The sequence below is a fragment of the Strix uralensis genome, chromosome 6, assembly GCF_047716275.1.
Source record: "Strix uralensis isolate ZFMK-TIS-50842 chromosome 6, bStrUra1, whole genome shotgun sequence".
NCBI classification, from domain to species: domain Eukaryota; kingdom Metazoa; phylum Chordata; class Aves; order Strigiformes; family Strigidae; genus Strix; species Strix uralensis.
The window spans coordinates 8,300,512-8,372,600 of record NC_133977.1 but is presented as its reverse complement, the minus strand read 5'-3'; the positions used below and the strand labels follow the sequence as shown (position 1 = coordinate 8,372,600).

Sequence of the window (72,089 nt, the reverse complement as noted above, 5' to 3'; positions counted from 1 at the left end):
TCATCACAGAGCTCAGACATACACACTACAAACCTGGTTTTGCATTGCATTCAAATGGACAAACTGCTGTGGTTAGATTTTTCCCCCCCTCCTTTTCTAAAGGTCAGTTTTACAGTAGGCCGGTGATTATCAGAGATGAAGAGGTAAGAAGCCATGCTATGCATTCTTAACAGAACAATTTAAATGAAGAAATCATGCAGAAGCACAAAAATAAGTATTCACTTATAGACTAACATCTCATTGTTTGAGCTTTTACTAAGCTTCCTGCAACAACCTATTTAGGTAAGGCACAAAATAGATTAAAGTGGTGTTCCTATAATGCCCATCGATAACGCTGTATATGCTAAAACATCATTTAACATTTCATCTATTACACAGACATCTAACAGGTTATTTTTCTAACAATTTCCTGCTATAAGTTTGATGGATATACTTAATTATTTCAAGAACTGCAGAGTTCACATTTTTTTCTATTGTTCCGCCATTTCATCCAATCTTATTTTTGGTTCCTTTGTCATCTAACCCTTAACTAATTATTACACTACTAGGTTTTCTGACATCATTTTTCTTAACTGCTGAGGGCCACTACTAGTTACATGGCATCACATAGTTTACATCTGATCACATAGTTTATGTCTGTTTCAGCAAAAAAATTAGGCTTCCATTAGGCCTGATACAGAGCTCCAACACTAAGATGGCAACTACCTCTGTCTCCAGATATTAAAAAGATTCTGTTGCTGTTTCAGACTGGCAGAGATAAATTCACTACTGATCTTCTACTACTCTTCCTTGTAAGATTTAACACTGAAATTGGTTACAAAGAAAAACAAGACAGACAAAATTAAACTTCAAATATAAACAGAGAAGAAAATTGGTTCAAATATCTGTCTATCCTTTTTTAACTCCTCAGATCTAATTATATATTCTTATATAACTTACTGATGTAGAAATCTATTGTATAAACAACCAAATACAATATAAAAATATTCAGTATTAAATACATCTGGAAAATCTGCGTAGAATTCCTAGAATAAGGGCAAGAGGAATTATATCAGACTTGGAAGTGCCACATACAGTAATTGACTATTAACATCTGTCCCATCTTTTAAAAAACTATGCTGCTGAATTGCCAATATTTTTCACAGTTCTCAAAAAAGTTTTCATGTGTAATTAGACCAAATTTTATCCCTAGTCAAATTAAAAAACACAGGATATTCAAAAATAATAGTTAGCTTTCACTGGAAATCTGATCAACTGGCTGGAAACATCTTTTTACAAAGTGGCTCTTACAGAATAGATGTTTTCAGAAAAATCAAACCACCGTTTATGTGGTAATGACTGGGAATGTTTCAATTTCCACTCTGGTGGTCTGTGAAGAGCAGCTTCCAGCCTTTTAAAACCTGCTTGAGTATTGAATCTGCAAGCTGAGATAATGCAAGACACCACTTCCAAGTGATGGCTTAGTCAGAGCATTACAGAGTGATTACTTCCCTATCACTTCTGCTGAAAAAGCTGAACTAGCTATAAATGAAGTGCCTCGTACTTCAGCAACAACTGCTGACCTTACAATACAACCACACCAAATGCTATGTTTGACTACAGGTAAGAAATTCCCATCTGAGAAGTAACGACATTTCTAACTTTCAGATAGGAATCACAGACAAGCAGCACACTGAGAGCTTTGAAGGAACAAATTCAGAGTGAGCACTTCTGGTGCCTCAGTTTTATTCCTCCTTTATTTATCAAATATTCAGTAAAGGGTTGGGTTTCTAGCTTTGACGTCAGCATCTAAAATAGAGTCCTGTGGCAGATGTTTTCCTATTGTGTATGGTGGGTTATAGAGCACATTTTTTACTACCTTATCACTATAGGCATACCTGACAGAAGTAAGCACACTGGCAACGTTAAGTAAATTGCCTGCTATGAATAATCATTCATCGCAGGAAGAACAACCAGGCCCACATTATTGGAAAGACCAATGACTTCGTATTCAAGTAGCCTGTATAGTCATTTCCCTCACTGTTCTGAATCTTACAAATCCTTATGTCTTTAAGCAAAGATGACATAAGAAGTCTAAAGCTGCCTAATATCTTCAAGATGACTACTTAACTCAGGCATTGTGAAAAATTTTGTATAGCACCTTAAGAAAAAACAGAGTTTATTTTTACTTTAGGAAAAAACAGATACCCTGGAATTAAATATTCCATTATTGCTATTAAAATGGTTACCTACTACAAGGAGCAAGGCAATGCAGGGGTTGTCCAGAAGTGGACCTGTGTTTTTGTAAGGATTATGTGGGTGAGCACAGGTATTGGTTTCATTTTGTTTTAATAACTAGTACAACAATTCCAGATCCCTACTTCTCACCCTTTGCTTTCTCCAGTTCCGTTTTGATAATTTTGGTTCTTTAGCTCAAAGAACTGATTTGCTAAGAGTCAGTCGCTTTATTGCTTCACTGCCTTTAAACAGTGATACCATTATTATATTTAAAAGCTGAAATTTTATTCACAACTGAAAACCATTACTGAGAATAGTTTCTACAGTAACAGCACAAGAGTGTATGATGATGGAATATTGGCACCAAGGTAGTTGGTGGAGGGGGGTGGTTGGTTGGTGGGAGAGGTTCTTTTGGATGAATCCTACATCAGCAACCTTAATGGAAGTCAAATAGATAAGAACAGTACCAATCTCTAGCCAGGTATGGTTTTATAATACTTAAGTTATATATCATTAAGCATTAGCATTTATTACAGAAGGTTAATTTAAAAAAAAAAAGAAGCATTTAACACCTTGCATTACAAGTTCAATTTAAGGACTAGCTATATTTTACCTGTACACTCTATTCAAGATAAGAGCAGACAAGGCATTGAAGCTATTATAATGACCCTACATTGAGAGAAGATCTTAGTACTGAAATCACCTTTATGTTTCTACAGTAAAATCACTGTCAAAAGACCTTACTACTTGTCCAATAATAGATATAAGAAACAAGTAAGCTCAAATTGAAATGCAAAACAAAGTAAAAAGTTTACTGAAATATCTAAAGATGGTAAATACTTTAGTAGGTCAAGGGAGGCAATTCTCCCCCTCTACCCCATTCCCAAGACCCCATCAGGGGTACTGCATCCAGCTCTGGGGTTCCCAGAGCAACAGTTTTAAACTGAAAGATGGTAGATTCAGACTGACTATAAGGAATGCACACACACACAATGAGGGTGGTGAGGCACTGGCACAGGTTGCCCAGAGAAGCTGTGGCTGCCCCCTCCCTGGCAGTGTTCAAGGCCAGGTTGGACGGGGCTTTGAGCAACCTGGTCTAGTGGAAGGTGTCCCTGCCCATGGCAGGGGGGTTGGAACTAGGTGACCTTTCAAGATCCCCTCTGATCTAAACCATCCTATGATTCTAACAGTAAAAAGCTAGGCTTAAGGTATGATCATTCTTAACAAAGCACAACAGTTGAATGACTATTTACTTAAATTGAAATATAAAACAATTTGCTTCCTAGATAAATACATAATTTCTGTCTACCTTTTACTCATATAAACATTTATAAAAATAATCATATATGGAAAAAAGTGATCTTTTACACAAGGACTGCTTCAGCTCACTAAAAGTCTTTTCTAGATATGCCTTTATAAGATAGATGGGACTAAAATCTCATGTTTAATTCTTTTGAGAGCGAGACACTTAAGATGTCAGGATTACATTTCACATGTAACTGTGTCATCCACTGTATGCAGCACACAAAAAGATTTATGCTGTGCAGGTTTTTCCACTCATTGGGAAGCTATATAGTAATTTGGCATGGAAATTGGGTATACCACTGGACTTGAGTTTTCCACATGTGATGGGCAAAGCATTCAGGCTCCAGAGGTAGAAAGTTTAAATGACTTTTTATCTCTCCACCAACATTATGGCATCTGAACCAGAAGAGAAACTGAGTATTGTTGTAGCACCTAAAAAAAACAACCACATTTGCCAGCTGTGAGAAATCTCCTGCTGGAAAACACTTGCAATATAACAGACCAGTATTGGGACCAATGACTCCAGCAGGAAATTGAGAGATTCCAGTGATATCTCCCCTGTTCCTAGGAAACACCAATTAGGAACAACTGCTGTTCTTCAGTCTACTATTTGTATTTAGTGCACTGAAACCCACCACCAACACCTGCACATGTTTACATTGAGTTTGGTAATTAAGTATTTTAAATAGTCAAATATTTTATATGACTTTCAAGACAAAGTGTTAAGTAGTACTACAACATCAAACCACTATTTTTAATCTGCTGTTCTATTCATTAATTTCATAATAAATCACCAGATCCTGTTAGCTTTCATACTGAACACTCTGAAGTTTGGTCCAGGTCTCAGCTGTGCTAGATTAGAAAGAAGTTTTACATTTAATTTTCCCTAAATCCACATTTTTCCCTTGCACAGTACTTTAGCAATACTGCATCAGTAAACCATGGAAGACCTAGCTGACCAAAGACAGGAGGAGTGAGGAAATCTCTACAAGTCTGTGTTTATTTATAGTTCCCTTTTCTTTCATGTGAATTCATATTACTTTAACATAGATCTAAGGGGGAAAAAGAAGAAGAATATTAAGAAATTTAATAAACACTGCATTAGTTATGGGGATTTCAGAAATTTGAGAGAGAATTAGAAGATGAAATTTCATGAACAGAAGAAACAGGGATGATTAAAACAGAAGGCATACACGTATTAGTCGTCTTTGGAAGCATAGTAAGTAGATTCACTTTACTTTTGCATAAAAGTTGTTTTGGTTTTGTTTTTTAACTTTTCCTTAGAGTTGCATGGCAGTTGCTACCTCTCAAAAGTTACTTATCACCCTACACTGAAAAGCAGTTAAGAATCAGCATATCTGGTAACAAAGTGACCAGCCAGCACATAAATGCAATGTTTCCACATATGATTCTCTCACTTCTAACTGATTTTCATTCATAGCATTCTTTGATCTTTGAAGATACTCTTGCTTGTACACTCTTGCTTCACTTCTGAAAACTCCCCAACAAACTCCCTGCCACTGGGAGGTTCTATTTCTATCTACAATTACTGTTCCATAATTGCTCCAAAGACAAGACTTCTGTTGCTGCTCATTACCATTTCTCATTGCTCTGTATTTCTTACACATTTTGAAAACATCTTTGATTATGTAATCATTAAAGGGTTTTGGGGTCTTCTGCAAGAGAGCATCAAACCAGTTAAAAATTATTCACAAGAGTTGACTAGAAAAGTGTCTGGTAGATCTAAGAATTTAAAGAGACATTTAAAAGGGATTTTAGGATTCTCTTGTTAGAATCTCATATACTATTGACTTTTTTTCATTCCACTTATACATGGATACAAAAGAGCACCTGAAGGAGATGAAATCCAAAGGCTGAACAGCAACAGAGGCTGATGAGCAACATTCCCATGTCAGGCACTAACTAGAATCTTCTCAGTGCTGGCACTGCAGCACCGGGGGACCATGGCACTTCCAGCATGCCAATGTGCTCCGCACAGCCGTACTATAAGAAAGTAGGTATTTGCTGCCCAATTCATTAGTGTTAATCTAACTTGCTGGTCTAACCAAATAATTAAGTGGGCGTAGCATTCTCTAATAAGTACACTCAGTTATTTAACAGGTACTTTGTGGCCATTTAATCTTTTAATTCAACTTCTAACTACTCCTTTGCATAGATATTTAACCATGAAATACTTCCTAAGGGTTTATTTATTTTTATCCCAAATTCTACATGCATGGCTTTTCAGGTTTTTTTTAGTTGGGTTTCAGTTGTTTGGGGTTTGGTTTGGTTTGTTTTTGGTTTTTTTTTTTGGGGGGGGGGGGGGGGGTGATGACACTACAGAACGATAACACAGAGGGGTGGTTTGTTTTTTGGTTTAAATTATTAGCTAGTTTTCCTTTTCTTGTCTGAACTTCCCTTCCCCCACACTTTCAGATGGGCTTTGTTAGCTCGATTTGGTCTCTTAAACTCCTCAGCTACTACATATTTCTCAATGGCAACAATTATCCAATTCAAATGCTTGTTGAAAGTCTTCGTAAAAGATACCACTTCTAATATAGACATAGCACCAAAATAATTTTCCTGGGTTTGTCTTTTTTCTTGCACTCTTAAATGTTTCATTTTCTTGTTAAATTGAGTTTTCAGCTAATTAGACATTCCTTTTCAGTTATAGCTTTGCTACTAGTTTTGTCTGCTACAACAGACATCACATATCTGAGCCACTCATTCAACATTGAGACTTAAATAATGATTCCTGCAAGAACTGCTGAAATATAGTTTCTGTAATTTACCTTTGTAGCCACATAGGAAAGGACAGATTGGGAAGGTATGCATACAACAAAACAAGAAGTAAAAAAGCATGTATGGTGTTTTGCTGTTTAAGGACACAAGTTGTACACATTACTTTTTCTTAGAGTACTACAAATTCAACCATTGCCAAAACTGGTGCTATATTTCTTTTTCATTCTGGTTTATGACCTATAGGCATGAGTAGCAAGTAAAAACACGGCGCAATGAGATGAAGTAACTAAGCATACAACTCAAATACTTGCAGATGTTCCAGCAAAATATTCACATGAGCCATAGGTTAATGCTATTTCAGTGTTTCCATATTTTTCTTCAGTTTTTCTTTGCATTTAAATTCAGTCAATAGTATTTGACTAACATCAGTAAATAAGTACTGATCAGCTTCACGTAGCAGAGACTAACTGTTATCTCCACTTTCATTTTACTCCCTTGAAGGCCCTCCTTAACTGACTACAAATCACACCAGCTAGACCAGTTGTCCAGTACTGCATGGCATTGACCGACTTGGCCACTAACTGGCATCTCAGGATGATGAAGTTAAACATGCATAAACCTGGATCAGCACCAGAAAGTGTGAAACCCAAGAGCTTTGTACACTGGCTGCTAATGCTTCTGAGCTATAGAGAAATGCTGTTCTGTAGCTATTGGTTCACTGAATAGCCAAGTTGTCTACGTGGCGCAAGTGTGTGGTTCAGGTTCTGCTGCAGGCACTATGCCTCTAACACTTCTGGATTTATGAACAAATCCAGCACAATGACCTCCCTGCTACACAAGGACAAGTCTGCACGGTGTCATCTGTACAGTTACAACTGGTATCTGACCCTTTATCGTGCCTGTAGCTCCTACATATACAGGGACAGACAGTTTTGCCACAAAAAGATTTCTTGATAGAAAAAGATGGCAGGTGTGTCATTAAACCAATGCATGACACACCTCTCTATATATGCACATGTCAAAAAAGGATCTCTCTGCTCTTTCCCAGAGTGATCTTCACTGCAGATTAACACTGCACAGGGCAGAGGTCTCCGTTAAGTAAGGTGCTGAGATACTACATTGTTCTGTGCTACACTTCAAATAAGTGCCCTCAAAGAAAGATGTCTTAATACACACAGACCTAAACACGGCTTTGGCCTGTTGGCATGCTTGCAATGTCCCCGATGCATTTTATTTTCATTAATCGCTCAGTAATCAACATAAGTCAAGCATTTACAATTAACCAGTGCCAACTAACAAAAGAGCAAGCCATGAACCCAATTGGGGGTAACAGCCTATATTTTTCTGAAATAAGGTTTTGCTTTCATTTACAATTCCTCACACGATTCATTAAAATGATAGTTAGATAATGGAAGACTAGATGGTACTACTATTGAACTCAAGTTGCTTAGGTAAACATTTATATTTATCAATTACATAAATATAATTGTCCCATTTACCTTTTAAAGAGTAATGAGTTGTTGCTGGCTGCTGTTACACTGTACAGGCTTGTTTCTTTTTAATTAGTTTATGATTTTAGAAGTTGCTTAAGGCAGAGGTATATATGGATTTTTTTCAGTAAGATAATCAGCAGTCTGTTCATTTCTACTCTCATGTATCCATTCCACAGTAAAAACTGTCACTTTCAGAGTAGCTATTAGCAAAATAGTTTTGAGCTAATATTTTGATGTATTGCCTAATGGCAACAAGTCATCAATTGAGCTATTTCAAACAGACACCATGAAAAGGCTTTTAACATATAACAGACTGTTTTAATATTGTTTCCCCGGGGAAAACATGTGAGCTTGACTGGAGTTCTCTGCAGTACATAAATATTTTATACATTGAAAAGGCTGCTGATGAATATATCTGGACTGAAAAGATTAAGCAGACACAGTTAATAAAAAAATTACAGTCACTTTCCCTAAATGGAGACTTCTGCTCTTCAAAGTTGAAGGTACTTATACCATATCAATGTCTTTGAAGATTATTTTAGAGTAATTTCACAAGAGCATCAAGAGGACAAACTTAATACAATAAACCTTATTTTAAATGTTGTTGCAAGCTAGTCTGCTTAAAACTCAGAATAAGTAATTTTATTCCTTGAAAGCATGATAAATAAAAATGCTTAATTCTACTCAGATGCCATAAATGATATTTAATCACATGAACTTAAACTCACTTTACTAGTAATCAAAATCTAGCATGACTACTGTATCTCTCCAGTTGATCATCACATCAGTCTAAGAAGAAAGCCCATTTCCCTTTTGTGTAACTACACTGGATGACAAATTCTGCTACACAAATAATTCGATACAGACCATGGCCTGAAGCAACGCACCAGGAATTTATTTAAATCTCCCACTTGCCTTACAAGAGTGCTCTGTTGGGCAGGATTTCCAATTCTACATGAAGTACTACTCAGAGAGCTGAGAAATGAGAGCTGTTGTATCCACAGACAAGATCAGAAATAATTTTGGTCTTCAGCACAGCACTCAATTGCAGGTGGAAAGTGATTTCACACGTGCCACCTTGTCCCACAGACAAACACCAAGTACAGTGTTGGAATTAGGAGTCTGCCTTGGGCAATGCTATGCCCAGTTGCTGTGCATGATCACACACACATGTTCCTGAATAAAGCAAACACCATGCCTTTTTAAAAATATAACCTTGACAAATATTGAGAATTACATAGAGAAAGTGAACCAGAGTTCAAAAGCCTTCCTGTCCCCAAAACTGTAACATAGAAAGCTTCAACCCAGTGAGGACATCAGTAAAACCATTTTATTAAGCTAACACAGCAAAAAAAGTTGGAATATCTTGATTTCCTACTTTTTTCTTTGAGTCTGAACTTGCCTTTGCAAGATCCATTTTTAAACACAGAAAGATCCAACTGTCAGTCCATCTGCATGTGAAAGAGCAAATCTAAATGCAGATGAGCAAATACTGAAAATGCCCTATTTATTCATGCCCTGGGTGTTAAGGAACACCCTGGTACATGTGCCCTTCTGCTAGGGTTTGACTTGGGAGCGGAGAATTCAATGGAGAATGGCTACAAGATCTGCTGAGAGATTTGAAATCTGCAGATTAAATTCATATTTCTCAGCATACAGAGGCTTTTGAAAGAGTCTTTGCAGGAGTGCAAGACAGATGAGACACAAGGTATAGATTAGTTAAGAAACCAGTACAAATCACAATATATATGTATCTAACATTAAAGTGATATATCAGGAGTAAGACACTCCTAGTCCTATTTTGTATTAGAGCTTTCTCCTCCAAATATTTCAGGAGGAGTATGCTAATACCACTACTATCAACATAAGGCACAGCAACAAAAGTGGAAAGCTTTATCTTTTATCTAGCAAAGGTCAACAATTTTCCCAGGAACAGAAGCATACCTGTGGTCCCAGGTAAGTACTGCAGACCAACACGAGACCAGAAGCAATCTGTAGGACTGAACTCAATGTTTCCACATGTGAGAGGACAGAGAAGTGATTGCAGCATCCTCTCATTTAGGAGTTTCTGCTTCAAAGCAGCAGAATAACCATTATTGAAGGTACTTGGTATTTAAATATAACAAAGTTCCTAGCTGTTTATTTAATAGAAATGCCCTTCTCTCATTTAACATTGTGCTTAGAGGTGAATTGAAAGCCATCAGCATGTTATCTGCTGCTCTGTATGACTATTGTTCCATCAGTGTCAAGACACTTATCTGCAGTATCAAGTTTTTCAGTCCAAATGTGGCCGCTTGTCTTCAAGCGAAGAGTAGAAAACCAGACAGCAAATGCACAACTACAACAGCATACCAGATTTTTTTTTTTTTTACAGTAATTTGCTCTAAATTCCAGCACTTGAATGGAATCAGTTTGACTTCTCAATAATAGCGATATATGGAAGAGAGATTGTCTTAAGGTTTTAAAAGTAAAATAGATGCATGCTGACAGGACACATTTTAAAATAATTCTTCAAAAGACAAACACATGAGTGTACTTGCAGAAACCAGAAAGGTAACAAGTCATTTGAGGAAGCAAACTCTATAAAGGAACTAGATAAATTAGCATAATAAATTTAATTGTTTGAAAGTTTAATCCTCCTTATTCAGTATCAGACAGCCTTCCATATTTCCCCATGTGAAGGGGGAATCAGGATTCCAGGAATGCTACAGGACTTTCCACCTGTTCTTATTCTCATCTCCCTCAGTACTGTGCCTCTGGCTGGTCTTCCCTGGAAGTACAAATGCAATCGTTGCTTCTGGGGGAATGATTCATCTCTCATCTTTCTATTTTGTCACCTCCTTACAGCTGTTGATATTTCAGCTACAGCTCAACAAGGCAAAAATGAAAGCCCTGACCTTTCCACCCAAGTTAACTCTTTTCCCAGTCATGCAAGGCAGTACTCTGCTCCCTGTCACTCAAGCTCATCGCTTGCATGTCACAGTCAATTCTTTCCCTCCCATCCAATGCCTGGTTAAACATTCATTATTATTCTTGCTGTCTTTCAGGTTGGACCTTCCTATCCATCCATGCAACAAGTTTACACAACCACTATTCTCATCACAATACATTTATATTGCTGTAATATGCTCAACATGGTTTAGAGAAACACTGCCTTGCTTCACTTTTACATTTAAAATGTATCTGTAAACACCACATTCCTCATTGACTGTTTGGATCCTTACCAAAGTGGTTTTTTCCACAACCTTCAAGACATCTCTTGTTGAAAAACTGGTGCTACACACAAGTTCCAATGTGCAGTACTTGTTATTCAAAGCCAATATTAGAATATTGCTTGTAACACCACAGAGCAAATCTTCACCAACTTGCTTGTTAATATTTCCAGTCAGTCCTTTTTGCCCACCATGTATTGCTATTCATACTAGGGGAGCATGCCCTATACATATTTGCAAGCCAGTTCATTGACCAGTCCTCCAACTTCATTGACAGTTCTCCTCATGCTTCCTGTTATTTGCCACTATCTTAAATGTAATCTCTTTTTAACAAGAAATTATTTTTAAAGGCAAGTGTTTATAGTGCAAACACAGAAGTTGTAGTCGAGGCATGGCAATCTTCACTGGTCCCAGCTGCTGCTAAGCCAACTACCAAATCACCATTGCCATACACACAAAATAAATAGTGCAAGTTACTGCATTCAAAGATGAGAAAGTACCAGAAATTAAGACTGATGAGCAAACTTCATATATCACACACTAGACCAGGCATGTGAAAAGAAAAGGATGGGGATGGAGGAGAAAAAAACGGCTATTCTGAAGCAGAAGTATGACTGTAAGGAGCAAGGACAAAGATAAGAATGAAAGTAGGCAGACCAAAAGAGTAAGTCTTTATGACAAAAGGGAAGTGGCAAGAAAAAACCCATAAGATAACAGCTGCACAGAGAAAGTCGAGACAAGCAATTGCTCCATGTTTCCAGGAAATCTCCAGTTTTGTGAAATCTTCATAGGCAAGTGATTTTAAGCCAAACCTCTGTTTAACAGTGACGGAAGCCAAGAATAGAAACGCAAAGAAAGGAAGACTAAAGCTGTGATAAGAAAGTTTGAAGTGGAAAGGCCCACAGGGTGAATGGATGATCAGATGGGAGATAAGCTGCACAGAAAGACAAAACAATAGCTCTGATCTGTTCAAAATCAATAGGAATCTTTCAAATAATTTTAATCGATGAATCAGGTTTTGGTTCGGAGAAAACGACAGAGGGAGATTTTAAGGTGAAAATGAGTTATAAAGAAGCAGCTATCCTGAAGAATGTTGCAATAGGTTGGAACACTGATTTTTATCCACTCGTATTGCTAGCTTTATGAATTTCTAGGTAACTTATGACTTCTGCAATTAATATTTCAACTGTAGTCTTTCATCAATAGAAATACACAGCAATTATGCTAGCAATGTCAGTCATTATCTTAATTAAAATTCATTTACTCAACAAGTCTCTCCTTTCCACATAAAGGATGTCAGGACAAAAACCCTCTGACTACCAAACTAAAATTTTAAACACATCATCATACACTTTTAAAAATTTAATTACAATCCAAATTCCTAAATGTAACAGAAGAGACCTGACCCATAGATAATAGTTACTATCACATTCAAAAATAGTTCAATAAGGGAGATACAAAAGTTTTTGTAAACTGAGACAATCTTCTTACTTAAAACTACATCTGCTAAATGTCTTATTTTCAAGCCTTGTTCGTCATTTCCTTGAACTTACTGATAATTGTCTTCTCTAAAAATATCCAAAAGTCTTTTGCCACAAATGCTGAACGAAATGCTGCATATCCCTTCTGAAGAAAGCTCTCACAGTACAATTAGAAATGTCAATCTGAAAATGTCAAAATATCTCAAAAATAAACCGTTTGAAATTCTAGAAATTTAAGAGTTTTCAGGCCAGCATGCTGAAACATTCAAGTCAACAGAAAATGGCACACTATCTATAGTGAAGCTTTTCAGTTTGATCCCTCTATCCTGTCCTAACAGAGCCACCCAAATTGTTTTTCTTCACAATTAGCTGACTAGTGGATTATCAGATAAAATTCAGGTAAATGAAAAACTCCATCACTTGGTGACAGAAGGTGTGTTCCTCCAGCGCTCGCCTACAGGAGAACACAGAGATGCAGTCTGAGCTATCAGGGCATAAAGGAGATTGTTTCATGGAGCTGGTTTGAAACAGCACATTTTGAGTCAGCTCAGCATAGCAAAAGATTATACTCCGAGTAAAAGTGAAGCCCTTCCCTCTGCGTTCTTGACAGGCAAGCATCAGGCTTTACCAGCAAGTGATCCCAGAAACATCATTCTAGTCTTACAAACTACAGGCATCTTTTGGCTTTTATGGATGAAAGAGATGACTCTGGTTCAGATGCTCCGGTCTAAACATTACTTTTTCTCCAGAGCTGAGTCTGTAGATTCAGCTCTGTGGGATTTTACTCAGGATATCAGTTTTATTTGTCCCCTAGAAGCACTGGTATAGCTAACCACTCCTGTCTACAAGTATTTGCATGATTAGGATATAGGGCTTGGGCTGGAAGCAAGGAGACACCTACGTGAATTCCACTCTGCATCAAGAATGAGTGTTTCTCCCCACCTGCCCCCTCAACACCCTCCCTCAAACAGATACATCCTCCTCCTTCCAGGATTCAAACCATTTCTAACTTACCATTTAGGCTGACCACCTTTGCAAGCCTGACATCAGCTCAGAATTTGCATTTCTGTTTTCTGAGGACTGAATGAGTGTTCAAAATATTTCAAATTGAACCCCTTTATATTGGGCAAAAGCATTGGTGAGAAGACACTTGTGGCATGATAAATGGAGTCAAGATGCACGCCACAGCCACTACTCAACCCCTATCTGCTCTGTTATGCCACAAGCAGTACAGGCCAGGGGTTCCTGGTGAGTCCAAGGCAGTTGTCTGCACATCTGTTCTTGTACTGAGCAAGAATATTTAAAAGTTAACATTTCATGTTTCAGTAATCCCCATACCAAATACTCTTTATGGGCAATCATCTTAAGCTATTCTCACTGCAAGCCTTTCTTCACCTGAAGAATTGAGCTAGTGAGGCTTCTGCTAATTTGTTAGCTGTTGGAAATACCCATTAGTCACCCATCAGAAATTACTATGTCCTACAGGACACTAAGCAACATATTGTAAAGAGTAATGAAGAGGTCACGTATCTGTTCTGTCTGGCATCTTTCTGAGCCAGCTTGCTCCCAAGGCCTTGCATCTGTCACATGCACCACACTTAGTAATTAGTTTCTAGAGTTCTGCTTTTTTTTTTCTCTGTAAAAAACCCATCACACACCATACACAGAAAGTCCTTCATATTTTCAGGGCAACTCTGGTTTTCAACTTTTGCTCTTGCTTCCAGAGGAGAAGACAGACCCAGTGTATTGCTTAAATTCCTTGGAGAGACAACCAGAGGAAAAAGATTTGACACACTCTACAGCTGCTTCTGTCTAAAGAAGAGCAGTGTGGTCTCCTGAAAACATAAGGGGACAGCAACTGGCCTGGGGCAGTCTTGTTCATCTGCAAGCTGGTCTAAACCCCTGCCATTTTCTCTACTCCACCCTGATACTACCACATACCATCCTTGCCATCCCTATTCTTCATACTTGAAGTATCAGGACAGCTAAAACATTGACCAGCTACACCAAGAATCTGCTGACATTCATGTCATTTACTGAAAGAAATGGAGTTCTTAGCTGAAGAGAAGCCATAAGCAACATCACAAAAGGATGACGCTGACAACTATATTTTTTATCATAAAATGTGATTAATCTCTCATTGTGATTACTACCTCTGTACTTTAGTGTGCATGAACTTACTGTAAATTTTGAGTTCAAAAAATTTCGAAATTTACACTAGAGTATAAAATACAATTTTCAGTTCAAGTTATTTAATGATTATCCTCAATTTTACCTGCAAGTAGAGCAGGGAAAATTCAGCAGTGAAAACTTTTGTAGCCAAATGCTAGGAAAGGGTGAATAAAACCAGGAAACAACTGACACAAAGTAAACCACAGAGATGTAACCTCTCTTGTAAACAGTTTCCATCCACTATGTCTTAACAGAAAGCTATTTCCAGAAGCTCTATAAAACATTGAACGCTAGAGCTAGGCATATCTTAAGGAAAAACATGTCCAAGTTTTCTGAATATTAGCAGATTAATGCGGACATTCAGCAACTTCTTTAAAGAAGAGTTGAATACTACTTAGAAAAAAAAGGTATCTGAATTTATACACACTAGAAAAATCCATTTTTTAATTAGAGACCACTGAGGTACTCCAACATTTTGACATGTCTTTGTTAAGCTTAGCTCCAGGTTAGAACTACTTTATGTACTGAATTTAGTGGAGCACTGAGAGTTAGCTGGATCCTTTGAACAGGATTCGTTAGGTCTTTCTTGAAAGGGGAGCAGATACAGACTTGATGGCAGTGAACATCAGTTGTCTTCATAAGCAATTGAGTCTTGGTGGAGCTTATTTTAGTTGCTGCACAGCTTGGTCATCTCTTGCTGTGTTATAAAAGACTAACTCCTCCAGACATGACAGATCAAGACTCAGGAAGAGTTTCAGATTATGTAGACCCGTGCACACATGTGTGTTCCCAACATGAACTGAAAACTACTCATCACTTATGCTGAACTCCCAGAACCCTGCTCACAGATTATCTCTAGAAAGGGATGACAATGACTCAACTCCTTACACATTGCAAATTATCTGCTATTATGAATTACTCATTCAGGCTCTAAACACTGTATTTAAATGTGCGAAACTTCTCACTTCCTTGTTAGTGAAGGGCACATATTTACATTTCTCTTTGAAGGTTGGTAAAGCAGTTTATGCCACTTCCTCCTATGAGAGGAAACTGGAAATTGGTATAGACTCCCAGTTAATATATTTTTTAAGTTACTGCTATTTGCCAAACAGTTTTATGTCAGAACGTATAAAAACCATCTCAATTCCTTCAGTGTCATGCCCATGCCAACAGAGGAAAATCACCCTGCTCTCTTCCAACAATTAGTTATTCCCCAGATAACAATTAATGTTCAGGCAATAAACTCATAAGTGTGGATGGAGATAAAATGAATTTATAATCATCACAGCTGGAACAGAAAGATGTACCTTCATTAAATGTTCTGTTTAATATGCTGTAATGTATGATTTAAGTGATGACAGAGCCTATTTCTGTACAAAGCAAATACAAAACAGGCACTGGCGTACACTGTGGTCTCATATAGCCTATACACCACACGGGCCCTTCCTGGATGCATCCTGTATGCTGGAAGGCATTAAGGTCGTTTAATTACTTTCTTAATTTATGCTTCAATAGAGATACATAGCAGTGAACTGCCTAAAACCAAGACACTTCCCTTAAATTACATTACCTTCCTTAACACAGAGGAGTGCCCTTAAGAAATGCTCTAGAGGCCATACAGAGACCACTATTCACCCACCCTGAACCCAGGATCACATCCAGACACAGCAAAATCCCTCCTGCTGCATTTTAAAGAACACTGCTAGCCTTTGTCACCCATCTTTATGCCTCAACTCATGTTAAAACATGGAAGGCTTCATACAATAGAAGCAAATCTGAGTTGAATCGTCATCATCAAATGTTTTAACATTTGTAGTAACAATTAAATACAATCTGTCTTACCAAAAGCACAAGCAGCAAACATCCCCCACCAAACACTGGACTTTTATGGCCTCCCATTGGATTAAGACATGTGTTCGCTTTCAGAATATACAGTATATTCATTTGTTATCTCCCCAGAAAGAAGGGGATGGGGAAGGCAAGTCAGCCTGATTTATCATACCACACAATAACACTACATATAAATTGCTTTGTATTAAATAATGTTAACACTTGTCCACCAGATAACACACTTGACAGTTAACTAACACCTGCAAAAAAATTACAATGTCAAGAAAAGTGGAATAAATACAGAATGTCAACCTTTAAACTGCTGAATCCAGCCAGCTATAATATTAGCTTTATATTTTTATTAGTGCTTGCCTGATGTTTTGGGTTATTTTCAAGATCTTTACAGCTAGGAATATTCTTCTGAAAGCAAGTAGTAGTAAATCAAGCTGTTATAGAAAAATATTCTACTCCAAAACCCATTAGTTCTGGGGGACTGTAGGGCGGGGTGGGGCGGGGAAGGTTGAGGTTTGTTTGGCTTTCTTATTCTAAAAAACTTATGTAGCAAGCCCAAATGACAAATGCATCTTGTTTTTACAAATGTTTCCCTTCAAAGAAAGACATAAAAAAGCTCAGTCACTATCATAAAACAAGATATGCACCTTCATTATATCTACTCTCTCAGATTTCTTGTATTTTTAATGATTTTTAATAAATAGTTTTAATATAATATAATGACATCTAAACTATAGCTCACATCTATTGAAACATGTAACGCAGTAAGTTAAAACAGACTATAATGAAACATGTTATTACCAGAAAATCTCACTGATGCTATTTAAAAGCTGACATAGTTCAAACAGTGAAGCAAAACACAAGTATAATGTGGAAACTTAATTTTGCTGATTTGGGGGTTACAGACTCATTGGGAAGGGGGTAATGCAAATTAGAGAAGTTCATCTCAGCTTCCAAAGGAAGCCACATGTGCATAGAACAAATGAAACAAGAGATCATAGCGATTAACATGAACTGGGACTCTCAAGTTATATGCAGTAATAAGGAATGTTGAAGAGGCAAAACTTGGGTGCGAAACTTAAATTTCTCAAAGAGTACTGATAGAACTGTACAACCAGCAGAACTGAAGAAAATAAAAAGGAATGTTCTACCACAAAAACAGCAATTTCCAAAATATTGACGGTATTACATGGCAATGCTTGAACTTCATAATAGAAAAGAAAGAAACAGTCTTTGTTACCCTTTTTCCCCAGTATGCAGAACCATATTTATGTGACAAGACTTAATGTTTTATTCCAAAAGTAACCAAGGAGGACATTTAGAAGCCACTGAATACTTTCAAGACATCAATAACTTGATGACTTCAGCAATTTTTAGAGAGCTGGTCAAGAGCTGAAGAGATCTCCAGAACTGACCCGCAGTGCTTTACAACACTGCCTACCAGGCACTCGCCAGACCAGATACCAGCATCCAAAACCAGCAAAACAGGATGACATGGGAGCCAGGGAAATAATGGAATGGCTGATATATAATTATTTGATTGTTTTCAACTGTGTTATCACATAATTAATTATAGCATCTATTGTATTTATGGAACTAAACTGTGTCAGTATAGTCTACGGTAAAACATTTGGGTCTACTCGAGCTATATCCATATGGGGTAAAAGATATTTAGGCATTAGAAATAACATTTAGTCATATCCAATATCAGATATTTAGGGACTTCCAGAAGGTGCCTGCAATGATACTGAATGAGCTTTTGACTAAGACAGATGCCTTCAAAGTATAAAATCCTTAAGATGGTATATTCTCAGAAGTAGAAAATACAAGCGGAAAGCAGAAATCATTATACATGCATGTAGCTGGCAAAAGAGCCTCCCTCAATCTTACGTGACTTGCTGCTTTCATCAATATCCAGAAGATGTGACCAGATAGCTTCTGCCAAATAATCTGGGATGCATCAGTAACGCATGCTCAAAATAAAAATATATATTGGCTTCTTTTTAATAAAAGGTAGTCTATTTAGGGATGAAAATAATCATATTTTAATATGAACTAGAGACTTGTTCCTATCATGCCTTGATAGGAAATTTTTTCTTGTTCTACCGAAAATGTAGGTAAAGCCTTATTTCCCCCCCAAACAACTCTGTAATTAATATAATTTTATTTCACTGAAACTGGGACAAAAGATCACTGCTGAATCAATCCAAGCTTGTGATATTCTGTCTTTAGAAAATTGAGCTGTCGCACATCTTTGATCACGCACAAAGCTATAAATTGGTGGCTCTGTGCTTGAACTCAGAGTTCCCCCACCAAAAAACCCAAACCTCTATTTCCATATTTCTCATTCAGAACATAATAGAAATATCAGCACTTTCGGTAAATGCATCAGGATGTTACCTAAGTGGCATACCAAAAGGAGCTATCAGAAAGGCATATATTTGAGCTGTGTGGGAGAAGGGGGTCTGGTGTCACTTTTATAGTTTGAAATGTAAAAGCAGTTTAAAAAAAGGATTCAATTAGCTCATGCATTTACTGCGAGTAGGAGGTCTCATTGGGGTTGTCAGAGGAAATGATATTTAATCAACATGATGTCAGTCAAGTGCTTGTCAAACCTACTACAATTTTTCAAAATCCAAAATGTTTTATACAATAATTGATGAAAAATTATATGTAGAGATCTGGCCACTTTCAAAGAAATTACAGCATTTGAGCCTTTGAAAAGAGTTTCTGGCAGGAGACACTGTTACTATGTTTATTTTAAAAGCCTCAATTTCTACAATACGGAAGAAAAGTTTAATATAATTTTCCCCCCTGCCCCTCAAGTGTATGATGTGGACAATCTACAAGAATATTTAATTACATAATTATGTAATTACACAAGACAGGTATTAATTTAAGCTGTACCATTTTCCAAGTTGCATTACAGCAAGCGTTTCTGAAGAGTGAACAGCCTAATCATCCAGAAATGGACTGCCCCCTCGGAACTGTACTGGGGCATGTGCCGTTCACTCCTGGGGAAATCAAACCTGCTACTGGACTTGCCCCACATCGGAGGTTAATTAGCTTTACATTAGGCCATTTTAGCAGCAATTCCTGGTGCACAGAAGGATTAGACTAGGGTTAGACTTAAAAGGCTCTAGAGAGGAGAAAACTAGAAGTTACATTATGAACAATGATCAGAGGAAGCTGCAAAAAGCCAGCTCAGGGCTAACACCAAAATCAGAGTTACAGTTAAGTCTCAAGACTGACTGCTGACCTTAGCTTTGATGTTTGACTAAAGTCAGTCTAGCAAACCCTGGATTGCTTGCACACTACTGTGCTGCCCTACCAGCAGATGTCTGCATGCTGAAAATCCCCCAAAAGGGCCAGAGCAAGCACTTGGGAGACAGTAGTGGGCAAAGCTCCACATGAAAGATCTTGTGCGACTTTGTCCAAAGGACTAGGGATTAGAAGCGCTAAAGGTTTAGCTGGTACTGACTCCAGAGCTGTGCATCAGTTTACCTCCTCTACTTGTACACCTAGGGAATTTCTCTTGGGTAACAGAAAAGTTTGTTGGTTTTTTTTAATGGAAAGGGTCTAAGCAGCAAATTAAGTCAATAGTATTCAATAACTCTTAACTACAGTCTGTTGGAAATGCCAGTTTCATATCATGCAGGGATGTAGGTTATAAAGGTTGAACTACAGGGAGTGGTGTGGTGGGGCACCACACGCCTGATGATACTAAGTAACTGTGAATGCTACTCCAGAGGACTGAAACCTCTGCATGAGCTGTCCCCAGTAAAGAGCAAGTTCACATCAGATTATGGTCAGGTCACAGAGCAGAGCACATTCTCACTTATGCAGGAGTACATACGAAATATGATGGATGAAACAGCTTCATAAGCATTTGCAAGCTCCAGCAGGAGCTCTCAGCACAGATAAAGGATTGCAAGTTCAAAAGGAATTATTCATAAGAGGAACAGACATTCCTGTAGCAATAGATGAACAAAACATTAGCCCCAAATCAAACAGAAGACTTCTAAGTTTGATACACACTGGTTGCCAACTCCCCCCTAATTGAGAAGAGCTTACAGTGACTTAGTGAACTGCATTAGGAGAGCAGAGGTATTTAGATAAACAACAATATTAGTAACACTGCATTGAGGTCCTCACCTCAAAACTTTACTTAAAAAGCTAAGTTTGATAAATGTTTGAAATCACTGTGCCCATGGGAATTCTTTGCTGCCTTCCAGTAAACTCGGGTTATAAAAGATGTGTTTGAGAAACGTAGTTTCATTTTTCTTTGCTTTGGAGAATAACATTCTGGATATAGACTTTTGAAATCACTGGTTTGTTTTGCAGCTACTGCCAGAATCAGCCAAGGAATGAAGACAGCTTCCTTGAGTCATATTGAGCTACAAATTGCTATTAAGGCAGCATGTCTTTCTGCAAAGCACGATTCAGAATTATAGACCTATATTGTATACATACATTCAAGAAAGAAGTTCTAACAACGCATCTAAACTTGTAGCAATACCTATCAAAAACACAGCTTTATTTGGAAAGAAAACTGCACCTCATCAGTCACCTGGCTCACAGCCATCTCCAGTATCGATATAGACTGAGGGATGATTGCATTGAGAGCCGCCCTGTTGAGAAGGAATGGGGATGCTGGGGAACTAAAGGAATTGGACACAGGCCAGCAACATGCACTTGCAGCCCAGAAATCCCATCTTATCCTGGGCTGCATAAAAAGAAGTGTGGCCAGCAGGTCGAGAGAAGCGGTTCTCCTACTCTACTCCACTCTCGTGAGACCCCACCTGTAGTACTGCGTCCAACTCTGGGGTCCCTAGTACAAGACAGACACAGACCTGTTGGAGCAGGTCCAGAGGAGGAAGAAAGTTATTAGAGGGCTGGAGCACCTCTCCTGTGAAGACAGACAGAGAGTTGGGGATGTTCAGCCTGGAGAAGAGAAGGCTCCCAGGGAGACCTTATTGCAGTGTTTCAATAAATAAAGGGGGCTTATAAGAAAGGGGACTTTTACCAAGGCATGGGTTTTGTTTGGTTGGCTTTTTTTGTTTGGGTGGGGTGTTTATTGTTTGTCCCACACACACAATGAGGGCGGTGAGACACTGGCACAGGTTGCCCAAAGAAGCTGTAGATGCGCCCCCCACCCCCCTCCCTGGAAGTGTTCAAGATCATGCTGGATGGGGCTTTGAGCAACCTCATCTAGTGAAAGGCCCATGGCTGGGATGTTGGACTACATGATCTTTAGCGGCCCCTTCTCACCCAAATCATCCTATCATTCTATGAAGCATCCAACAGTTCATTGGGATAGCCCTAATTTTCAAGCAAGAAACCAATACCATAGACATTTTTGTTTTGTTTTTTCTTCTTTCAAGTGTCATTAAATCCAAGATATTTTAGATAAATAGCAGAGAAAAAGTAGTTAGTTGTAGACACGCATGTAGCATTTTATACCATGTAACTGGACAACCAAACACGTTCAGCTTCACTCTCTCAAATACTACCAAGAGAAGTACTTGAAAGCTCAGAATATTGAGAGTGCTTTGCTTAGTGTCTTTGAAGGGGACCTCAAAGTGTTTATTACTGTAACAACCTGTCACTGGTGAACCACTCTTATGCAGCACGTGCTATATATAAATACATATGTTTTGGTTATAAGTCTGAAAACCATGGATTCTCTGCAAAACAGAAGCATTTGTGGGATAAAAATCATGATTCAAAACCTAAATAGGATGTTTAAATGCCTATTGCTGCATTCAACCTCTGCATCTTCAAAACAGATTTACACAGCCTATACCTCCACTGAGATTCACCACGTAAATGGACTTCTGTTCCACATTGATCACAAACCCTGTAGTCCATTCCACAGACACAGGACTACAGTTTTATTCAAAGGTTTTTTTCCTTATTGCCAGGTTCCCCCAATATTATTAGAAAGAATGAATGTTTGAATTAGTAATCACTCAAGTTATGCTTTTGCTTCTTTATGGTTGTTTGCCACTGTGTTTCAAATAAGCTCAAATGCAATTTTCAGAATTTAATACAGCCTTTTTTAGCAGTGCAGAAGGTGTGATTACAATTTTTTTTTTCATTTTACTATTCGGTATAAGATGGGCATTCACATTTAATCATATCCATAGATTACCTCAATGAATACAAATGTGTTACATTATCTTTAAATAAATGAATGTCAATATGTTCTAGGGTAACAGAAGTAATTGCATATTGATAACAGTCATTATCATAAGTCATGGTTGCTGGCAGAAAATCCACTTGTATTTTTTAATAAGGTGCAATATTATGGTCTATTTTGAGATGATAGCTTTCTATTTCCCCATATATAATACAATATCACTTCAATATAGCTGGCAGACCCGGGGAATAGATAAAATTCAGAATGTAAACCTGCAAATTGTAAGATTTTACAGTCTTTTGAAACTAGGGTGGATATTCCAAGTACCTCAGCAAAACTGATATGAGGGAATCATTATCTGTGCCAGGCTGATGTACCTTCCATTCCACTCACCACAGCAGATAACAGTGACTAGCACATTATCCTGAACTTATACAACCAGATATTTCAGATTTTGCATTGTAGTTTATTGCAGTTTGCAAAGTACTCTGAAAGACACTTGAGAAGGGACATCTCTCCCTTATTTTTAAGAGGCACAAAACTTTAAAGCTAACTCAGATATTCTGGATGCATCTGCTATGGGAGAGTAAGGAAGTTATAACACCCAATATCAAGATTGGAGGCTCTCGTTCTGCACTGCTGCTCTACTTTATTGCTTTAAAGTAGTAGAAAGATAGAACTTGATAAAATAAGTAGACAACTGCAGAGTCCTGCGCCATAGACAGAACATCCCTGAGAAACTGTACAGGCTGGAGACAGTCTACATAGCTGCTTTGGCAAAAAACAAAACACTAAACCAAACCAATGTGGGGGACACATCTGGACAGTGATTTTACCATGAGTCACCAGTAGCTGTATCAGCAAGAGCACATCAAAGTCAAAAAAAGGGTGACTCTATCCCCTATTTGTCAGCTGTGAAGCCATTCATGTAAGAGTCTGCCTAGTTTTGAGTCTCCAAACACAAGAAATACTAACAGTAGAACAACTCCAACAGGTGGCCACTAAAATGGCCCTCAATGGAGATGAAAACAGGGCAGACCTCTAACAGCCCACTGAAGGGGAGACTGGTGCTCATGAACTGTAGAAAAAGAGATTGAAGAAACAGGTTTTATTCACCCTGGAGAACAGAAATCTTGTATGAGGTGGATCTTACTGCTGTGCTCAACAGCCTAAATCATGATACAGAGAAGACCTGACTCTTCCCCAGGACAGTCAGTGAAAGCACAAGAAGCAACAATCACAGGTTGCAGCAAAGGAAATTCCAGTTACATACAAGAAAGGGGGAATTTCAGTGGGAGTAGATAGGCACTGGCATCACCTTCCCAGAGAGGAAGTGTCACCTCTGAAGATTTTCAAAACTCAATTGGACAAAGCCCTGATGTACAGGGCCTGCCTAGAGTAGAGTTAGTTTTCTTCATAGCAGCTCATATGTTGATGTGGTTTAGATTCTTGACCAAAACAGTACCGATAACCCAGTAATGTTGTAGCTTTTGCTTAAAGCATTTGCACAGCATTGAGGCCTTCTGTTTCTCACTCTGTCTCACCAGTGGATAGGTTGGAGGGTGCGCAGTAGGCTGGGAGGGGACACAACCAGGTAGGTGACCCAAACTAACTAAACAGATATTCCATATCATATAACATCATGGTCAGCAATAAGAGAAAAACAGGGGGGTTTTAGGAGGACTAGCCATCTTTTGCTCAGAAAGTGACTGGGTATCAGCCTAACCACGGGAAGTAGCGAGGGATTGCCTCTGCACCACTTGTTTTATTTTCCCCTATTCTTCCACTTATCAAACAATTTTATTCAATCTTGACACACATTCCCCTGCACCCATCCCCCCCAGCCTTCTTGCTTTTATCTTTCCTTTCTTCTTCCAGTATCCCACCAGGGGTGAGCCAAGCAAGGAAGCAGCTGTGTGGTGCTTAGCTGACCTGCGGGGTCAACCCACAACACCTGAGCAGCGTGGTCCAACTCTGAAGTTGGTCCTGCTTTGAGCACAAGCCTGGACTAGATGGGCTCCAGAAACCTCTTTCAACCTAAATGACCCCACAAAGCAACGCAGAAGCTTCTTTATTCCAAACTTTTCCTGTAGAAATAGCTTGCAGTTTGATAACAGCAAGTACCACATGTAAAAGACCATCTGGGCCGGTCCCCTAACAGTCACAGCACACTAAATGGATTTGTGTGTGAGATTCAGAAAAATACCAGTAATCAGCCTGGCTAAAGCACCATGCAGTCCCTTGGGAACAGGGCAACCCCAGCCCTGCCACCCACACGCACCAGGCCCGCCATCTCCTGAGAAACAGCCACACCCAGCGCTGTAGGGAGACCCTCATTTATAATTACTCATAATTTTGCAAGATAAATACACAATAACATTGCTTTGTGGTACAGTTGTATCGTTTTATTGAAGTCCCATGTAGGCAAAAGGAAAGCATCAGCTCTAACTTAGTCACAGATAGAGAAATAAAATGTTCAGGCACCCAGAGTGGTAGTGTCCAGTGAGCATATTAGTCATAAAAGCTTTCTCCTGAAATGAGAAGCCTTAGGGGAAAAGAGAAGTTTGAGTGTTCTCCTGAACTCTTTTATAATGAAGTGTAATTAAGCTACATGTTTGTTTCTATGCAATTATTCACTCCAAAACTCAAGCCCAAAACTTTCTATTCAGCATCCAAAGCATCCGATTTTTAAAAAGCCAACTATTTTATAATATTATTAAGAAAAATCGCCCAAGACATGCCTTGCAAGCTGGCTGCACTGCCCCCGAGTATCCCGAGGCCTCATCCAGGAGGGACGTTTCACACACCAAATGATGTCCCTCAGGGCGAGGCAAACGCTGCCAAGCCCCTGTACCGCATCTCATCGGCTCTTTGAGGCACCCACAAGCAGCGGTTTTGGGGGTTTTTTTAAGTTATCTTCACAGCCCCAGGCCCGCACACCCCGCGGCCCGGCTAGGCGGTCGCCTGGCAACCCTGTTCCGCCCAGCAACCGGGGCCCGGCCGCGGGCGGCTGCAGCGGGCGATGGCAGCGCGACCCCGCCCGCCAACCGCCCGCCGCTCGGTCTGGGCGCCAGTGGCGGGAGCCCACGGCCCAGAGCCACGCCCGCCAGGCCCCGCGGGGGACATCTCCGCGGCCGGAGGTGGCTGCGGCGTGCTTCGCAGCCCTCAGCGGACGCCGTCCCCATGGGCTCTGCCCAGATGCCTGTTGAACCAGGACAAACATAAATATGTAGACGTTGCCACCGTGACCTGTTCCATAGCGGTGGGCCAGGCTCAGGCCTCACCCAACTGCTACAGGCACCGGCTGCTGAACCACCAACGCACCACCGGCACACAGGTGTGAGGGCAGGCAGGCACCAAATGCTCTCACCCTGCTCCTGCAAAGCTGCCCGGTCAACCTTCCCACTCTGGTCAGCAACAACACAGGGCACTACCACGAGTTAACAGCCACAACACAGACCAAACCTTCCTCCAGGTTGAGCTGCTGGTCTTCCTTCAGAGAGGAAACTCACTTCTGTCTTCTCCATAGTAGCTCCTGTAAGAGCCAACCCTGAATGAGAAGAGGGGTGCTGCCACACCTCAGGTTTTGGAGGCTGGGAGACCACTCCGATTTGCTGCAGTAGTACCTGGGCATTAACATTGTTAATTGGGACCAGCTGGTGGGTGCTGCAGGCCCTGCGAGGTGCTGGTGGGAACACAGCTGGCCCCAGGTGCAAGGGGTAGAGGGCATGTGGTGGGATAACCTTGCTGGAAGGGCTGAGAAGGACTTGGGGGATATCAGCATCAAGTTTGGGTGCTCCCAGGGCATTGGCTGTGTAATGGGGGCTCACCTAATGTCCCAGCAGCCTTACAAAGCACATCAGGTGTTAGGCCTTCAAAAGTTGTTCTGGACTGGGGTGATATGAAGGAAAGTCACCCCTTCTGCTGTGCCTTTCTTGGCCTTTACAGAAACAGTATGCTTCCTGAGAGTACCAAATATCTTACAAAGCCTCCGGGATTCTCCACAGACCCAGATCTTCCCCAGTTCTGTATGTGAGATGTGGAAAAAACTCTACTCCTCTGTCATTTGTGTTACTGACATCTACCTAAAGATACAGCCTCTGCGAAGGAAGAATGGTCAACAGAAAGATGTCCTTCAGGACTCAGCTGTGACTGACTACATGAACTCAAAAATGAACTTCAGTATTCACATACTAGTTTTTTTTAATGGTAGAGGTCTGGCAATGTTGGTATTGCAAGTGTAGTGTACAGTTGACTTGAAAGTGGGCATGTAAAAATACTGAATTTGTAATACTTTACTGCCTTATGAAAGGCATCTAATTTGGACATGGAACATTTTTGCAGTGAGTAAGCATTTCTATGAATTTCAATATACATAGTTTCCCACAGATTGAATTTTTTATGGAAAGTTGCACATTTCCGAGCTGCAAATACTGTGTATGCTTAGTTAACAGTTTCATGAGCAGCCAAGTTGTTGTTGCTATCAGGTATCATTTTCTGCTGTGTGCTCTTCTTTAACTTCACAGCAAGTGTAAAGGTTGTTCTTAGGAGAAAATCACCTTTCCACTGTGAATTAATCTTTTTTGGTATGCTCCTTATTTCTGGCTTCTGCTGTTCCACTGCTGTCAATATCCAGGTTCTGTACAAGTTGACTGACACATCGAGTGCCCCTTCCTTCTCTCATTTTTAATAATAAAGGATCTACAGACATAATGATTTGTTCATGCTTTTGTGCATTTTCTGGTGAAGTAATTTTTCATTTTATATGACTACTTCTCCAATTTTAATAATTTTTTGCAAATATTCCAGTTACAGTTAAGGCTGAAATAAAGAGCCACACTGTTAAAACTATCCAGTGGGGACCAAAGAAGCCAACACTTAGAACCAGCCTGTCCAGTCCATACAGACTATTTCCTACAATTTTCAGGGTCCTTAAGATTTAAAAGGATTCTCAGTTAACTGTAGCAACTCCGAAATCGAACAAAATTGTCATGAATAGTTCAGTGCAGTTTTCTGCTCGATGAAAGCAAAAAGGGGAACAAACTATATTATAATGTGAATTGTCCAACTAAAATAAATCCTTATTGAGGGAGAGGGGAGTTAGAAATAGCAATTATGATGGATTTTCAGCGTGGAGGGCTGGTAACTCTGTTACTGAGTGATGTAAATGAGATCAGAATTTAGTCCAAGGATCTGTTCTCCAGTTCTAAACTGGTTACCTCCCACTGTGGCAGATGTGAATACATATGGGAGAAAGAACAGAACAGATCCATCCAGTGGGAGGACAGGAACAATATACATACTGCTGTATTGTATGTGACCACATAGCAAAGTTAAAATTTTCACACAGGACATGGACATATGTTTTGTGTATGTCATATCTTGCATTTTTAATAAGCATTACATTTAAAATCTGGTAAAGTGATATCACACAAAGATATGATAAAGGAAAATCAGAAGTTGTATTAGCAGCTCTTCTTTAAATCCACGTATTCTGCTATATTAGCTTTATAGCTAATGTTAGCTTTAGTATTTTTCTGTATTTGAGCTTGGAGTCCTTTAAATATACCTAATATGAACTGAAATATTTCTAGTAAGAAATAGGGCACAGTAGAACTTTATTATTTCTCTAATTCTTCATCTTTGCCCTGTGTTCTTTCTCTTAATGTCCATAGTATTTTTTATTTTTTACAGTGACGACTGTTTTTGTGAAACACATTTTCCAAAATAAATTAGCGGTGATCACTCATTGCAAGATTTTGTTGATGTTTGCGTCAAATAGTAACAAGATATCTTTACAACAAAAGAGCTGAACATCATGATGGAATATCATCTAGAAAGTTTCTGAATTGTAAAAATGTGTAAATTATGCAAAACTAGGTCTTCCCTGAAGGGTGAGAGACAAGCCTTAAAGTAAGTTGACACAGTTTGTGAAGTGAGAAACAGACCTCATTCTTGTGCAGTTTTTAAAATGTTAGGAAATTCCAAAGAGAAAAGCCTACTTAAACTAGATAACAGCTCCACAAATCTGAAGTAAACGTTTACTGGGACGATTCCTTTGCTGATGTGAATGTCCAGCAGCTGAGCAAATGAGAGTCAGCCATGTCTGGTTCAACATTCAATGTGACATGAGTTCCATGAATACTTTTGCCAAGTTTTCCAAGATTTTCACCTACCTATCTATCCAAAGCAGAAACAGTAAATCAGCTGCTGACTTGGTATTCTACACTATTGCAAAAGATGTTCTCAAAAAGGATTTGCTGCTGCCATGGAAAAACGCTTTTGATGATGAAAAATGTGTTATATCAAATTATGCCTTCAAAAGGGGCACAGCCTTGCAGGAAAAGGATGAAGATGTCACATGACACTGGAGGATGTAATTCTTCCCCCTCTCCCCCCAGGTGATATGGGGAGATCCTAGTAGGGAGACACACCCACTCACCTGCCTGTTGTGTCGTGCACCACTTTTATTCCTGCTCCATCAGTGCATGTGACTGGCTGGAAGTAAGAGAGAAGTGGCAGAGCTTTCAAAAGGTGGTGGAAGTTTTCATCACCGTGACAAGAAAATAGCAAACAAAGGGAGAGGTTAAAGACCTCTTACATCGATCCTCTCTCTAGAAAAAATCTCCGCTTAGGCCCATATGCTGTTTTACACAATTTCCAAGAACTAGAGTATACACAGCACTAATCAATGATGCAAACTGTTTAACATTCATGAGACTAATATTTGCATGCAGTTTCACCTAGGAGCTTTAGATCTTTGACCATTGTGGTCAAGAGTATATAAAGAAACAACAAAAAGTTGATTGCTATCCTGTAGGGAAAACAAAACAGTTAAACCTACTAAACTGCAACTATTCGATTTTGCAATATAACTGTATTTCTAGTATTTAGAAAACTGATTCAATGGAAAGTACATCTGGTTTTCTATGAGCCCATCCTTGTAAAGTTTCATAAATGACGTAATTCTTTTTATTTTCTGAGTCACTGTGCTGGTTTTGTGGCATATTTGCCATGAAGTAGAAGTTCAGAAGAGTGCTGCAACATGTCACGAGAAAAAATAAGAAGACTGGAAAAAGGGAAAGGAAGTAAATACTTTAAACATATACAAAGTTGAAGGCCTAAGGGCCTGATTGGTTTCCTGATGTAAGTGTGCAAACAAAAGCCTTCAGCTTAACGGCTTATATGGAACTGTGAGCTACCATTCCGTCACCCACTGCTGAAATGTTGGCCCCTTTTGCTGCACAGTTTATTAAAAGAAAGAAGGTAAATCTGCGCTCTGGATGGCCACTGGACAGGTTCCAGGCCTACAGTAAACCATGGCTGATGGTAAACAAAAGACAGCTGAAAACAACCCAGAAGACGAGATTTCGTATTTCATCAGAAAGCTCAATAAGAGTCTAAACTCACTGGTGACTTAGAAACAGAGAGGATGCAAAAAAGGAAAAACAAACAGAAAATCTAACTAAATCTAGACCATCTCAGCTCTATGGAAATGAGACTGTTTTTGAAATGCCTCCAGTCTCTCATGCACAGGGTAAATTATTTATTGAATCATATCCACTTAAGATTAGTTTATTTGTCAAGACCCAGCACAATAAATTCTTAGCAGTTCTAGATTAACTGTCCATATGTTGTAATGTTGTACTGTTTGGTATCAGCTGATATTTATTTGTTCAGGAGCCTACCAATACTTTTTAGGGCTGTTAATAACACCTAATTAACTTTACCTCCATACATTATTTATGCAGTCTAGGGGAAAAAATGTAGGACCTCCAAAAGACTATTCATAGCAAGAACTTCGTTTAGCATTTTGGATTGCCTACTGGAATGTCCTCTCTTTATTAGTCATATGGTAAACTGAGGGAAACTATTTTTCTAATTTAAACATTTGAGTTAGTTGCCAAATGGCAAGAAATATAAATATCCCCATTTTTCTTCTTTTAAATACTTCCCTCAGGATCTCATTTGATCTTGGGGGTGATGTACTATTTTAAAAGTAGCAGGATTAAGCCTTTAGCAAAAAAAGCAAGCAAAATTACAGAAAGAATATGAGAAGGAATAAAAAATGGAGCTGGAAAATAATTTAGCCATTTTTTTATGTTTGCATTTCAAGCACTTATTTATATCTAATTAAATCAGAACATTTGGTTGTATTTTCTATCAAGACATTGATTTTTTTCACCTGCCCTCTCTGAAATGATCAATTTGAAACAAATTTTTTAGACTGTAACAAAAAATGTGTATTTCATCCTGAAATCATCTTCAATTTAAAATAGAAGTCAGTGAGGGTAGCTGCAGTATAAAACAATCCACTTTAAAGATAGCAATTTGTGCCTTTTTAATTCACCTGGTTGAAAAATTTAGAAATGTTTGAACTTACTTGGTTCTTGTCATTTCTGAGATTCAGAAATAACTAAGCCTCACCTCAGGTCTCTTCCAGTCCATTTCTTCATTATTTCTTGTAGCTTTTCCAGTTTCTGATTTTCTACCTAGAATTGTATTTTCATTAATAGATATGACATAAAGTGAAGGTTTAAATAAAGTAAGTGTAGATAGCAAGCACAAATTTTTAACAACAAGGGTAACTGACCATTCAAACAAGCTCAAATAAACTGTGGAGTATTCATCTTTATTTTCAAAGCAATGTTAGAAGATGTGTGTTACGAGAATAGTAACAATTAAAAAAAAAAAAAAAACAGAATTAGGTTGCCCAACCTCAGTTAGAGTGTTTGATACTTCTAACACAGAGATATCAGGGTAAACATAGAAGCTTATGCTAAAATAATCCATATGCATAGAAGCCTATCTAAGATGATCAATATGTCTTGTCCATCTCTACAGATAACTTGATATTTTAAGGTCATCAGAGCAAATGCCTCAGTCATACTGAACTGCTGAAGATTACAGTTTGCAATGCAAGATCCAGCATTGCCTTCTACATTAGCAAAACACATATATTATTTAAATGTAAGTATATTTATATGTTAAGTGTTATCCACACTACTGTTCCGTAGCTTTAACCTCATGTTTGCAAATCATGACTGGCAGAGTTCATAATCCTAAAATCACCAAGAACCATGAAGCCTTGCAGTAGACTAACAGGGCAAGACATTGGCATAGAAAATACTGCAGCATTGTTCCACAAATAATAAACCATGCAAAAGAATTTAAAAGTTAAACTATATATTTTTGAGCTTTTCTAGGGCTTAGATAAAAAGTGAGCCAGCAGAGCAGAATCTTAGCTGGCATGAAGCCAGATGGTGCCCCAATTTCCTTAAGGAGACATCAGTGTCTAGTTTGTTGTATCTATTCTCAAAAGAATAAAAAGAGGACAAATATTAAACCCTATTAAAGTAACCCAAATGGACCCCGTAAGTGATAAAGTGGTTGATGAAACAGCATAGTGTTCCTTCCATATGCTAATTTGCAGCATAAACGTCTGTTCACTCCCCTCTTTTCTAACCAGGACTAGTATTCTTTGTGACTGAAGAGAGTGCACAGAGCAGAAGAGTAGTCCTGGAAACAGCAATTTAATCGCCGACTCAACTACAATTTAGCTAAACAAATGCAGTCTTCAAATTCAGTTATCAATGGGAGGAAAAAATGTGGTTTTTTGAACAATGAACAATTATTGAAAGGTCTAGAAAAAATCAGGTATATTCTTACCATGGAAATGCCCCCTTACTTCCTTTAAGTGCTTCTCACTCATCTCTACAGAGAAGATGCTTACATTGGACTAGAGATTGATGAAATCTCTTTCATGAGAGATATTTTAATTACTTTATATAACATATTTATATTTTCAAATATTAGCCAGTTTCATATAACTAAACTTTTCATAAAACATTCATTGCATTTATATTTATAATGGAGATCAAGAGAAAGTAGGAAGCGGAAAGAAACACGAGAGGTCCATGGAAAGGGAAAAATTTGGCATCAGTCTGATACAAGTAAATGTAAGAAGAATAAAGGTTATTTTAGACGTCTGATATCTGGCCCAGTAATGTGTAAAATCAGGAGAGCAAAGCTGCTTTTAGAAGGGCGTACGGTTGTTTCTTTAGACATGAATAGCTCCGTGTGCAAAACAGTGGTTAACAGGGCGTATAATTTAAAAATCCAGCTTCCACAACAGATGGCTTTATTTACCATGTTTAGAAACTTTACATGGGGGAATCTTCCACTGGAAGCACAGTTGTGTGTGCTGCAAAATAATCAGATCTGGGTCAAAAATCAGACTGCCCTAACACTTGGTGCCAATGTTCATGTAAGATTGTCACAATCTGTCCAAAACAGAAAATGATCCAAATAATTAGTCGTATTTAGTGTGTGATGTTTTCCCTCCTAAAATAATGGTGCCTATGTCTCAAGTGGAACATCTGTAAGGGAACAGGTTTCCAGTGTTGCTTTTTTCCCCTTGGTACAGTGTGTGCAGTGTGTCTTTTGTAACACCCTTTCTTGCCATAATGACCTATAACCATTCAATCTGTCAGCCTTATGATAAACTCTGGGAAATACAAAGCTGTGTAAAAATCATGGTGTGCTGAAGAGTGAAGAGTGGCTTCTGAATGGAAACACTGAAGAGCAGCTCTAGGAGACACTAGAAAGAAACACTGTATTACAGCACAGTAAAACACTACTTGATCCCCTTTAAATTTCTTAAATTTAAAGTTTATGGATCCTGAGGGTTTGTTTTTCTCAAATTTGCTTAATATTGAAATTAAGGTCATTGACCAGTTCCAGAGTGTGATTTGCTATTAATAGTAGTAGGACCAAATATCCATAGTGGTTCAGTCATAAACTTGTCCTAAACTGTATTTTCCTGTTGTGTGCTTCAGAGGAACACATTAGTACAACAAAACTGCACGGGTCTTACTTCTCAGGCAGATCTTCAAACTGTGGAGCCAGAACAGAAAAACAACAGAACTGGTAGATAAAAGCACAGACAGAATTGGGATGTTCTTCCACATTACTAGTTTCTAAACTAGCAAACAGTCATTAACCCAGAACTGTTACTAAATTTAAGTAGGAATGAACCAAACAAGAGTTTTATCAGTTCACTAACATAACAAATTGTTTAAGGAAAGTAAAAAGAAGATAAAATAAGTGATACTGGCACTCATCTAAAAACTCATTGTTAGTGTACAAGAAACTGAAAAAAAAGGCTGCTCAATGGTGTTGCCTGTTTTAAGCTAGAAAAATTGCTTGGTTTATATAGGCATTCACAGAACAGCATAATTAGGATCTTGGAGGTCTTCAGAAAAAGAAATGAGGACAACTTTAAATGCTTTTTTTAAGAGTAAGTGTATGTTGCAAGGGCTGGCAGGCTGATTAATGTTACTTTGGGGTTTGTGGCTTGATTAGCTGTAAATTTATGTTGCTGCGACAACACTGAGGGCCAGGGTTTTTATTATAATTTGTTTCAAATTGTGGCATTAATTTCTGTGTTTGATTCTTTCATTTTTCTCATACCAAAAGTTTGTTGACTCGCTGATTTTTACACCGTTGACTGTTCAAGCTGTGTCTGACTCCACTGAACAAGTCTGATATCTTGGCTCTGTTAAACCAAGAGGCAAACTGACTTTTCAGTGAGAGAAGGATTTCATGTGTTCACAGCAGATGTTGTAAGTTGCCTCGAGGGCAGTCTCACAAAAAAAACCAGGAGAATATTACAAAGTCTACTGTTTCTAACATGCATATCAATAGGCTGGAAGCTTATCCGGGTTTGAATGTGCTGTGGAGGTATTTTGCAACATATCAATGTCAAAAGTTGCTAGTTCAACACTTTCCACAATGATTTCCAGAGAAAGAGATCTAGAAGCCAGGAAAATATATGGGTTAAGTGCAACTTGTGTGTCCTTTGACATCAGCCAACTCCTTTGAAGTGTTTATTTAGAGAAGCCGTCTCTTTACTCCATACTTCAAGCATAACTTCTTGTTAATAGGCAGCTAAAACACTCTGATGGTGATAGAATTTTGAGATAAGATATTTGATAACAGTTCTAAAACAGAATAGTCCTTTTCTTCTTTAATTTTGGGTAACCATGTATAGCCTAGATTTATTTTTAGGAAGACTTGGGGGCCATCAACAAAAAATAATTTTCTTATGTGGAAATTTTTTTTTTAAAAAGCGGGTCTGTTTCTAGAAGGGCAGACAGCCCAATTAATGGATATTATGGCAAAAATACTTTGTATTTGCCTCCATCAAAATGATGGATGAAATTGGGAAGGAAGGGAAAGAAAAGAAAGAAGGGGACACTATTTTGTCATGTCTCTAACAATACCATGCTTTTTGAATTTGAAATTTTTCCTGACAGCAATATTGTCTCTTCAAGGATGTGAAGTTACTTAAATTGTTCCTGGATGTGGTTTTTCTATTAATACTGCTTGCAAGCGGATTTCCTACTGAGTTTGATTCTGTGTCTTTCGTCAGCCACATCTGCCAGCTGTGTGAAAGCATATGTGCAAGATTAGTGACATTGAGGAAAGGCGATAAACTGACACCACATTAATTCTCCATGGCCAAGCTCTAGGTATGGTGTACAGTGGAGCAGTGACCCTTCTCCTGTCAGTGATCTCTCTGAAGGGCGAGCTGCTAGGCAGCGAGAGCTTAGCACTGCACCTGTAAAGTCTGAAAAACCTCTGCACATCTGGGTTGGCAATAATAAACTAAGGCACAAGGACGGCACAGATGAGTTGAAATTTCTGATTTATGGGCTGTGGTAGGAGTTAAAGCACCAGCAAGTAAAACGCGAATTTAGTTTGTTGAAAAAATTAATCGATGTGACTGTGAAAGTAGTCACAGAAAGGAACGTATTCTGACCCTCGTGAAGCCCATTGTTTTTGGTCAGAGAATTAATCAACACCACCTACCAGGCCTTCCAGAAAGTTACTAGATACTGAACATTGCAACAGTGATATAAAATTTATACTAGATCCTAGGAAAAGCAAGAGAGATTGTTTTCATGAGTTCTGTATCAAAAGCAAAAGCCTGCTCTTGATTTCCTGGGTCTTTTTTTGATAATTATTAACAATTAATAAATAAGAGGTTCGGTATTATCTCATTAATAGTTTTTTCAAAAGTACATTGGCTTGTGCCATGTATACATGGACATAAAAATTCAGAAGATATTTTGGTGACTTAAAATCATTAAGCTAACATCTGAAAAAGTTCTATGGGAGGTGTTTGATGGTTTGAAATGTGCTGATAGTGATGGGTAACTACTTCAGGTACTGGGCCTTCTAGAGCGAATTATCAGTCTCTCAGAGAAGTCACGGTTAGCAGAAGGTGAGCGTGGAAAGTCAAGTCCCCACGGACGAGTTCAGCCCTCCTTCTCAGTGGAATTACAGCCGCCCGTGGGGGAGCAGGAAGTCCTGTCCTACCTGCTGGGACTTTGGAGAACAGCATGTTGCCTTTCTGTGACCTGGCACTGATCTGGTAGACATCAAAAAGGGCAGATATTTTTGGGTTGATATGGTTCATCCTACCAGCAACAAACACCTAAGGCAAAAAAACCTGAGTTGGCTGTGTGTTGAACGGATGTGACACCGAACATATCTGCCTGTAATTAGGAAGGTATATACACCGACAGTTGGGTTTTTTTTAGTTTAACACATCATTAACAAGACACAAGCTTTGATTTGAAAGAAAAAGCGAGAAGACAAACTTAAACATTAAAATTGGTTTCAATCATTTAAGTTACATAGTTCTCACTCCAGAAGCTTTGATCATGTATAATCCTGTTGAAAGGCTGAATTGTAATCAGCCTCACATACATTATGTTGCAATGCTGTGGCACTAGTGCATGACAGAATTTTATTTTCCATTAGTTCATTCTTTGCTGGAAATATAAACACTCTATATGCTTAATAGTCCAAAAAATGAATGTTATTGCTTTTTTAAATTGCCTGTTAATGAGAATTTTGCTTGCTATTAAAAAATCTGAGTGCCTTAGGACCATCTTTCGAATGCTGACATACCTATTTTCAACACCAACAGTGTTGAACAATCAAAACAAAATCATCTCAGACACTGCTTTTAGTAAAAGCAACCATGTTTTTTAACTGATCAAAATGGATGTTTACAGCATCTGTGGAACCAGGACTGATTTTGAAATGGCTTTTCACTGAACTATGAACAATTTCCTATCTAGTCCAGTGCAGCAGTGATGGCTGTGCAAACACATTTGTGGAACAAAGACAGTTATTTTCTAAGGAAAAAGCCCACTGTTCTAAAAAGACTGTTTTTAAGTAGAGAAAAAAAAAGATGGTAGGAAAGGTTGCATTGACCTGAGTCATAGAATCCATGCAAATACTCAAGAAAGAGTGAAAGGTCCAAATAGCACTTTGCTTTCTCTTCTGAGCTTGAGCAGGGTCTGATTTTCTGTAGCACCCACAGACCTCAGTTAAAATTAAAGACAGCTGTCCTTTCTAAAAATCAGGACCGCACATCGTAACTCTTATCACAGACCCGTTGAAACAGCACGCTTGCATTGCCTAACAGCCCATATTGATAGGAGAGAGACCGTCAGTGGAAGCAAAACGAAGTGAACAATTGGAAAACTTCCAGCAGATTGTATGCCCTGTTAGTGTTGAAACAAAGAGCTTCACTCAACAGTCAGAATTGAGTATAACTGTTAAGCAGGGATTATTTATTTGCAGCGCTGGGCAGCACTGGGGATCGCTCCATCACAAGTGCCACATCTGCGCTTGGCAATAGCAAGGGCGTCTTGGAAAAGCAGAAGGTCTCTCCTCCTTGTCCTCCCACGCCAGGTCACCTCCACGCAGTCGCAGTGGAGGAGTTCGGGATGCCATTGGGACATGAGGACACCCAGCTGGCTGCCACCAGAGCTGCCCCTCGTGTGTAGAGTTCTGCTGTGGAGAGGCTGGGGCGAGGATCTGCATTACACGGTATCGGTCTGAGGCGTTCACCATGTTGAAAAAAAACAAGAACTTGTTCACAAGAGCAGAAGTCAAAGCATTTGAATAGAGTGGACATGTTCTTGCTACTAGCATTGTCCAGGGAACCCCACCAAGAAATACCAGCAGGTTAGAGTAAATGCCATGTCGTTTTGCCCACAGTTTAATTGCACGGAGCGTGAGCCAGAAGTTCTCTTCATTTGGCACTAGATGTAGCATTTCATCAGTAACTCTAAGAAAAAAGTTGAAGTACAGAAGTTCCTAGTAACAGGTACATGTCCGTTTTATGCTATGCTGGGTCAATAGCTTACAATTTGTCATTCAAATCAACTAAGCTCCATATACATCTTGTATCCAGGCTTCTCAGATGCCAGTCATCTCCAAGATCAAGACGATCAGAAACAGTTTGCACAGATGGTCTTGCAAACACCAGATCAATCTCAACACCATCAAACTCAAACTTGACAACTGGTACATACGCATCTTCAACTGCCTTTAGTGTGTACTCTAAGCCAGTAAGATCCAAATGTAAATATTTTGCCACCAACATTAGCTACTGCTGTAGGGGGAAGATTCTTGCTCTCACCAAGTTCTGAAATCCATTCGTTGACTAAGTTATTCAGTTTACCAAGAACAACCAGCCTGTGATTCAGCTCTTCCCCATCTTTCAATACCCCAGATGGCTTCATTGCTTCAACTAGCTTCTGAGTATGGATGCAGTCTCATCTGTCCTATAGCTAGAGAGCTATAGACAGCCGTGGGTATTTTTGTAATTATTATGCTCTAATTCTATGTTAAGATGGAAAAATAGAAGTAGGAAGAGAAATTAAATTTAGAAAAAAGGAGTTTAGCTCCGCTCAGTTGTAAGTAAAAATATATTCACGTCACAAAACCTTTGATGGCAGCAGGTGTAGTACCTGATAGAAAGGTGTCTGTGCTGGACAACTTGGAAGGGAAGTCATGGGCCGTGTGGGTCTGATCAATGATTTGAGATGACATACTTCCAAAGTGATTACTTCTGTTTCTAGTTGAAGCATCTCAACAGGCAGGTATCTAATACTGGTTTGGCCCATGCAGTATTACATTTTGTCTCCAGTGCTGTCAATCTGACATGCATCATAACTAGTTAATTGTGATGAGGGAGGCGGGGGGAGAGTGAGAGATAAAAAAAATCTCATGCATTTATCACTTGATAATGCATTTTAGTTCTATGGCAGCATATTGGGATACTTTTTTTTCCAACCATTCGCATTTATTTTGTAACAAGTCTTTCTTTTCTTAAATCAATACTGGGAAAAAGAAAGAAATTAAACATTTTTTTAAACTCACTTATCTTCATTGAAAAAAGGCACTCATTTTGAGAAAAAAAATAATTCTGCAGGCAAATGTATCATCTACTTTCCTTCTATGAAAACCTGCTGAAGGTATTGTACATAGCTAACCAGAGTGCTTACAAGAAAGGAGTATTTTTTAAAATAATTTGTTTACTCCTGTTCCCATGATTCTGGCTTGGTTGTTTGTCTGAAAGAAGAAGCTAAGAAAAGAAAAGTGATATTAAAGAAAACACCATTTTCATTATTATTATTATTATTTATACTGAAAACAGAAAATAAATTTAAAATAATGCAGCATAAAACTATGTTGCTGTTTTAAAAAAAGTTCACTGAAGCTGCATTTGTAATAATACATCCTGGGTTTTTGCACAGCCAGTGAAGTTCTATATGAACCATCTAATAATGTACATATTGGAGATGTCCAGGTATAATTTAGAAAACCATATATTCCCAGCACACCACTGAGAATAGGGTAAAGAAATACTTTCTTTCATGGTTTAATGTCCAGCATTTCTGCTTGTATGAACTGTGCACTGCTGCATTATGTATAAAAATATACTTTTTCTCTACAAGCAATCACAGCAGAACACATACAGGGTGCAAATCTTAACTGTACATAAATAGTCCCAGAAAGGCTTGCTACTGCAGCTGTATTTTCTGATATTCAAAAATACATTCTCATGCTCTTTTGTTAGATCTCTAATTTCATCATGCACCTAAAAAATATGTGACAAGGAACAAAGCCAGCTCCTAATGCATTAGGAAACCCATACATGAACATGGAATTAATGGCTCAGCAAGTCACTAGAAAGGTGTCCAGTTACTAACACTCCATGTGTCATACCAGTATTTGGTACCAAGCCATGTGTATCAGGCATGAATTGTAACTTCAGAATAACCTTCTTTACTACACCACTTAATATTTTGACCTCGGTACCACAAGGTTAGTTCAAAAACTGAATCAAAAATTAAAACAGTTCAATCCAAAACAAATATATTTGATCCATTTTCCTTGCTTAAGCAAAAAGGTCATTTGCACACAAAATATTTTGGTTGATCTGGAACAAAACAGACTGCTCTCAAAGTGTAAGATTAGATTTCACAAAATAGCAGGAGGAGAAACCACTACCACCTCTTTCATCATTTGATAGCTCACACTATAAATCTTCAGTCTCATCTCCTACAAGATGTGAAACTACTTGTCTAAATTTCCAGGCATTGTAGCTAAAAGGCACTCTGGGATGAGGATGATGAAGGAACTAGGCGGAAGAAGGGCTCTTAAGCTCTTCTGTAGTAATTGATGAACTTGCTGTGAAGAGTTCAGTGCATTTGCCAGGACGAGCGGAGCAGATGCTGGCTGGGCTCAGCTGCCAGCTGAGTGAACAGGTTACTGTCCCTGATAGCTGTAACCCTTTGCACGCTGCCAGTGCACACAAGTGGCCCAGTGCCACTGCAAGATGGGGACTCCCCAGGCCCCCGTTCTGAACCCCTGCCTGGTACATAGCACCCCCCAAAATGCAGAAAGGGCAAAACAATGTCCTGTCAGACATGGGGTGCCTATAGCTTATGACCCTAAGAGGTGTGCTTGAGCTCTGCTGTGAATCAAGCCAAGAATTACTTTCTTTCAGTGGAAAACTGTTGTTTTGTACATTGTACTATCATGACCACAAATTGATGTATGATATAAACTGCAGACATCAAGTAGGGAAGATAAGCCCTGTATGAAAAGAGTTTACAATTACTTTGCTCGTCTGCTATACTGGTGTCTGGAATAAAGATGAAGTACCAAATATAAAAGACTTAGAGTCTGAAAGAATGAGGAGGAATATGTCTCCCTGGTAGCTGGCGCCCTGTTTCTAAGGGTAAGGAAATGGAAAACTGTCTGCTGAATTCTGTTGTTTTAACCTGGTTGTCTAATAGCATCCTGTAGCACTGTAAAGTGGTACAGATGTTAATAAACTGGAACCCCAGATTAGCAATATGTGCAGTATGAGGAGAGGCTATACAAATTGAAACTATGATGTCTTAAAATGATCTGAGGAGGAAGGCAGTGGTGTAATTATAATACTTACATTTTTTAATAGAATAAATGAGGTCAATTCAAGTTGCTATGTTCACAGCAAAAAAAAAAAAAAAGAAACATTCAATTGTTAATTAAATGAAAAACAAATTCAGAGCAGATATTTCTAAGTACTTTTTCATGTACAGAGTTATGGTGAAATAGTAGCCTTACCACAGAAAAAAATTAGTAGCTCATTCAAGAAAGAACTAAAAAGAAAACACACAAATAATAGACTATAGAAGGAACCTGGATGTATTTTTTCAGATGCTTGAATTACAGCCATTTAAAAAATGCTTTTCCAGATCTCGCTCTGCCCTCGTTTCCATAAATCAATGACAAATATTCTGGCAGAAATAAGGCTATATTGCACACTTGCCTCAGAAAACATAGGTAAAACATGTCTCCTCAGCCACACAAATCCAGGCTCTCTGTATACCGGCTCTAATACAAGCCTGTGAAAGCAGATGTTTTTTTCAAGCATTCCTGTTTATTTTACATGAATTTGTATAATGCCATTAATGTCCACTTATATAGGTTTAGAAGCCTAGATATAGTCTTCTGCAGGAGCGATGGCAGTTTCCATGAGAACAGTGTAATTTTCAGTACAGAAGAAAGAACAAATCAGTGCTTTAATAACAGAGTAGATATTGAGATTAAACGCAGCGGGTTAGCAAAACCTGCTTGGATTTCAAAAGGACAGTGCAAGAACTGAGATTTTAAGAGTAGAGTGGACTTTCTCCGACTTCCTTACTGTCCCTGAGTCAAGCATCAGAAAACATTCCCTTTGGCTCACATACCCTACTTTTGTACATTAACTACCCAACAGAAACACTAAACATATTCAGCAAATACTGAACATCAAGCACTGTTTAACAACTGTTCTTCAGCTTTACCTAACACTAGGTCAGCCTCGACCATGCAATTAGGCCATGTAAGAAAGGAAGCGATGCCAATGGCATCTGCTTTACATAACTCACTTCAGATCTTTCCCAAGGTCAAGAACTTTTGTCAGTCATACTTCACAGAAGGGACAGTGCTTCTTCTTCCAAGAGTTTGGGTCCTATAGTCCAGACAGGTAATTAATACTTTAGATACTTTAGAATTGCTTCTGTCATTGTCAGCCTTCTATATCATACCCAACCCTGCTGAAATACAGAGAATTTTCAAAGGACAGCTAACTCCCTAGAGTCCTTCTCTGAAAAGGAGCCCTCTTTCCCAAGATTAGTGATGATATTCTGACATGCAGGATACTTGGCATACACATAGTGCGTATATTAGTATCAATGCCAAAAGAAAAATTCAAACTATTCATTTGAAAATTAAGTTCTTAAACTTTCCAATTTTCCCTCAGCAATACAAGCCAAAATGTTCTGTTGCCGGAAGGAGATCAAGAGCAGAATTGTGATTTCTTTATTTTATTCCTCTAAACAATTACTATCTGACAAGTTTTAAAAGTCATTTTAAACAGAACCTGAATACCCAAAGGCACAGCTGTATTACTGTGCCAGAGAGCTCTGCTCAGGCCGTGCCCTTGTATACAACTAACTAGACTGTTTTGGCAGCTCTCATGTCAGCAAAAAGTGAGTATTTCTTCAGTATATGATTGATACCAGGTTCAAAAAGTTTCACCATAGCATGACTGCTGTGGAGTCTCCATCTTTGGAGATACTCAAAAGCTATCTGGACATGGTCCTGGGCAGCCAGCTCTAGGTGGCCCTGCTTGAGCAGGGGGGTTGGACAAGATGACCTCCAGAGGTCCCTCCCAGCCTCAATCGTTCTGTGATCTGGTAAAGGCCCACAGTATAATTATTAAAGACTTAATAAGCTCTAGTAGGCTACATGAAGTACTTTCTACTGGAATTTTCCTCTACAGGTTGTATGTTTCTTCATTTATCAGGCCTTAACCTGTGTCTGTCTTCTCCATTTGAATCTCCATTATTACATCTGGGCTGTCTGCAAGGCACATTTGGGTTGTATGAATGAAACTATTCAGCAGATAGAGACCATTTCAAATTTAAGGTTCCCCATATGGAGCTTGGTACCTTGACTCCTTGAGTGCTGATTTTTAAAGATTTTAAAGTAATTAGTCTGATGGATATTATTCTGCAAGTTTCTTTGTGATAATTTTTCTGTGTGTGTTTTCCCCTTTATTTACTATATTTTATTGAAAGTTGCTAAGAACAGCAGGAAGCCAAAAAAGTATAAAGGTCCAGTGGTACTTTCACATGCAATTACATGTAGGAGCTGATTATCTGACCCTTAAATTAAATCTTTTTCTAGCTCTCCAGAAGAATCAAAAAAACTCCGCTTTGCCTACCAAAGCAACTTGGTGAACAAGGATTTCCAAAACAATTAAGATTTGATAAAAAATAATCTAAATTAATATAACCATCAACTATGCAAAGTCTGTATCCTGATTCTCTATATGAATACCTGCTAATTAAAGATGAAACGTTTATAACATGGCTTTGAAGTAGGCATCAGAAACATAGTTTGCTTTCTCAGCAATCCCTCAAGAACACATAATGTCCACATTTGCTGTTGTACCTGTCAAATGTGCCGTACGTATGAGCCCCTCACTTTTGATTGACTTCATCGTGATGCATTGCAGGAATGCAATGCAGTGTGCCCTTTCTGATATGGTATGGCAGAGCCACCATCAGTTCAACACATCTCGAACAAGTAGCTTTTGAAAAGAGGAAAGCGGACATGCGGGCCAAAGGAAAGCCACACACTAGCTGTGATTCTTTCCAGGGTCAAAAATGTTTCTGTTCAGATGAAAACTGAAACACTGGCACTGTTTTCTTGCCCTGAAGTAACTGATTGTATCTAAACCACATTACACAGTCCTACAGGAATTGGAAGGGTGAAAGCAGGAGGCAACTTCAAGAAAAAAAAAAAAAAAAGGATTTAGAATTTTTAGGGGAGAGTTTATCACTTTGTTCTACACCATTAATTATACATATCATGCATTTGATCTGACAGTTTTACAGTTCTTTGTATCTTTAGTGAATCCTTTCCCTGGGAGGGAGGAAAGAGAAAATTAAAAATTTGCCAGGGTTAAAACTCAGGAGGAGAACTCCCTTGTCAGGATAATTATTTTTTTAATGTCTATACAGTTGCTGATCACAATTTGCAAAGCAAAAATTTGTGTCTAAAACTAGGATCCTAACCTCACACTTCAGAAACTTAAATAAGAAGCTTGGTGTAATGCCGGGCAGCTAATAATCCCAGAAACGCCAGAGAACTGCTGAATGCCATGCAGTTTGAAAAATCAAGCCAGCAAACTGCATATTACATTTTCAGGTTTTCATGAAGATAGAGTTGTTGAAAAGTCTCTGATTAATTGGAGAATAGAGCTGTGGTTATCTTACAAGAGGAAAAGAAAAATGTATAATTTAGATTTAGGTGCTAAAATTGAGATCTAGGAAAACTTTCTTCCCACCTAACTCTCAATCTAAGTTTTGAAACTTCACCTGTAAAATGGTAACAACAGCTTTTCCTACCTTTTCTGCTAAACTCAGGTCTCCAAAGACCCCATTCCCTTACTATGTTTCTGAATTTTATATGCCCAGATGCAGCTTCAGTAGGTACCAGAATAATACAACACCATACTAGGGAACATAGACTGGTGCTAAATGCCTACTTCTTTTCAAACCTCATTACTAGAAGAAGAATCCATCTTAGTTCATCATCTCCTTAGCCCTCCCTCTCCCCTGCTCTGCAGTCTGTTGGCTTCTCAGCCCTCGGAGCCTGACGTGTAGGTTTCCCCAGGCAGTACATTATACTGCCTTCTTCCACCTACACAGTAAGTGAAATAATGTGGCTCCATGGTTTTGGTGGAAGCGTGGCTATGAGCTTTGGTTCCTTTGTTTGTTTTAGGACCTTAAAACTGAGGAGAATTTAACATAAGGACCTGGCTGAGCACCTTCCTAGTGCATCACAGAAAGGTCCTGTCTCAGCGAGCTTTGAGCTTATTGATTTATGGGAGAGATTTTGGGCTTCTTAACTCACCTCCCAGACATATGGTCTATTAATAGGAAGCTTGACGATCAGCAGGCTCCTGCCCTATACTTTGATTTAAGTATATGTCCCTCGTCCGTGCTCCACCTGTACTGAAGAACAGCGCGGGAGCTGCCGAGCACCGCTGCCAAACTCCTGGTTTGTGGAGCACACGAGTTAGCACAGGCAGCAGTCACTCCTAATAAGAATTTGCACTTCTTCCGTGCACCTTGAAGCCTCGTTTTTGAAGCATCTAGCATCAACCTTCTGTAGTTGACCCTTGCTGTATTTAACAAGTACCTTTTGTTTCAGCAGTTTCTCTGCTAATCTCACGCTTGTGTGAAATTGTTGTTGACGAGGTGAGACCCTTTGTGGCGCTGACTGCTGCAGAGGACCTGTAGCTTAAATGAAAATGACAGCGCTTCAGCAAGGCCTAACGTAAATTCTTTGACAGAATATAGATTCACAGGGAGAAGTAATCCATGCTGCTGTCATAAAACGTTGCTTTTTTCAAATGTCAGTACCATATGGCACCACCGTGAATAGAGCAATTGCTAGCACCATCTACCGGTAAACGCGCTGAAGTGAAAAACCAGAGGGGTTTTTATTTCCATAGAGTGGATCTCAAAGGAGAAAAAAAAAAAAAAAAAAGTATATGATCACCTTTCAGATGTGCACTAGTCCGTGCCACACTAAAGACAACTCTCCAGTCGCATTGGTAGGGAAGGAGCCTGCAGAATGAACCTGATGTTTGTAAAGCCTATTTGTTTCCTCCAGCCCACGGATGATACTTTACTTTTCAGTTCTGCCTCGCAGTAAGAGAAAGCATGGCTGTTCTGCTCTCCTCACCTCTTTTCCTCTTACTGGGAAATCTGCATTAGGATGTGGTGCAACAGGAGAATAGCAAGAGCATCACATCTGAGTGCTAGAAATACCGAGTCCTGACAGAGGACTTGGCTATCTGAGAGGCATTCAGGATAGATGTAGCTGTGTCAACATTACAAAGGAACTGGGAATTATAAAAGAATTTTTTTTTTTAAAAAGGCTGTGCTGTAGTACTATGATTCACTGTAAGTCTGATCCAAATATTATCAAATAGGAACACCTTATTTTACTCTGTTGGGAATTAAAGCAAGCGCTCGGCAAAGTGTATTGACAGGGATGTTTGATACTTCATAAAAAAATTTCTGATTTAACTGTAAAACTGTCTTCCCTCAGAGGGATGGTGGTGTAGTTGACTTAGATATATTAAGCACAGCCTCCTGGGTTTTTTGAGCTTGGACATTATTTGAGTCAAAAGGAACATGCAGATAAATAGCATCTTCATTTAAGAAATCACAGTGTATTCCCCCATTTTTCATTGATACTGATTGAAAGATAATTCTGGGTCTTGGATTAGGTTCTAACATCAGAAGAATAGATTAACACTGTCATATTCAATCAATTTTGGTTGTGTTCTCTGCATAAATCAAGTCCAGAAGAGGTCTTAGCTAAGACATTTAATTCTGATCCTTTCACCTGACAGTAAAAACAGAGCCAGATCGAGATGATTTTATGCTCATTTATAGATTATCACAGGGGATCATAAAGAAATCCACCAACACCTATGTCAGAATCAGGATGAAATATTCAGACTCACAATGAGGCAAATCAGGAAATGCAGAAGTCCCAAGGCCCTTGCCCCACATTTCTTCCTAAACAGTGCAAGGGTCATATCCACTCTAACGTACAGGACAAATGACAGCCTGAATCTGGTCTTCTGCCTAAACGTGAAGATGTCTGAAAACCAGTGACTCTCCTGAAGACACTATCTTGTTTGAGGCAGTGGTCAGCAACTTTCAAGCTTCCAAACAATGATGCTGATTCATTACCACTTAAATCTTCACAATTTCCTGCCATCCTTTACCGGATAGAGGGCAGAAACTACAGCTAAATGCCAAAAAGCAAGAACTGGTACAAACATGATGTAACACAGTAAAGTCCTGAGCCAAGATCTGTTGAACCAGCCAAATTGCATCCCAGTGAACTATTTGAAACCATAAAACCATCAGTTCTGAGAAGCTGTACTCTACATCAGTGCCCAACACCAAATACTGCCAAGAAGTCTTACTGTATTTCACTTTAAGTAACCCAGACATTCAGGAAGCTTCCTCAGACAGCATGGACCCCCTCTTAGTATTTCCATCAGCTGAGAGCCCAGCTGTGCTCCCACAATTCATTGCTTTCACTACTTAAGAGATTATGATACTTTGAAGAAATTTTAACCAAAAAGTGGTGATCCAGTCCATGGTTCTGTACAGTCTCAAGAAACAGCCCCTTGAATCCTCCTTGTGCTTCATTCAGGGGAGAATTCTCCTTTTCTTCCCTCAGGTGATATGATGTCTGTTGAAGAAACTCACCTTTCAGATGACAGTTGTAACAGCTGTTGGTTCAGGACTTGTGATAAAACGACCACTCAGATGTGGGATCATCAAAATTCCCATTGTTTGTTTTACATGCGAAGCATGTATCTGGGTCATTGTCCTAAAACATATATGGACTCCTAACTGCTGAGATCCAAATGTCAACAAGATCCAGGCTTACGTTTGGAGAGTTCACCAGTAAAATAAACTGCTACAGAGCTTGTGTTGTGAAGTGCATCCACTGCCTATGCCTTGCTCCCCGTTGTTCCACCAGCCCCTCTTCATTTGCCGATGGCTCTTGAACCTAGTCCTAACAGCTCTGTAACCAGTTTGTGTTTGGTCAGTGCTTCCACACACATGCAAAACAACCTTGCTCCATATCTGCCCCGGGATTACTCCTTTTTCCCTTCACTGAATATTGACAGACCTCTCTTCCAGGCTGCCCTCCCCTGGCATTCACTGGGGGCACTGCCTTTGTTTTAGGCCACAGCCACAGGGCTTATAGAAGAATTTTCATTTAAAAGAAAATTGTTCAACTTTGATGAACACATACAACTGACCTGTTTCTTCCCATGCAAGAGGGCGAAAGACCATCTCATGACAGTTCTGACTGTTCTCAAGTCCTCCAGGAAGTATCTAAGAAACAAGAAAACAAAAGGAAGTAAAATGGTTTGTTTGACCCGCTCTCCACCAAAATAATGCAATTTCTCTTATGTTTTGTAATTTATTTATACCAGAATTAAGGTTAGAAACCAAAGTAAATAATTCTGGCTTTTTCTCCTTTTTTCACTTCCTTTTACAATACCACTGCAAACAGTATTATTTCTTGGCAACACGTTACTTTTGCTTCAATCTTTTTGGCTTTTTACATGATCAAGTATTCCAAGTCATGTTGTTTCTCTGCATGAAAAAGCCTACATAGCCCAAATTTTGTATCTGATTTCTTCACTTATCCTTAAAAGCTAATTGGTTTGTTGTTTTTCTCCAAGTCCTACCTTAGGTTTTATTAATCTGTGACTGCAGGAGGAAAGTTTTGTGGTAAAAGTATAGGCATGGTTATAGACTTGATACTGTCACAATTATGTGACTTCCCTTACGTCATATTTCTGGGCCTGATTCTGACCATGTAAATCCTGTAAGATGCTGCAGGTATGAGATGTCTCCATTTCCTTCTCATTATTTTATGAAGACAATCAGCACATCATGGATTTAAGCTCTGTTGGTACCAACAGCTCCCAGCTGGGTGAGAGAACAGAACCAAGCTCTTTGTACTTGTATCTTCTTTAATAAAGTAAAGAAAATTGGGAGGCATTGAAAGCATCTAAATGCTTATAAATACATCAAAATTCAGGTCTCAAAGTCTTCTTTTCTAAGGTGACTTGGTCATTAGATGCCTAGTTACTACACCGCATCAGTAGGACTTACAAACACCTGAGAATTTTATGCAATATCTGTTTCTTCTGTTGCAGCAGTGCAGTGATGTTTATAAATTGCTCCAAGAGACTTAGATGAAAGGACTTGTAAATGTAGAATACATAATTAACTCTCATTAATTCATTTCATAAACTACCTCAATGATCCCCTCCTGATATCCTTCTTAAATTGCTGCTGCATCTGGATCTGTTTCCACTTACAGTTAGGATTAGTGTTAGACAAAGTGCAAATTTGAATAACCTGGCTATGAAAGGAAAAGAACAGGCTGTTCACAGGATTTTTATTTGTGTTATTATGTATTTTTGTATATCCTGTAAACATTAATAAGCAAAGAAATGTTGACTGTCTGTCTAGCTTCTTTCTGATTAATGAATTTGCTCATTTAAAGCTATAATCCTTTTTCCTTCAAACTCTGTTGCCTGAAATATTCATTAATTTTCCAACTAAAAAAATTCTTCAATTAACTCTTCTGCATCTTTATTGTTTCTTCAAGTATCTAAAGAGTGCTGGGTATTTACCAGAGAAGCAACTCCCATTTCAGAAATAGGAAATTCATATTTATTTACTATGAAGTAGAAATAGGTCATCTTAAAATTAACTGATTAAGTAAAACCAACAAAAATAGTACCATAGGATTCAAGCATGATTGATCGGTTGCAGCTGCTTTAAAAACATGTTCTTCTTCAAAACATGTTTTTTTCTTCAAGGAAAAAAACCCAAAATCTTGAGGGTAAGATTATCCCTTATTTGAAAATAGTCATCGTCGACGTCGAAAATAGTTCACTGGGTGTAATCAGTTTTCTTCATCTCACTAATGAATAAGTCAAATTCATTTCAGGGAGTTTCTCATAACGTGACACACTCTAGAAAGTTATTAATGTTTTGTGCTGTGCATATGGTGTTCATTTTGAACTACCTATATGCTGTTCGCAGCACTTTAAATGATTACATAGTAGGTATGTGTTTATATATAGTATGTAATCATCTCAAATGCTAGGATTGCAATATGAATAGGTAATAAGAAATAAACTTTTTTTGATTACATAGGTCTGATTAATTGTTTGAAATTTGGTAAATAAAAAAAGACTTAGTTAAAAAAACCTGAAAATGGGCTGTTACTATTTAAGGTTAATATATATTTTATGGGTTTCATGTGCATATTATAGCACTTCTTTGGGTTTTTAAAATTTTTTTATTCAATTTACTTTATTACTTTATTCATTGATTTCCCATAATAATGTTTGTGCTTATATACTGGCTTTCAGCTGAGGCTCATAAAGTACTTTACAAACATTAATATATTTTTCTCACCACTTTTATTTACATTGCCCTTCTAATGAAACTATCATAGACTAGCTGTATATAAATTACAGTGAGGTAGCAACAGAAGACAGAACATGCACAGAAAAAATCACTGGAATGAAAGTCCAAAATGGTACATCCTAGGTAGCTGTTCCAACTTCTAGTCTGCTCTCCCCAAAGAGAAGTAGGATTGTGGACTGAGCCAACTATACAGCGATCATGCAGACATTAGTCTAACCTGTTCTTAAAACTTTCCAATTATGGAGATTGTCTGAGGAGAGCACAGAATCTGTTCTCACACTGAACTACCCGTACTGTTAGAAACATTTTCTTAAGGTCTAATCTAAATCAGTTGCTTCGAGTTTAGCTCATTACTTCATGTCTCATTCACTTGGACATAGAGAAAAATTATTCCCTATCTTTGCAGCAGCATCTTCTGAATTTGAAGGCAATTACAATGTAGCACCTTTACCTTCTTTTCTCTTCAGATGAAATAACACTAGTTTATTAAATCTTCACTAGCACAGTCTTTCTTGTTGCCTTACACTTACCTTTCTCCAGTCTGATCCTTCATGAAGCGTAGTGTTGAAAACGGACATAGGATTTCACCAGGGTGCCTTCGCTTACCCTGCAAGGCATGTTTCTTCTTATGCACCCAATGGGTGCTTGTATTTTGCACAATAGCTTGACAGTGTTTAAGTACCTCCACTAGTGATGCTCAATAAGATCCCAGATCTTCTCTTGCAGATCTGATACTCAGCTTATTCTGAACTGGCTCAGCTAGTTATTGTTGTACAAGTTCAGCACCTCATATTTGTCCTTATTCAACCTTTATCAGACCATTTCTCTATATTATCAAGTTATTTTGAATTTTTTCTTATTTTTACAAGCCTGAAGGTATTGGTTTTGACAGACTTTTGTTGTTTCACACTTTCTTGGGTTCTTTCTGTTTTGGTTTGGGTTGGGGTTTTTTTCCTTAGAAATTATTTGATTGTTTCTTCAGTATTTTTTTTCTGGGAAGGCTGACTGGTCTGTAATTGCCCTGGTCCTCTTTTTTTTTTTCCTTTATAAAGATAAGGATTGCTTTTGCCCTTTTCCAGGGTCTAGGACTTAATAAATCCTCCGCACTTTCTCAAAGATAACCTTTAACGACTCCATTTGATTCACCTCATTCTTAGCTTCCCCAGTGAAGAGAGACCGAGTCCAGCCAATTTCAAAAATCAAACCTTGTTTAGTTCTTTCTGATGATTTCTTCTCCTACTGTAGCCCCAAATCCTGCCTTTCTGCCACCAGTAACATGCAGCTGATCTTCCTACTGACAGTTGGACTCTGATCCGTAAAAAAAAGTGTGGTATGAAGTACAATAGCTTTCTCAGTGGTACCTATCAATAAAATTGCTATCTAAAACAGTAGACCAGCCCTCTCCATCATCATTGAAATTCTCTGTATTCTTTCCTGGTGCGTCTTATTTTGTACCCTAATGAAAAGGCTGACTACTGCAATAACCAGGATAAACTCCTGCAGAATCCCACTTGATACATCCTTCTACTTTTATCTTACATTGTACAATATATCATTATTAAACCACTCTTATCAGCGTAAAGGGCTATTTGTAAGACAAAAAAACCTTTGGACATCTTCATATTCTGTCCAGTTCTTGTATGAGATTGTTACAGAAATATAGATTTGACAGGAGTCTCACAATCAGTTTCCATAAAGGGTTCTTTAACCACAGGCACTCACCACTTTCATTCTGCTTGACATTTAATAGATTTCACCTACGTGGTTACAATATATATATGGTGGTGATATAACGCTTGACATCAGAAGAGTTCAAAGCACTTTCCACATAGAACTTTTTAATAAGGCAAAAGTAAGTAAAGTGACTTTCCTGAGGTCGCCCAGCAAGTTATCGGCTGAGCCAAGAATGCAGTCCAGACCTCCCGAATCCCAGGCTAGTGCTCCATCATTATGCCATCCAGCCTCCATATTATTAATGCTCAGCCTAAATATATTCCTGTAGCAATTGATTTAATGCCATTAGCTTCAGACAGCTAATCCAAAGCTCCTTTAGTTATCCAGCCTCCATGGATTTGCTGGAACAAAGAACTTCAGGACTGATCCAGAAAATAACATTATAACTTTTTCTGGAGGCCTGGCTACCTTTTATAGTTGAAAAGTTATTTCAAAGGGAAACAATAACCTAATTGTAAATCCACTGAAAATCAAATAGAAAGATTACATTTTACTGAATATGTTTGTGATCGAGCCCACGATGTTTTCCTACATTTCTTTTTCAGACTATAACATTCAATAAAGATGTATGGCAGCAATTAACAGGATGAAGTGAAGATAATGATCACGATACATGAAAAGAGAATTAAGTAAAAAATCTTTAGGGTCTTAAAGAGATAATAAGAGTGGGTGGAAGTGGGAGCTGCAGAAAAATTACATTCATCCGCCACCTCTTGGGCACAAGAGCACATAAAGTTTCTGTGTGAATAATAGACCAGATTAGAACAACAAAAGGGAGATAAAGTATCATCACATAAAGATATGAAAAGGACTTCGGAGTGCCTAAATCCTTTGGGAATGCCTAGAAGGGTTCAGTTCAAAGACCTCTGAAGATGACAGAAAAGTTGGAGAGCTCAAAGAAAGTTACATATTCATTAATCATCTGCAAGAGAATGTAGGGGAATAGGGACAGTTAGAAAAATATGTGCTAAGATCAAGAGAAGGTACAGAAATCTTCATATCAAATAAACCACGTAGTCTTCTATGCTTTTAACTTTCATAATCCATCATGTTGAACTAGGTGGAAGAGCAGAAAGCAAATACACTTTTCAATCTAGTATTTCAGATCTGTATATAGATTTTCTTACCATGGAGAAATCCGGATGAGCAAGTTGTCATAGCTTTCAGAAAGCTCTGCTTATGCTCTGCATTCTCCAGGTTTGTATACCAAATAATGGAATAGTCTCTTCTTTCCAGTTATGCTGTATCTTTTCTTCATAGGACATTTGTTTTTCTTGTACAGTTAGACTTGGTAGTCTTTGAATCAAACCTTACTCTTTATAGTGCTTTTTAATTGCCATTGTATAACAATGTCAATTACTACGTTTTATGTCAATTAAATCTACTGTATCTTTTACAATTTAGAATAACTTATTTTTATTATCTTTGCTCCAATATGGATGTCACTGTTCTTTACAGCAAACCTAGTAATGTAATAGCTCCTGTTTTCCACAGCTGAATACATTGAGATGACTTGTGCTTCAAATACTCTAATGTATTTGATATATATAAGATAAAATATAAAATAAAAATATAAAACAAAATCAATGATTCAAAGAGAAAATTTAAAAACTGTAATAATGTAGAATGGAAAAATAATACTTTATAGTTCTAAGCAGAAATAGCCCTGAAGAAAAAAAAAATCAAATTTAATCCTACCAAAATTTTCAGCCTATTGATACCAGGTTTAATACAGGGATAGAGACAGGCTGAACATCTGAACTTTATTTTTTGTTCGGATTCAGCGTCCACCAACCATTTGTGATGTTTCTTGCAATTTTTCTGCAGTCTTTTAAAGGAAAAGAATACACAAACCTCTCCCAAAGGTTTTATAAATATAAACACAAAATACATTTATTTTTATTATTTTATTTATTATACTATTCCTTAGTTTTAGTATGTCCTAATAATGTCAGCCAGGTAAGAGATAAAATGTAAAAAAAGCCCCTAGTCCCAGTTCTGCAAACTTTAAGATTTTTTGTTACTGTTGCAATTCATTTTTAAAATATTTTTCAATAGTTCAGAAACTAAATTTTAAAATATTGCTATTCATTTGAATTTTCACAAACATTATAAACCGCAAATAAATGATGATACAGATGACATTGTTAATCCCATTTTCATCAGCTGGTTAATGTTAGCATATGAAGTTATGTCTTCAGAGTCTAAAATACTTTTTACCCTATTTAGTCCCATATCTGGCATCCTTTTCTCTCATTACCTCCTTCTGTGTGGAGGAAACCTTGAGAGGAAAACCCACCGTATTTTCATTGTGAGCTGAGCTCAGCTATGAACCCATTGCCTACCAAAAGCTTATCTTTTTTTAAAAAAAAGCTATTTATAATTTCAAATAGTAACCAAAGCACTTAAAACTTATTTAAGTCTGAACCATTCATCTATTGCGGGTTGGAATTAGATGATCTTTAGGTCCTTTCCATCCCAAACCATTCTATGATTCTATGATCTTTCACCTAAATAGTAACTCTTTTTTATTTGGCCATTACATCACTGGTTTAAATAATACTAATCTTAATTAATTTTAAGAAAAGCTATGCCACCAGATGATGTTTATGAGGCCAAGCATTGATGCAATGATCAGATCTATGCAGGTGGATTCTTGTTCACCTACACAGTGTTTTGATGGGCGTGAATGGAAGTTTGATCATTACTATTTCATTATTTAGAATTACTCAGTGGGTAGACAGGGTGCAATTGTGTTTCAAGCTCTGGGTTGAACCTTTACAAGAATTTTGTGTAACCTAGGAAATTGCTAGTACAAATGACTATTTCAGTCAGATGTTTTCCGATAATGCATTATGTCATCTGCATTTAAAAAAAAAAAATCAATGATTCAAAGAGAAAGTCTAAGAATTGCAATACTGTAGAATGGGGAGGGGGGGGGGGGGGGGGGGGGGGGGGGAAATCACACTTTATCAGTTCTGAAATAGTCCTGAACAAAAGGAAAACCATTCAATTTCATCCTACCGAATTTTCAGTGTATTGATATCAGATTTTTACATGGATATAGACTATTGTCCTTCACATATAGATTCAGTGTCCAGCGAGCATGATGCCTTATATCATCTGAATATATTATATACTTGGAAGAATAACTGGAGCTTTGAAATGGTACGTCTTAGAGATGGAATATTTAGAGAAGCAGCAGATTTAATTCAAAAAAATTCTCATTATGCTTTGTACAAGAACAGTGTAACTACCTATGTACCCAAGCTGAGATTTAAATATACTTTTATGTATGTAAGCATATATAAAGTATATACAAAAATATTTTTTACAAACTATATGCAAAAATATTTTAAATATACATTTCATGACGAAGCAGAAAAGAAAAGCCCACGACTCACAGTTAGACTGTTAGGCAGGTTTACATGCAAATCTCTCAAGTCATTCACAGGAGATTTTTATCTGTAGGCAGAAAGCAAACACCTCTTAATACAAATCCCATGTGATTGATCTCTCAGTGTCAGAACTCGAGCTCTGAATCTTCAGTAAATTGCTCATCCCACATATAATATGTTACTGTATATATATATATATATCTGCCATGAACACTGTTCGAATCCACTGCTGCTCATTTTATGTCAGACTGTTTATCACCTGCTGGTCTCAAATCACAGGAGCAGTCAAACATCTGCTTCATGCACTCATCTGCCAGGTCTGAACTTTGAGTACTTGAAGACAACCACTATAAATCTCACACACAGTAATTTGCAGCATTTTATCACCATCCACTAGTCACTGATCATATTGCAGCAGTCCACAGGCCTTCAAACCTTAATCCTTGCGATTTCTACTGGTACCCCATCAGCAGCCTAACCCACATCATCACCTACCTCAGCAGTATGTGGCTACATAAGCATGGCTTACGCCCCATCCAAGAAAACATAAAAATTTTAGGATACCTACTTTTTCCTTCCTAAAACTATATGGTATCCTCTAACTTTCTTCATGTTCCCTAGTTCTCTGTAGTTGTATTTTCTGAATCAGATTCCAATAAAAGCGTCAAATGAAATAGTTGTATCAGACTTGACAGTATGATTTCTAACCACTTGTTTTGTTTGCTTTGTCATTTTTCACCCTCAATAATGAGAAGCAAAAGCTAGGGAAGGTCACTTTTATTGCCTTTTCAGACAACAGTAGCTCAGCAACAGAGATCAAAACTTGGAAAAACAGCTGCAGTTCCTTGCACGCTAAAGTATATTGCCTGTGCTAAATTCTGATTATAGAGGGGGGTGCTCTTTTGTACTGGCTTTGTTCGTGCTGAGTTGCCGTCTTCTCTTAGCCAAGCACAAACCTTGTGGTTTTAACAGTTTTCAGAGTTCATTTTGCCTTTCACCTGAATAAAAGCCAGGCTTTCTTTCACCCTCCAGGACTGACACTCGTGCAAAAACCTCTGCAAAGACATATAAATATATACACTAACTTGAGCTGAAAATAGATGGCTATGAAGTAGCAAAAGCTTTTTGTGTTATAGGTGTGTTTAGACATTTTCACTTTGCATCAGTCATGCTTCCTCTGTGTGCTAACCTATCTGTAAGAAGTTGTTTGAGAGTTTCAACCGTTCTGTGCTAATGAAAAATTTATATTACAACAGGCTGATGTTTCACATCTAAACTGAGCTGAATCTAGTGCTTACAGAGGTAAAAGCGTAAAATAATTCGGAAGTATTTATTTTGTTTTGTGAAAGTTTGTGGGTCAGACTTAGAAATGGTCCTGAGAGAATTCAGTGCATCTCCTGAATATATTTTTTTTCAAATATCCTGTCAAACAGCAAGCCACCACATATCTATAGATGTCTACACTTTCTACATCAAGGACTGTGTTGTATGAACATAAATTGTTTATTTCTACAAAGCTGAAAGTTGGTAGCATCAGCATTTTGAATTCTGCTCATGAAGATAAAATGATAATGACGAATTCTTTTTATGAAAGTATCTAAAGAACCACTGAAAAGGAAAAAACTGAAGCTACCTTTCTCTTTTGAAACTGGCATTTCTAAATGCCATATACCTTTTCAGCAACTGAAAATATAATGGTAGTAGAAAGTTTCCTTTATGAATTACCACACCATTTTTTTCTACTGGAACTTCTTCGTCAGGTAAAGCTGCATAAATGTTAGGATTATACTGATTCATAGATCTTTACCATCTTCCCAAAAACATAACTCCTACATGACCATCATAATTATCTTGGGCCAAAGACAGTGAAAGAATGCATACATGCCAGGAGGACAAAACAGTGGCATTTGAGGATATTTGAGGTATGCTTGCTATAACAGCCAACTGGGTGGGGTTTTCTTCTTTAGATGAACTTCCACAAAACACACACTTTCTAATACTAACTCTGGAGCCTATAAATCTGTACGAGGAATTTTAACTCAAGGCATGTATGCTTTCTTAAAAAAGAACTTGAAAATAATTTTGCATATTATTGCTACACTCTTCACTGGCAGCTTCTGATAGCCCAGTAGTAATCTTATTGAACCAGAATTGATTTGTTCATAAAATCCAGGACAGTCTCACACAGCTAATGAAGAGGCTGATGCTTATTCTAGTACAAACAGAAGCTTTTATGTGGGGCATCATGAAAAGTTTAACTTTATGAGTTCATTGAGGTTGAAGAGAAGACAAGAGAACAAGATATAAACATTAAGACTTACATAAATTAGAGCAGGTGTTCTCATGTATCAAAGGAGGCAACTTCCTGAAGACTTTCAAATCTGATTCATAGCATTAGCGCTTCATAAATAGTCTTAGAATTCTTTGTCTCCACTTCACTTCAAAATATATCCCTGATGGAGCATCTTCTCAGGTAAACATCACACCGATTTTATCAGTAAGAAGTACCAGCCAAAAAAAGACTTTGAACTAATCTGTTCCACTGACAGCTGAACAATTTCTTTCATTTTGGAAGGACAAATATTTTACCATGACAGGTGTTTTTAAAGCTAATTCAAGGCTTGATCTCACTATCTGCAAATGTAATATACATTTGCAAACTAAATTATGAAAGCAAAATTCAGTAAATGCATCTCCAAGTGCCCGATTCACTCTTTGATATTTAGAAACAAAGATTTGTAAAGACAAGTGCAAAACTGTGGGCAAAACATTAGCTCACATAAAGTCATTATTCTTCTGAATATTTACTCCTTAACTGACAAGCAAGTCCAAGGACTTAATGCCCAAACAACGTGCCATCTTATGTATAATTGCCAACATTAACTCCTGTGTTAATACCAAAGTGTGTAAAGTTGTGATAGATTTAAGGTCTTAATACACATTCATACCTTTTTGGTTAAACAATAGATTGGAGCATGCAAGGCTATGACATTTGTTATTTTTGACAGGTTTGTAAAGGTTTACTATGTGCAGTGAATTAAAATGCAAATCTCCTTAGTATAATAAAGGCATATGTACACAGTGCTGAAAAGTTACCCGAAGTATAAAAATAAGTGATAAATGGTTGCATTCTTAACCTATTCACTGACTTTCACACTTTAATTTGCTATTCTCATCCATGCTATTGCTAGAGGAGTCGTTTATTGAAAGCTCATTTCATAGTGAATACCAAAACTATTAAGAAAGGAAGCAATTCCTTGCACTACTTTGAAAGACAACAGCTTGACACGCTGTGTATACTGCTTGAATTGAAAGATATTTCATTTGTCTTTCATAGGAAGATTGTGACAAAGCTGTCTTAACATAACACATCTTTTAATCACAAGTTATAATAATCATGAGATAGGATATTCCTGGCCAGTTTCTAGTGACTGCATTTAATATAAAATGCATCAGTCAGCCATGTCGGAAAAATTAGACTCCGACTGCCATTTGTCTGCAATATCAAATCACCTGGTAATGCAAATAAAAACACAACACATCACAACATGTAGCTGAAGCTTCGGATTGCAGAATAATGGTATGAAATAATAACTGGCACATTTAACTTTAGGATAGTTCCAAAAACAGTTAATGCTAGATACTCTAAAGAAATATTCATAGAACAGGCCACTTAAAGATCAGAGCACCTGTGCTTTTTATCACTATGATTTGGCATCATATACCTGCATATCAATGAAATACATCTCATGAGACATATTGCTATTTTCTCATATGGAAGCAGTCTTTTTCATTTAATTTAAACTGCAGTTCAACTCTTAAGAGGGCCATGGTAAAAACTGCTTACCTTTCTACAGATTTATTTCTATGTCCAGTTATAGCTGATATTTTACACTGTTAAATCTCTTCTTTTGCCCCTCCTCACCCCATTTCTTACAACAAGTACAGAACCACTAGAGCAAAGAGTGTGTGACCAGGTTACTTGTTGCCAGAGCCATCAAACCCATTTACTGTTATCAGAATAATTATATTATTATCCATGTTAGTTCATTAATGGTGAATGATGCAAAAGGAGAGAAAACTGAGCTAGGCTCTCAGATCTCCCTTTGGATTTCCATGAAGGAAGCAAACAGTTCTGTGAACAGGGAAACTACTGAAAGCATGTCCCTGTGGATTTATGCCCTGTTGTTCAACTACCACTTGTCCAAAAGGGCAAGTTCTCATTAAGCTTCCTCAGTGAGAAAAAAATGTAAGAGAGTATTTCTGTGTGGATGTTCTGGTGTCTGATAAGAACTGAACTGCCAATAATTTTCATTGAGCATGCAGCATTTTGGAGGCAACATAAAAGTTACAGAACTATAACATGCCTTACAAATGGCCTTTTCATAGCTGATACTATATAAAAGAACAAGCTTTACTAATGAAGTATCCATACACTACCCTGGTCTTTCAATTTCTTTTTAAAATAACATCCTCTATATACAAGTCAAATGCTTTCACTGGCAGTTGGAAATTTGGAGAAGGCATTTTGAACTTATAAAAGTGTAACAGTATGTAATTACAAATTCAACATACACCTTGGACAGTCAAATATTCAATTAGTTTGATCATTTCTTTATATATTTCAATAAATGTTAGTTTCCTGAAACTAGTGTACCTGATTTTAATTCTAACACACTATAAAACACAGTCCAGCCAAAGCTGATGTTGTCTACATGACTTCCCAGTAATTCATGATAAGACTGATGTAATAACTGATTTTTTTTAAAGCAATTATGTTTAAGCTACAGGCATACAAAGCTTTTGTAATTAAGTGGAAGAGCTCATAATCAATTCTTTTCCACAGAAACATGGAAAACATCTGTTCTTCAAGAATATTTTTAAGGAGATAAAAAAATCAGTTATAGCTGAAAGCTGAACACATATGCTTTTTTGCCACCAAAAAAATGATCTGATATCAATCATTCAGAAAAATGATCAATAGAATAGCATATTTTCATCAATTCAACTACAAAACTGCAGGACAGACACAAAAAAGATGATGTCCTGGTGATGACTATACGTCTCATTCATTTACAACTTTGAATCACTTTGGACTTTTTGGTGCTAATTTACATAATATAAACACAAAAATATTCTCCAACAGTTACTCAGGCCAAAATGCCTCAGTGGACTTATTCTTAAAATGTACCTCTGAAAGTGAGACTCCTGCTTCCCACAAACTATTGTGTGGATTTTGATGATGTGGTAAGACCTTTTGTTGACAAATTTATATCCAATACATTGTCACTGTCGGCAGAATGAAAACAATTTCGCAGTGAATTCATGATAGATCCTCCTATTGTCTTCCTAAGAGTTTAAAAAAACCTGGATAGGATTTTATATGTTTGAAGTACTATTTCACTGGTTTATGAGCATTAATAACAGTAACTTAAAATTTCAAATTATATATACATAAAGGTATGTGTATACATATTTTTATGTGCAAAATTTATACACCTGCAAGAGCAAATTACTGAAAATTGCATACATACACATATAAATACATAGAACACACACATATAGGCATAGTTTTCCTCTACAGCTAGAACACTGAAATATAATAAATCCATTTATAATCATCCTCCAAGCACAAGAAAAATTTCCCATAAATGTTGTCATTTGACCTTTTCAGAAAAGGTCACCAAAAGACCATCGATCTCTCATTGGATTTCGATTACACACACTTTGAACCAAGGATCTTTACATTTACTGCTCTCATTTATCACAGAATGTTGATTACAGGAAACATCCAAATTCTGACATTTCAAAGGTCAGTTTGCAATTTTTAAAAATTCCCCTCCATTATTCATTTTACTGCATGCTCTGTTCCACAAGTAATCCATTAGAATCACAGAATCATCCAGGTTGGAAAAGACCTTGAAGATCATCTAGTCCAACCGTTAACCTAGCACTGACAGTTCCCAACTCCACCATATCCCTCAGCGCTATGTCAGCCCAACTCTTAAACACCTCCAGGGATGGGGACTCCACCACCTCCCTGGGCAGCCCATTCCAATGCCTGACAACCTGTTCTGTAGAGAAATGCTTCCTAATATCCAGTCTAAACCTTCCCTGGAGCAACTTGAGGCCATTACCTCTTGTCCTATCACTTATTACTTGGTTAAAGAGACTCATCCCCAGCTCTCTGCACCCTCCTTTCAGGTAGTTCTAGAGGGCGATGAGGTCTCCCCTCAGCCTCCTCTTCTCCAGACTAAACAACCCCAGTTCCCTCAGCCGCTCCTCATCAGACCTGTGCTCTAGACCCTGCACCAGCTTCGTTGCCCTTCTCTGGACATGCTCGAGTCATTCAATGTCCTTTTTGTAGTGAGAGGCCCAAAACTGAACACAGTCATCAAGGTGCGGCCTCACCAGTGCCAAGTACAGTGGGAAGACCACTTCCCTGTCCCTGCTGGCTACACTATTGCTGATACAAGCCAGGATACCATTGGCCTTCTTGGCCACCTGGGCACACTGCTGGCTCATGTTCAGCCAGCTGTCAATCAACACCCCCAGGTCCCTCTCTGACTGGCAGCTCTCCAGCCACTCCTCCCCAAGCCTGTAGCGCTGCTGGGGGTTGTTGTGGCCCAAGTGCAGCACCCGGCATTTGGCCTTATTGAAGCTCATGCAGTTGGCCTCAGCCCATCGCTCCAGCCTGTCCAGGTCTCTCTGCAGAGCCTCCCTACCCTCGAGCAGATCAACACTCCCACCCAACTTGGTGTCATCTGCAAACTTACTGAGGGTGCACTCGATCCCCTCGTCTAGATCATCAATAAAGATGTTAAACAGGAGTGGCCCCAAAACCGAGCCCTGGGGGACACCACTCGTTACCAGCCACCAACTGGATTTAACTCCGTTCACCACAACTCTCTGGGCCCGGCCATCCAGCCAGTTTTTTACCCAGCAAAGCGTGTGCCCATCCAAGCCGCGAGCAGCCAGTTTTGCCAGGAGAATGCTGTGGGAAACGGTGTCAAAGGCCTTACTAAAGTCAAGGTAAACAACATTCACAGCCTTTCCCTCAACCCATAAGCAGGTTGCCCTGTCGTAGAAGGAGATCAGGTTTGTCAGGCAGGACCTGCCTTTCACAAGCCCATGCTGACTGGGCCTGATCATCTGGTTGCCCATATATGACTTTTAATGGCACTCAAGATGACCTGCTCCATGTCCTTCCCTGGCACCGAGGTCAGACTGACAGGTCTATAGTTTCCTGGATTGTCCTTTCTGCCTTTCTTGTAGATGGGTGTCACATTTGCCACTCTCCAGTCCAAATGGAGCTCCCCAGTTAGCCATGACTTCAGGTAAATCGTGGAAAGCGACTTGGCGAGCACATGTGCCAACTCTTTCAGCACCCTTGGGTGTAACCCATCCGGTCCCACAGACTTGTGTGCATCCAAGTGGTGTAGCAGGTCTCTGACCACCTCCTCTTCAACTGTGCTGACCTCAAACTGCTTCCCCTCCCCATCTCCCAGCTTTATAGTCTTCATGAGAGACCTGGCCCCTCTTCCAAAGGCAATAGATTCTCCTTTTGTTCTTGAGATCCAGCCAAAGGTCCCCGTTTAGCCAGGCCGGTCTCCTTCTCCACCTGCTTGTTTTTCGGTACACAGGAACAGCCTGCTCCTGTGCATTTAAGACTTCTATCTTGAAGTATGTCCAGCCTTCCTGGACTCCCATATCCTTCAAGGCAGCCTCCCAAGGGATTTTGTTAATCAGTCTTTTGAACAGGTCAAAGTTTACCTCCAGAAGTCTGAGGTGGCAGTTTTACTAACCCCGCTCTTTGTTTCTCCAAGGATTGAAAACTCAATCATCTCATGATCACTGCACCCTAGACAACCTCCAACCTTTACTTCCCCCACAAGCTCTTCCCTGTTCACAAGAAGCAGGTCCAGGAGGGCACCTTCCCTGGTCAGCTCACTCACCAGCTGTGTGAGGAAGTTATCCTCCACACATTCCAGGAACCTCCTGGATTGTTTCCTCTCTGCTGTGCTGTGATTCCAGCAGATACCCAGGAGGTTAAAGTCCCCCACAAGAACAACGACAAGTGACCACGAGATTTCTCCCAACTGTTTATAGAAAGCTTCATCCCCCTCACTGCTTTGGTTGGGAGGTCTATAGCAGACTCCCACAGCAAGATCTGCTTTATTGGTCCTCAACCTAATCCAAACACTCTCAACCCCGTTATCACTATACTTGATTTCTGAGCTGTCATAACATTCTTTTACATACAGGGCCACTCCACCACCTCTCCTTCCCTGTCTATCCCTCCTGAAGAGCTTGTAGCCATCGATTGCTGCACTCCAGTCGTGTGAGGCATCCCACCACGTTTCTGTTATAGCTACTATGTCATAGTTCTTGTGCTGTATCATGGCTTCAAGCTCCCTCTGTTTGTTGCTCATACTGCGTGCATTGGTATAGATGCACTTGAGCTAATGAATCCAACACCTTTTTGTGAGGGTGGGCCCCATTCCCTACCAGACCCTTCTCAGGTGCTTCCACGGTTCCTAAACATCTTTCCCTTCTCTCAAATAAAGTGGCAGAGGGAGAGCCCTCACCAGTCCACCATCCTTCAAGCTTTGGCATGCTTCCCTTGAGCTTGTTCCTAACAGGCCCAGTTATCTCCCAGTCCCCCCTCATATCTAGTTTAAAGCCCTGTCAATAAGCCCTGCTGACTCCTGCCCCAGAACCCTTTTCCCCCTCTGGGACAGCTGCATCCCACCTGTCTCATTTGTTGCCAGCAGATCAGGTGCTTTATAAACCTCGCCATGATCAAAGAACCCAAAATTCCAACAGTGCCACCAGTCTCTGAGCCACGTGTTAATCAGATATGTTTTCCACCCTCTCTCAGAAGTTTTCCCTTCCACTTGAGGGATTGATGAAAACATGACCTGAGCTCCCAAGCCTTCAATTAGCCACCCCAGTGCCTTGAAGTCCTTTTTGAGTGACTTAAAACTTCTCTCTACCACCTCATCGTTACCTGCCTGGATAACCAATAAGGGGTAGTAATCAGAGGGCTGCACAAGAACAGTGACCTTCCTTTTAATATCTCTAACCCGAGCCCCAGACCTCTCTATGGTATGGGTCTGGTTGACATACGGGCCCCTCCATACCCCTCAGAACAGAGTTACCTACTACAATTACCCTCCTTTTCTTCTTAATTGAAGAAGTCGCAAGTCTTGGGACTGAGGGACAAGCTGTGGGTGACTCACCAGATGGGTCCTCATTTCCATCTTCATTTGGCTAGCTGTCTAGTTCCAAAGCCTCATACCTGTTGTACAATGGCAACTGGGAAGGCGAGGGGGGCCAAGAAGGTTTTCACTTGCCTTTCTGAGGAAGGACCTGACTCCATTCCCCCCTGTCCCCCACATCCCCTCCTTCTGCCTGGTGAGAGGAGGGGAGGGAGTCATGTATTTCTTGTAGACCCTCTAGCTGCTGCCATTGTCTCAGAGTATGGCTCCACCAGTCAATCTCATTTTCACACTCTTTGATCGTTCTCAACCTTTCTACCTCCTCCCTCAGTTCAACCACCTGCCTGAGCAGATTGTTTACTTGATCACACCGCACACAAACAGTGTCTCTGACTCCCTCCGGTTCAAGTGCCAGGCTCAGGCACTCTCGGCAGGCAGAGATCTGCACAGCCGCCTGTTTGTGCGGGACCTCTGTCTGGGTTCCCACACTCCTCATCACTCTGCCTCTTGGACATGTTGTGACCATGGTCTTCTCTCTGGCCGGGAGGGAGCCAACCCCTGAGTGCTGTTTCCCACACACTGTGCTCTCATGTCCCTGCAATGCTGTTCGTTCCCTCCCCTCTCTCCAGCACTGGACAATAACTTGCAGAGATTGAACATACCTTGTCCAGTAGCAGAGACTCAGCCCTGCTCTACAAGCTGTCTCGGGGCACTCACAGTCAAGTAGTATCTGATCACCCTGAGCTCTGTGGGCAGCCCACAACGTTCTTATCACCTGATCAAGGGTGGGTGGTGCTGGTTCCGCCCACACTAACTCGGTAACCCACCCAGCTCGTTACCGAGGGAGGGGTGTGAGCTGGTCTCCTCGGCGAGTGACTGTTGGTGAACACAAGTTTACTTCTAGAAACACAAGTTTACTTCTTGATCTAAATAATGTATGTTAGAAGCTCAGATTTGAGTGGAATTAAAAAATACTAAAATGAAAGACAGCTGATTACACTAGTTATTCATCAGAGGAAAACATTTTGCTCAGGATAGACATCTCTAAGTTTACATAGATGTAGGGGTGGTTGATTAGGGTTTTTTTCTGGGGGGAAGGGGTTGCTGTTGCTGTTGGTTTTACTAATTATATTCTAGATAAAGGTGTGATACCAAATTTGAATACAAGCTGTGTGTATAGTTTTAATTTCTGAGTTACCACACTGCCATGTATAATGTCAGTAGCATTACATCTCCCCAGATTCTTTGAGTTCTTCAAGTTCATGTTTAGGCAACGCAGCAAGTATGTCTAGTCAGCTCCTACATTCCGTTTCAACATTTCAGTGAAACATTCTCTTTTTAAAAGCTCATAAAATAAATGTCTTCTCCCATACATTTTAGTAATTTGAACTATAATAAATGTCATGGATTACACAGGAAAAATAAAGAATTTATCCAAAATCTTAATTTGGTGTTCTGTTGCAACAGTAAAGTGAAATAAATTTTGATAGTTCTAAGCATTAACATGATGCTCAATTTATTAGGAAAGGGGAACACTCATCTATGATTTATTTATGTTTTAATGAGACACAAAGGTACTTGTTTCCCTTACCAACAGTAATTCTGGGATCTTTGTACAGAAGTATTTCTAATCGAGCTTGAAAAACTCACAGATGTACATCTTCATATAGACACTGTTACTGTGATGACCTGTAAACAGATATTAGAATGTGAGTGACTTTTTATGTACTTTATCAACTATCTGATATGTGCAAATACCATTAAGTACATTTGCAAGATCACCTCCAGGTTTTCTCCCCCTTTCTCCCCGCCCCCATCCTACCTGCCCTGGGATTTTTCCACAAAATTATATTGCCCTTTTAATTAACTGTGGATATTTAACTTCAAGAGAAGGACTGATAATTTCTGAAGTGGTAGGTCCCTGGTCTATAACTACTTCACATTGATGAACCCTGTAGAGCTGTTGACCTCAGTGACCCTGTTTGTAAAATGCTCCTTCACATAAGTGGCCCAGACCAAACCTGGTGAGCTCCATTGACTTGCATTCACCATTTATATGGTTATGCATTTATATGCATCTTGGCAGGTATCAACCTGTTAGAAGAAAAGTGATGGGCCTGGAGTAGATATATGCCATTCTTGAACTTCAAGAGTAACAAAACATGAAACCTAACAAACTGTCTCACAACATTGTGTTCAGCAATCCTAAAGCATTTTTTGATGCACATATTCATAGGTTGAGTTGATCTGTGGTATTACACCTTGACTTTATTTTGAACATATAATTATATACTGAGGTATATTTTGATAGAGACTATATGGGATACCATGGCTTTGCATAATGCAGTGTTGCAGAGTAATGATAAACTGAATCTAGAATAGCTGAATAAATACCAAATAAAACCAATCTTATAGCTCTGGTATTGCCCCAGGACTGCGATAATAAAGTTCCTTTCACTTTGGAATATTTGGTCAGTGCACTTTAAAATGCATGACATAGATACGCTCAGGAGGGGTGTTACAACTTTTTGTGTAGGAAACAATTTCTATATCAACATTTCATACTGGCTGCCATTCCTGAAAGCCATTTTTATTTGATTGCACAGAGCACAGTTGAGGTCCAGAATCTCTAAAATCTCTCAACTGTTTAAATGCCATGGAAGATGGTAAGAGCCATGAAATATCATGACCAAAATGTGTATAAGCTGTTGCTTCTGAACGTACAGACTCACAGATGCAGGAAAAGACCTTTGATGTGCCCATGTAACTTGTTTACTACAAAGCATGGAAGAAATCTCCCTGCATTAGTAAATTCTTACTTGTTAAAGATCAAAATGAAAGAAAAAAATCATGTGCTTTCTATTCCCACAGCCCAGACTTTTTGACTTGTATTTTCTGGAGAGCTATAGGACATCAGATGACTGCTCTTGTTTAAATCAAGAATTGAACTGGTCCCTCAGGTCCTTCAGATTTGAGAAATGAAAATCACTTTTAAATTACTTCCTTCTCCATCACTTCCATGCCCTGCCCTGATTATGGGCTTTCCTGCTTCGTAATTCAAATGAAAGAAGGGAGAATTCTAAACCACAGCTGGCAGGATATTGTACTCTATTTCATTAGTGTTTTTAATACAGATTAATAATATTCTTTCATGTTTCGATGGGATGATCACACTTCCTCATGCATCATGAGAAGCATTTTCTCTAGACTAAATTCCAGCTAGTGCTGTATGATCATTCAGGAAGAGCTGTTTGGAGTTCTTTTCTTTCTCTGCATTTGATAGACATACACTAAGTGTACAGCCACATAACAGGGATACTACATGCTATTCTCTCCTCCCATAAACTGTCCCTTGCTTTTGATTCGCGGAAAAAAAGACTCTACAACTCAAAATAGAGTTATAAAGCAGGTATGTTTTACTCCAGCCAGGGTGCAAGGGGATTTCTCCACAACGCTTGCACATCCACAGCACTTTTTACCAAAAACTTATAGAGTGTGGATATACATAGTCATTGGATTCCATAACACAAACATACATATGCATGAGTAAGCTGGGTTCGTTCGAAAGGCTGGTGTCAGCAGTTTATGTTATATTTGCACCTGCACATTGCCTCCTGGGGGGCGTCTTCGGGGGTCTTTGGGAGGAAGGCTTGTAGTCTTTCTCACATTGTTTTTTTCCCCGGAGCATGCACAGATTCTCTTAGCCAATTTCTTGAACAACAAAAAAGTTTTTCAGCTGGTTTACTCATCCCATCTTATTTAAGGGAACCAATGAAACTTCTACAATCCTTATATGGCTATCTTTACTCATTACCGAGGCCCAACTTGTTAGAGCACACCTGTTCCTCAAGGACAAAAGCATGATATTTTGCTGAACACTGCAGTTCTTGGTAGATTTTCACAGTAAACTACTTTGTTTTGATGGACACAGTAGTCCCTGCTAAAATTCCACAGAACAGTCTGGGCAAGCAGGATTCTTAGCAATATTAAAAAAATACTATAAGTAATACTATAACTTGCTATAAGTAAGTAAATAAGTTGCTAAGCAGTTTTCTATAAGTAAATAAGTAAATAAGTCTTAAAGCAAATAATCATTTCTCTGTATCACTTTCCACCTGCCCCGAACCATGCAGCCCAGCTCAGCACGCTGAGATGCAGGGGACAGAAAACAGAGACATTAGGGAGGAGATTGAAAAGTTAAAAGAAGCTACATTTTCCACTTGCAGATAACATTTTATCCACACATATTATCCAGGATGTACTTTACATGCAATATTTTCTCAATCCTCATTCAGAAATACTTAGGATTTTGTAGTGTTTGCAATGTTGTGTAGATTGCTGTTAATCTTAACAATACAAAGTTATGTAAACACTAATAAACTATACCTTTGTTATGGTATACATTTGAGCAACAAATTTATTCATAGCATTACAGCTCTTAATTATGCATTAGATTGAGTAGTCTGGATTTACTAGCAGCACCTTGATACTCTATGAAAAGTTAACTTTGGAATTGAATGGGGCAGCTATATTTTGCCTGAACTAATTTGCCATTTAAAATGTAATTGAGCAACAGAAACGTTTCCTACAGCTGTTATTCTAAGGAGAATTACAGATGCAAACTACCTGAAAGGGCTGTTTGATACTCACTGCAACAGCATAACACAATTCTTTTTACGTCCCTTAACTCGGTCCACTTCATAAAGTGAATTAATTTGCACTGTAGATATATCAACTGTCTTGCATTGCATTCCACATGAAAACTATTGCTGTTAGCTGAGTAACATTTTCCTCTTGCTGAAATGTACTGATGTACTAAACTGGTTTTAAGGTGTTTTCTTTAGCATGTTTGATAGGTACTGGCTTTGATCTCAAATATCTACAGCAGCAGGAGTTCTTTGGAACGCCTCAGAAGATGTATTACAGACTAAAGCAGAACAGACACCTAAGTGTCAGCTATAAAGAAAGGAAAGCATGCAATGTTATAAAAAGGATGAAGTGTTCCAAAAATGTCTTAGCTATCTGATCTCCTTGTTCTGCTTCATATAGTTCCATTTCACCATTATTACAATTAGTTGAGTTAGGACAATTTTAAAGCCATGTAGGTACTTTCAAGACGCATAGCTGTAAGATACAACCAGCTAAAGATGGAACAAAAATCCCAGTTCTCCAAATAGATACAGTGTAGGTCTCAGCCGAAGTACAGGTCATTACTGGCTGTATAGACCTCAAATCTGAGATCAGCTAAACAGGGAAATGTCTGGATCTGGACCTAATTTCTGAAAGTCTAATTTACCTCCATTTCCCTCTACTACAGAATTATGCAGTGAAACTAGCTACACTGAAAACTGACTATATGAAAAGACGTATTTTCTTATTCAAAGAGGTGTCCCCCATTTCTCTATTTGAAACAGAATTTCTGATTAGTTATGAAAACCATATTTTATTTTCAAACAGCAGCAAGCACTGCTGAGATAATATCCTCAAGAAGAAGGAATGGGCTAGACTCAGGAACATGATTTATTTTTACTATTTTCAAAACCCTTACTGGTCTAATAAAATCCCTGGTTTAACGTATATATATATATAAATGTAGACACTTCAGTAAGATTTTCTACAATCCATGATGGGCCAAAGCTCTCAGGAAACCTTCATCCCCTGATTCAAGAAAGAATTTGGCCTAATATTATCACAAAGAGGAATTTACCATGAGCTATTCAGTATTGTAAAAGTTGCTGGCAGTTTATAGACACATTTTATATATTGTAATTCCAGGGTTGTTTTGTTCTGAAAAAAGGTCTAACTTCTTATAACCACTCCAAATGATTGTTTTCCTTTCACAATGGCCTTTATTTAAAATAACACAACCAAATATGCCCCAGTAGAGAAGGAAAAAAGCTCTCATTTACAAAATTCCTCTTTGTCATAAATTAAGTCCTCCTAAGAACTTTCTGATCAGAAATCATATGCTTAAAATCCATCCTTCATAGCCAGAAGGCTGTATACAATTCTCTAATTACGTTTATGCACTGCTTCAGGACATGACACGTGTATGCAGGAGTTATATTCAGCAAAACTCCTACATGCCACTTGGGCTTAGTTCAAACCTTTTTTAATTTGAGAATAGGAACTTTTTGGACCAGTTCAATATTTCTGTGTGAAAAAGCACTTTTGAGACAGGTACACTCTCCCACACCCCCCACTCTATTTACAGCAGAGAACTCGCATGCATAAGAGAACTTGCCAGCTATCAGTTTAGCCAAGGTATTAGCATTGTTTGTACCAACGAACACCAAGTGTCAGCGTTAGATAAAGCATTTAAGAGATTATTGTGGAGGATGGTCTTTCACAATGCTGAAAGCAGACAGATTAAAAGACCGAGCATGTCTTTCCAACTCAAACACTGTGTAACTATGCTTTATCTAGTGTACACTCTCCTTATGCATTTTCTTTTTACAGTTTTTCAACTTGTGCAGAAGGCAGAAAAAACTTTGAACCAAAGCATCAAGCTGAGGCCAAAGGTGGTTGAGCTTTGAAAGACGAGAAGATTTTGGTTCCAGGGAGGGTAATTCCAACATTGTCTTTAATAGATCTACGATTTCAGATTTTAAGTCCCTGAGACCCTGGACGCACCTGTGGACTTAGTTTGAACTTCAGGGTGGGGCTTGAATGTGTGCTGGAAATTTTTTTGAGAACAGAATCTCTCTGCCCTCCTACTTTTTATTAAGCCGGAAACATTGTCACAATTGCTTTTTTAGTGATCCGTAGGAAACTATTCCTTCAATAAAATTGTAAGTTCTAGGCACTTGTAGCCCAAGTGTTAATTCTGCTGATTATTGCTCACTATGTGACTTGATTTCAGCATCTAACCAGTAAAACCACAATTGCTTTGTCACTCAGACAGGGTTTACTTCTGAAAGGCCAAGTTTCATACCCAACGTACCCGGTTTCAGAAGGCTACAAATAGAAAGATCAGATTGTGCATAAAGACAAGATTGCTAACAAGCTTCGTAAGCTTTTTGTGTTGTGTTTGCAGTCTCTGTTAAGCAAGAGGGCAGGAAATAGGAACTCCAACCATAATTACATGGTCATGCAACACAATCATAAGATTACAACTTGCAGGCTTGCAGCAGTACCTGTGCTTCACATCTGCCTGTTGATACTGGTGTCATTTTTAAACATGAGCTGTGAAAAACTGCTATTGTAAAGGAATAGCAGTAGGCCCGAAGTCAGAAGAGTGAGCTAAATTGCCTGCTTTTTATGTATTTTGTATGGCTTTTTTCTGGGTGGAGAGCTGTGGTATTTCTTGTGGTTCAGCCTTGTTACACTCTTCACTGAATACAGAGGTCTATATTCAGATATCCCAAGAACAAGGTGTCCTGTGCACTTTCATCATAAGGCCATCTCCGATACAAGGTGTCTCTACACTTTGGTTTTCAATTCTATTAAAGTTTATTATAAACAACCCTCTATAACATCCCCTCACAGTGGGAAGAAAATTACTGAGCTTGGCAGAGCAGTTTTTGGGAGATGGTGTGTGTACTTAAACCAGCTGTGCTGAGCCGAGTGTCTCGTACGTTTGCAGCACTTGACTGTTTCAAGGGTACTCACGGGCTGCAGTACCACTATTTTCCATTTTCACTAAAGTAATTGA

At 38.7% G+C, this 72,089-nt stretch overlaps 1 pseudogene; it reads right to left on the bottom strand.

The window, feature by feature from the left end:
- Positions 1-37,294: 37,294 nt before the first annotated feature.
- Positions 37,295-50,635, bottom strand: LOC141945030 (poly(A) polymerase gamma-like; annotated as a pseudogene).
- Between the last annotated feature and the right edge of the window lie 21,454 nt (positions 50,636-72,089).